General features: G+C 34.3%; 2 protein-coding genes, 1 long non-coding RNA gene and 2 other non-coding genes across 12 annotated transcripts in view; 4 read left to right on the forward strand and 1 right to left on the reverse strand.

The window, feature by feature from the left end:
* Window positions 1-16345: 16345 nt before the first annotated feature.
* Window positions 16346-16417, forward strand: TRNAK-UUU (transfer RNA lysine (anticodon UUU)). The gene has a single exon. It is a non-coding gene; the product is annotated as a tRNA-Lys (tRNA).
* Window positions 16418-21309: 4892 nt separating this feature from the next.
* LOC102630959 (protein TIC 20-II, chloroplastic) lies at window positions 21310-22294 on the forward strand. Its single transcript, XM_006480389.4, has one exon. It carries the CDS (start codon window positions 21395-21397, stop codon window positions 22010-22012), a length of 618 nt encoding a protein of 205 aa, XP_006480452.1. The 5' UTR covers window positions 21310-21394; the 3' UTR covers window positions 22013-22294.
* A 2295-nt stretch (window positions 22295-24589) lies between these two features.
* On the forward strand, window positions 24590-27854 carry LOC102630251 (pentatricopeptide repeat-containing protein At4g17616). Of its 3 annotated transcripts, none has more exons than XM_006480386.4 (2): window positions 24590-24719; window positions 25170-27854. In XM_006480386.4, exon 2 carries the CDS (start codon window positions 25347-25349, stop codon window positions 27483-27485), a length of 2139 nt encoding a protein of 712 aa, XP_006480449.1. In that variant the 5' UTR covers window positions 24590-24719; window positions 25170-25346; the 3' UTR covers window positions 27486-27854. The 3 variants fall into 3 exon arrangements, with proteins under 3 accessions (XP_006480449.1, XP_006480450.1, XP_006480451.1); XM_006480387.4 differs by having other exon boundaries at window positions 24613-24738; XM_006480388.4 differs by having other exon boundaries at window positions 24642-26505; window positions 26704-27854.
* Window positions 27855-37922: 10068 nt separating this feature from the next.
* On the forward strand, window positions 37923-38073 carry LOC112498700 (small nucleolar RNA snoR136). Its single transcript, XR_003066119.1, has one exon. It is a non-coding gene; the product is annotated as a small nucleolar RNA snoR136 (small nucleolar RNA).
* Window positions 38074-71687: 33614 nt separating this feature from the next.
* The window catches only part of LOC127902942 (uncharacterized), a 6538-nt gene continuing 6136 nt past the window's right edge, over window positions 71688-72089 (reverse strand). For 3 of the 6 annotated variants that reach the window (XR_008055586.1, XR_008055585.1, XR_008055583.1), the window contains one exon: window positions 71689-72089. This exon is cut by the window's right edge and continues 2056 nt beyond it. This is a non-coding gene — a long non-coding RNA (uncharacterized LOC127902942). The other 3 variants (XR_008055584.1, XR_008055587.1, XR_008055588.1) reach the window with 3 other exon arrangements.

Raw genomic sequence — 72089 nt, forward strand, 5'->3', positions numbered from 1 at the left:
CCAACTAACGGTGACCAAAATTCACGTGACGGTGACTCAAAATGGATGTTTCATGTGGTGAGCTTAGATGTGCAGCCACGACAATGGATTAGGCTCAACAGCCTTGAGAACTCTAATGGTTGCTTGCAACTAAATCAACAGTTTCTGATGGTTATTGTTGATCGGATTTTGAAGTGGCAGCTATGAATGACAAAATCCAAGCAAGGGCGTGGCCTAACTTCGGTGAAATTGAGCCAAATCAAGGAAACAAATTTCCTTTAATTGGTGGCTTTCAAGTTATTTCCTGATAGAAGTGATGGCATGAGGATGACCAGTGTCATCTGGTCGTTCTATTGCTGCCTTACATTTCCAGTGAAGTGGTCAAAAATAGAAATGATAGTCGGGTCAGTTTTTCAAATTCGGTTGACCCATTTCCCTATCCTGTAATCTGATTCTCTCTCTTTCATTTTTTTTTCTCTTTCTGTCTCTCACTCTCTCTCTTTCTCAAAATAGATAAAGTTGGTCAAAAGTCAAAGTAGAGAGTGTGGGGTATTGCAGGAATGGACCGTCGTATTGTAACCATATTCTACCGATCCAACCATTTGTTGGGCTGATCAAGTGCAAAGCAATAAAGTCATTGTTTACATGTGCGATTAACTACTTTGGATTGGCCATATATTTGTAGATGATAATTAGAGTTCATACAGAGAGACGCCCTTTGCATTTGAAACAAAACTTTTCACAAAGCACTAACGAAAACCTTGTTGCGCTCATTAGTAATGGACCTTGACAACCCATGTAATTTAATAATATGACTTAGGAAAGTCTTAACTACTGTTAAAGCAGGTAAATGGATGCTTTGAGTGAATAAAGTGAGCATTTATTGGCAGACGGTCTACTACCACTATTATGACCGTATATCTTTATCAGGAAAGAAGACCTTCAATAAAATCCATTAAAATATAAGTACATTAGTTTGTCTAGAATTTCCAGAGGTAGAAGGGGGCTGACTGGGCTTAACGTCTTAATTTTACAAGGCTGACAAGTATCACATTCTTAGATAATTTGCTTGACTGAAGATTGCATTCCCGACCAAAGAAACATAGATCAAACTCGATTAAAATATTTTGAACCTCAAAATGAGTGATTATCTGAGAATATTGCCAGAATTAGAGTTTATGTAGGACTCAAAAAAGTTCAATTCTTCTTAAACCAAACATCATCCCTCTAATATAAAGGTTAAGAGTTTTATTATGATGTAATTGAACCTGCTCATAAAAAGAACCAAATAAAACTTTATCCTTGAGAATGGCCCATCAATATGTATTGGTAATGAGATAGCCTCAAACTAAAGCTCGGTAATTCGGGACAAAGCATCATTCCTTTGCTGTCAACTCATTTCTCAGACTATATCTCATAATCATACCCCAAAATCTTTCATAGCCAATATAGTTGTGTGGGTGTGGTGATGCGCTACTCCACGAGGTACTTCAAACTTCATTGATCCATTAGCACTATAAAGGTCTACTAAAAATATATAGTTTCCACTTCCTGATAGCTTTGACAATAGCCAACATCTTTTTTTCATAAGTTGATAATGCCAATGTTGCACCCTTTAACGCCTCACTAAAAAATGCAATGAGTCTGACTTATTAGAACAAAGAGCACCTATTTTGATTCTGCAAGCATTATACTCCACTATTAACTTTTTGAGAAAAATCTACAAGTTGTATAATTAAGGCAATTGTAAGTACCATTTTAAGTTGCAAGAATATTTTTCTTGTCTCAAAGTTCCAATAGAATCCATCTTTGGAACTTAGATGGGTAAGTGGAGTGACAATAGTTCCAAAACCTCTGACGAATTTGTGATAGTACTTAGCAAGCCTAAGGAATGCATACACATCTTTCACTATTGTAGGTACTGGCCAATCCTGAAAGGCCCAAAATTTTTTTGGGTCCACCGAAATGCCCTTAGAAATGATAATATGGCCGAGGAAATCCACCTAAGATTGTCAAATTTGCACCTTTGACTACTTTGCTCTCAATTGGTTATTGATAAAATCCTCAAGATTGTCTTAAGATGTTGAAAATAGTCTGCCTATGTCCTGTAATAGACAAGAATATAAAAAAAAAAGAGCAAATTTACGAAAGAAAGGTCTAAATATGACATTCACTAAACTCTTAAAAGTGGTTGGGGTATAATTAGTCCAAATGGCAATTACTATAACTTATAGTGCCCTTCATAAGTACAGAAGGTGGTCTTGTGTGTATCTTCCTCCTTAACTCGGATTTGATGGTAACCTAAGCGAAGATCCATTCTTAAGAAAAATTTGTTTATGAGCTAGCCAATGACCAGAATTAGGGATGGCAAAAATTTCCACGGGGACGAGTACCCTCGGGGATTTTCCCCATTCGGAAAGGGTATGGGGATAATTTCATACCCAATTTCTTATTTAGGGAACGGACGGGAAAATTTTTTTACCCAATTTCTTATTCGGGGAGGGGACGGGGATGAGGTGGAATCCCCATCCCCTACCCATTTCCCCATTTTAATTTTTATTTTTATTTTTATTTTTTAAAATTACTAGTAAATAAATTATAAAACTTGAATTATAAAATTATAAATATTGGTAAAAATAACAAATATCAAAATATTTATATTATTAAACTTTTAGTCATAATTAACTAATTAAAGTCCTAAATTTTTATTTAGGACATTAAAAAAATTGGGTAAATTCTATTAGCCCAAAAATTTTGTTTTAATTTTAATATTCATTAAATGTTTTAAACTTAATTTTATTTTTAGATGTTATAATTGTCCACAGCGAATCACAATTTTAATATCTAATCTAATATTTGCTCTTGATTTACTCCGACTTAACTATTGTGTTGTAAAGAGAATAATCCACATTTATAAAGTGCCCACGACACCATTGAAAAAGTTAATTTTGAATCTAAATTCGATTCTATTTTGTAACAATTTTGTATTAGACTATTAATTTATTCATGATAGTTTATAAAAGAAGTTTGTATCCCTTACATGGTGCGTTACTTACTAATTTAATGTATGTGACTTTTGTAATGGATATTAATGTAAGATATATTTCAAACTTTACTTTTATTTAAATTTTTTATTTTAATATGATTAACTCAAAATCAAAAACAAAAAATGTATTAGTTATTCGGGGATCGGGGACCCTCGGAGATCCCCTGTTATTATTCGAGGAGGGGATGTAGATTCTCTCAAGTAATTCTGACGGGGACAATGGTGCATCATATGAACTTAATTTTTAATTAAGTGAATTATTTCATCTTTCTCTTTTAACCTAAAATTTTAAAATTCATTAAACTCATTACAACTATTACTGGCAAATTTAACGCAACTAGATTACTCGACATCAATAAATGGGCGTGGGTTGTCAAATTTGATATTAAATAGGTCATCTTTGATTAGTTTAATAACGCAAAATCGAGATAACCCGATAACCTTGTTGCCAACTTTTATTATAATACTCAAGTCCAATCATTAGCTTAATTTGTATTACGCTTAAAAAATGCAAGTTTATTATTGTAAATTGTGAGTGATAGAGAAAAATAAAAAGAAAGAGACAAAAAGTGAGAAGTTGAACCGAGTTAGACTCAAACCCGTAACGAAACATGAACCTGGCCTAGTCGTCATTTCTTATTCCAGCCACAAGATCGGCAATTGAAGGCACTGATTAGATCCTTAGCCCATACAAGTGATGCTTGCACCATCCAAGCCGAAAGGAAATGGCCAGAAGTCAATGATTGAAACCATAAAGATCCACAACAATTGTCGGCTCATTTCAGTGTAATTTTTTGCTAGATTTGTGACATGTCGCCACCTAGATTTTGTCCCTCACAACAACCACTTCAATTCTTGATTGTCAACCATTACCAAAACAATCGACTTGCCACCGATCAGTCATAGAAGTTCTCACAACTATGAAAGCTCGATCCAACGTTGGTGTGCATCAAAGCACACCGCCGCCACTGTCAGACTCAACACGATCCAAAGTATCTAACTTGACTATCTTGATCACTGTCACTTAATGTCACATTTTTTACTTTCTAGATATAATTTCTAAAATTGAGGATAATTTGGTAATATATGATTCTAAAATAATTCAGCAATTTATGATTTTAGGGGCGTTTTAGTAATTCACAAATGTGGGGTATTTTGGGAGTTTTATAGACACGAGAGTGTATATTGTAGAAAGATATTTGTTTCAAGCTATGTCGCATAAAGCTAGTTATATTTCACATTTACGCAAAGCAATTATGTCGTTTCCCTAATATAGAGGGAACCACTAGCGAGAACCTCTCTACAAACATTGACAATAGCCGAGTTTGAGCATCGTCAATATAAGTAGAACATACCAAATCTATCTTTGTAGTTTATTTTCCTTTTAATTTTAAAGTATAGCAAATCATGTTTGCAAAATAAGTATTTAATACTCCGATTTATTATTTTCTAAAAATGAGTTTTATTTACGTCTAATATATTATTAAAAAGTGTGATTATTGGTTTGCCCATCTATTTTGAGTAACGCATGATAATATTTTGAAGAAAAGAAAGTAGTTTATTTTCTTTTATTTTAAAGTATAGTAAAACATGTTTACAAAATCAGTATTTAATGCTCCAATTTATTATTTTTTAGAAATGAGTTTTATTTACATTTGGTAATATTATTAAAAAATGTGATTATTGGTTTTCTTATCAATTTTGAGTAACACATGATAGTATTTTAAAGAAAAGAAAGTAGATTTAAAGTATGTTAATGAAAAAGAAAAGAAGATTTAAAGAATGATTAAAATGTGTTATGGATATGTGTATAAAAAATTGTTATAAAAAATCATGAGACAAGTACCTTTCCCCTCCAGTTACAGTTACAGTGATACCAATGAGATGAAAGGTCATTGGGGACCGTCTGAACACACATAGAAGTTTTAAGCCATGTGTTCGGGTGCTTTTGCCATTTGGGGGCTTATGCGGTATATGGTAATAACATAGATTTAGTTACTAAGATACATATAAGATAGAGGCTTTTGGGGCCTGTTTGAATACATACAGAAGCTTTGAGCCATGCACTTGGGCACATTTTGTCCTTTGTTGGACTAGTTTATGCATGCAGAGATATAATGAGATATATGAGATAATACAGCACTTGTTCTACCTGTGTAGATCCAGATACAATGGTACCTAATACAATGGTACCCAGGTAGTATAACATTACATCGTCTGTAGAGGTCCGATTATGGCAAGATTATTCCACTGGGTATTTGTTAAGTGATAGCTTTAGGAGCAAGAATTTTGTATTATAATGTGATACGATTTCCTTGACTATACGTAGTATCATGTGTTCTTTTTTTTTTTTTTACTTAGTACATGATTTAAAGTAATTAAGTTATTTATATTCGTTAAATATAGCTTGATGATATTAATTAATAAAAAGATATAATTATTTTAAAGTAAGCTATTCTAAAAAACTATTATACATTCACTAAGTTTTATACTCACCTTACTTCATTATTCTCCCTCTAAGAGGTTGCATGTACAGCAGTCGATCTAGCAACTGTATTTATTTTGAATTTTTGGCCATGTGACAATGCTAGGAGATATAGATAATATTGTTAGGCCTTTCGATCATCTCATTTTTGGATTGTATAACTTTATTAGGATACGATAACTATGAATGTTTAATATATGTTGAGATTAGCTATAATATAATCTTTTAATAGTTTAGAGATGTCTTTGGTAATATTAAATATTAAATATTATGGTTAAGGAAGTTGATCAAGGAAGTTGATTAATGAAGTTGGTTGTATCTTGAATTATTATGGGAGTGCTTGTTTTTGCACAAATTTGCAAGTTGAAAATGTTACAAATATAGAGGAGATTCTATCGAATTTTTGGCAAAATCCTTAGTAATAAGTTTATCAATAGTCAAGTTAGATGATATTAAATAAACTCGCCTTGTGTTGAGTTCAAGGAAGGTCATTTCAACTGAAGACAAAGGGGACTGTCACTGGACCGAATGATTTTGGAATTCAAAAATTCTTACACCATTTTTTCTATCTCAGCCTTTTGATATTATGGGTACTTACTTGTACAATCTTACATGTTGTGAAAAAATTAATATACTCGCAAATGCACAAATCTAAAAATAGAATAGTGGTAACGAGGTCGAACTCACAGGGATTGTTATAAATTAAAAAGTCTAATTTAAATCTAAAATTAATATTAATCCTAACCTAATTGAGCAAATTGAGAGTTTGAGGGAAATAAAACTAATTAAAATAAGAAAACAATTAAATCAAAGGAAAATTCGATAAGACAAAAATTACCAAGGTTTCAAAATCCATCATTATTCAACTAGTAATTATCTAATTGTTAATTAATCCCCAATTTTAGAGTGACAACTCGAAATCAATCTATGTCATCTCATGGATATAACAATTAAGCCCAAATAAAATTAATCTTGTGTATGTTCTTTTTCTGCTTAATAGTATGATATCTAAGTATCTCATGTAAACAAATTGAATAACAAATAGTCAAAGTTTTCCTAAGCACTCTGTGTAAACAATTTAATAAAGGACACAGAATCAAAGATAATCATGTATAAACTTTATAGACCCAAATATAGATTTAATCGAATATTAATCCTAACAATCAATAATACATGACAGAATTGGTGAAAAGAATTTAATAACATTCAACTAATCATGTGAAATACGAACAATAAACATTAAAGAACATATATAGTAAATTAATTAAATAAAATATAATTATTTCATTGAATATGGTTTCATCATTAACCTCAGTATAAGAAAATTAACTAGACATACTTAAATTGAGAGTAACAAATAAAATAAAACCAACCACGGAATATTGAACTGTTGTTGCCGCTCCTGTCTTCTCTCCTAAATCGCGTCTGCTCTTTTTCCTTTCCTCTGGCGGCTGAACCTCTTGAAAGCCAAAGTTTGGCTTTTCTAGTTAGCTGAATCCTTTTCAAATTTTGATTGCAAATAAACTACCTCACATAAGCTAACAATCGGCCCACTTATGTAAAGCCCAATTAAGCTTCCTTTAATCCTCCATGTGCTGGCCACTTTTAAAGTTAACACCACGTTCTCTTCCTTGTCTGCATGTGCATGATGAATGAATTTGTTGAGTACGGTTCCCTGGCTTGATTTCACATGCATATATGCCTAATTGCTCCCAAAAATCAATTAATCTTAATGCTTCCGAAATTAAGCTTCTTTATGCCCCTTTTTTTTATCCATAATCTCCAATTAATTCCCTATTCAATAAAATAATTCAATTAATTAAAAATAACAAATAAAAATAACTAGTAATAATATAATTAAGGATAAAATATGATATGTTATATGCTCATCATTACACTAACAAATTCTTGGATATTTTTTAAGAGAATTCGGTATGCATGACACCATTTAGGGGGAAGATATTCTGACTTAGTAAAGACTTCGGGGAATTCATTAATTATTGGGCTCAAGTTTGTTGATTAGACCATCGTATTCTCCTCTTGTGCTTGGAAACTGAGTTCAATAAAAGTTGAAATCTGGAGGTAGTATACTATGCCAATTTGCTACTGTAATTCACTATTGTCAAAGGGCTCTAAGTCAGCTCAAAGCAATCCATAAAGTTCCTGGCTCCATTCATTATGAGTGAAAGTCATTACCAATTGGTGTGTGTAATCTCTAATGCTGTGAGTGTCAATGTATAAGTGTATATAATAAGTAATATACTAATCAGTATTCGAATTGTCTCCACAAGAATTTATGTTATCAGAATTACCACAGCAATCTTAACAGTGCAGTTTTGTTTTAATTAAAATAGGACAATTTATGAAACTAATAAACTAATTAAAATAAAAATGTAATGAATAAAATGTAAATAAGAAAATTATCATGTTAACACAAGGATAAAACCAATAGGAATGAAGTAATTGAGTGGATAACCTCACCTAATGACATTGACTATTTTTCAATTACAGTACCGTTGCTACATCATTTAATACAGCACTGAGCAGAATCTCTCATGCATCCTCAGTTGCTGCCTATTGAATATTTTATATCTAATGCAAACCAACAGTGACCAATTGTTACGCCAATATTAAATATAGCATTAAAACGATATAGGTTCCATTTACCCTACAAGGTGAATCTCTATGTCTAGTTCATAACTAATTCTAGATCAAGCATGACCCTATTCAAATTGATATTAACTCAACTTGGGAAACCGAATTTAAAACCAAGTATTGTCTTAATCAGATCCACTAAGTCAAACCGTTTTTAGGCTCTTTCTTAGCTAGTATCCATAAATGGGTGATCAGCTGAAATAGAGAATTAAAATAAATCAATTAAGATAAAATGTTGTAGCAAACACAGAGCAACGTGTGTATATAAGTGAAACATCCATTAAGATCGTTTATCACTCAACTACAATCAAATTCAGTTCATGATTTGCGATAGAAAAATAAATAAAAAAGTTTCAGTCATCAAGTACATCCCCATAATGAAATAGAAAACAAGAAAATAATAACAACAAATTGATTTCTATTTTATTTTTGCGATCTCTCCTCTGTCAACCTTCAATCTCTCTCTTGTATATTCTCTTGTTGTTTCTTTGCGGTTTTTCTCCTTGGTTGATGGCTCTACCTTTTTTCTTTGCGTGTGTGTTTCTTTTATAGCTTAAAATTAGGGCAATCGGAAGTCTAGGGTGCATATCTTCCATTTTTAGAAACCTCATATCACAATCTTCTAAGTATCTTGTGCGAAACCTTTCTGTGTCAATGCTCCAGGATTGTTTCCTTCTATCATTTGATTTATTTATAAGATAAGTGTATTTATGCCTCATTCCCATTAAAGGTTGCCTTTCATCTAAAAACTCTTTCATGTACGCCTCCCTAAATACTACAGTTCAAGACCTGATTCTATTGGACAAATAAAAGATCCCTGGATAATGCCTCATATCTTTATTAAACCTATCACATAACCCCAAATAATCTCCCAAACATAACATATTCTCCCTCTTTTTCTCTAATACCAAAAGCCACAGCAACTCATGAAGCACCACTAGTGCCCTCTTCTCCACAAAGTCACCACCATTTGTCACCAAATGAAAGGCATCCTAAAAATTAAGGCGAACTGTATGGCAATTTCTACCATTGCTCAACCTAATTCATCACTTTCTTCTCTGAATCAAACCCACTTGGAAAATTCATTGAAACCTTAAAGAACATTCCTTTTTTCAAATTTAACAAATCACCACCACACAATCTCTCCTTCAAGAAACCAGCTCAAAAGCCAGCACTTACTTTGTAACTAAAACAATCTTCTACATAACTAAGACAATCTTCTACGTAACAAACCTGAAAATACAAATAACTGTCAAGAATGTACAATTATATAAGTACCCCTTACAAAACACTTCATTGTTAAAAATCATATCTTTCAGTTTCACAAACTTTTAGGTACTCTAGTGTGGACAATCAATAAGAAGCGAAGTTCCATGATTATAAGATAGACCTAGTTCAAATTTAAATTGATTAATTATTGGGTGCAAACGGAAGTGTGAAAGAAATTTGATTTAAGAACAGAGAGTTTACCATTAGAAAATTACTTTAACTTCATTGCTTAACTTTTCTCTCTACTTTCAAAATACCACTAGAGTTCATATTTATATGTAGTATACAAAACTCTAGAGATTACATTAATCATGATTTAGATTTCCAAAGCCACATTGCAAACATAAATTCTACCCTTTAATTCATATTGAAAAACAAGTTGTATGACCCTTCAAACTTCTTACTCAATTTACTAGATTACTGATTAATTACATCTCAACACCCCCGCTCTTAATTAGTAATCTTCAATTGCTTTTTGAATTTTTCAAACTTCTTAATGATAATTGCTTTGGTCAAAAAATCTCTTGGTTGTCCATTAGTGCTAATAGACTCGATGGTAACTTCTCATTCGCTGGCTAAGTCACAGATGTAATGATAACGTAGCTTAATGTGCCTATATTTAACATGAAAAACTACATCATTTGCCATAGCAATGGCTGACATGTTATTACAATAGATTGTTGTTGCAGCTTCTTGATCGAACTGCAGATTATTGAGAATTCTTCTAAGACAAACAGCTTCACAAGCTAATTCAGTTCCTGCAATGTAGTCTCCTTCAACTGAGGATAAAGCTACTGATTTAACATGAAAAACAACATCCTTTGTCATAGCAATGGATGACATGTTGTTGCAATATATTGTTGTTGCAATTTCTTGATCGAACTGCAGATTATTGAGAATTCTTCTAAAACCAATAGCTTCACAAGCTAATTCAGTTGTTGCAATGTAGTCTCCTTCAACTGAGGATAAAGCTACTGACTTCTGCTTCCTTGAGCTCCATGAAATTACATTTATATTGTTGTGCAAATTTTATTGAACTCGCAAGTGCATGAATCTATTGTAGAATAGATCAATGGTGATGAGTGTCGATCCCATGAGGAGGTGGATTTTAATTATGTGTAGACTTAATTTTCTAAGTGGATGATTGGATTTGTGGTGAAAGTGATTTAGATTATCCTAAAATTTAAATTAAAATGGTGGGAATAAATTGAAGTGAAATTTATTAAAAGGAAATGCTTAGGTATTTGTATCTAGATCTGCATCAACATGTACCATAGGCTTATTATTCCTTATTAGTGCCAATTAAAACATGAGGGGGGTTTCCACTCCTCATGAACCACACTTTAATCAATATGGTGCTAAGGGTTTATCGCGCCAAATAGCAATAACCTTGCACTAGGGAGCCGGTTATACCGGTGCGGTATCTAGACAAAATTATTACTATCTGTCGACGAAAAGTCAAAACATCCACATAAATTAGAGGGGAAAAGAAAGTAAATTTACTAAATAAAGTCCATGGAACATGTTGAGACTTTACCTTCAACTCAAGCTTGAAAAAAAATTAGCTACTCATAATTGAATTAGAAGTAAAATGGAAATTTATTAAAATACGCTAAAAATACAGGATATAGAAGAAATTACAGAAAATGGAGTTTAAAAATGAATTCAGGCGTGTCCAATTAGGGGGGGACAACCCCCTTTTTATAAATATAATGAGTAAATCATGACCATCAGATTAAAATAATTTGGCAAGTTCTAATTGAATATAACATATCATCAAGGCTATCATTCAGTGTAATGCATGTATCGTACACACGTTTTTTGGTCCATTGACGTCCTGCCACGTCACCGGTCAACACTACATAATCATTTTACTACAATAGGATCGCGACACATCATCAGTCAACGCCATATAAGAAGTCAATACCAAATCATTCATCCAATCGAACGCTGTCACATCATCGGTCGGTGCCACGTCATCGATCAATGCCACATCATCAGACCGTATATGTGAACAGTGCTGTGAACAATGCCGTTTACCCTTTTATGCTCCTCTTAAGATTTTCGACTATCCTGAGTCCAAAATTGGTGTCTGTTTTGCTCTCTGATCTTTCGTTCATTGAGAAATGAATATGATGCCCCTAAAATACATAAAATACTTAATTAAAATAAAACACACATCTTTAAATCACAAGGGACTTAAATATATAAAAGTAGGGATGCTAGTGAGAATTAAAGTGTAAAATGATGATTTTCTCCTTTATAAATATACACTTTCGAGGATATGTTTCCCATCCAGTTTTCTTATAAATTGACAAATAGAGTCATTTATAGCCAGATTCCTAAGACTATATCGTGCATACTCTTTTTAGAATAATGGTCATAATTGGAGAATTGCTCATTATACGTATCCACTGGAATGCGTTTCAAGAGACCAAAGGATATCATCCAATGACTCTTTATTCAAGCCATCCCTAATGAATTGAATATTGTCTTCCCTGTTATCAGACACCATTCCTAAAGAACATAGTTTTTTATAGCATCTCATTCTGGCACACTTATGACAAGCAACAGAAAGTTTTTGAGCTCTTTGTTTTCTTGCATAATTTCCTTTACCATAACCAGGCATGTATGCAAAAAATTTGGGAGGCAACTCACCTGCCAATCGTACCTTGGTGTCGATTAACCAGCGGATGTCAACAGGTATGTTATTCCTCATAAACAATTGTATGTGTTTAGACCGAGCTTTATAGATTTTAAAGAGGGCACTCTGAGGAAGTGAAGGGAATCGATTGTGAAGCTTTACTAAAATCTCGTTTCTATCCATACCTTCGCCTCAGAAGATCCATTATTATGGGAAACTAAAGTAACCGACTTTATTGTCATAGAGTACCGTTATCCGCCACTTAACCGGGGTAACAAACTAAAACACACAAAAAAAATTACAATCGTCCTCTGATTTAATTTACCTCAAGCTCCAACTGGATGTTGAAGATACTTTCCTCAATGTCTCTGAGTTGTCTTTCTAAAGCCTCAACATGGGATACTAACTCTGGTGGTTTTAGATCCCAAATATGATGTGTTTTACAAAATCAAATTTGGCTTCTGAGATGAGATTTTACACGTTGAAGCTATCTAAGAAGGTCTAAGAGGATTTGTCTAGCTGAGGCACTCATGATTAATAGTGATCAAAGAAAACTTAATGGTTATGCAAAAATAATTTCAATTAGCAAAAGAATAGTAAAAATAAAAAAATCAAATCACCGAAAAGAAAAATCTCAATTCAAATTTAGTGGGTCACCTAAATTTATTTTGATATCCTCTCTATGTGGTTGGTACTCTAGATATGGCTTTAATCTTTGACCATTAACTTTAAAAGTGACACCGTTCTTTGGATCCTTAATTTCAATTGCTCCATGTGGAAAAACAGTGAACAATAAAGGGGTCATACCATTGAAAGCGTAATTTACTTGGGAATAGGTGCAAGCGACAATGGAATAAAGTTACTTTCTGATCTGGGGTGAAAGATTTTCTCAAAATTTGCTTGTCATGAAAGACTTTCATTCGCTGCTTTTAAATCTTGGCATTTTCGTATGCATCATTGCGAATTTCTTCAAGTTCTGCCAAACTGTAATCCTCTTTCTGAGCTAGTTTGCTTCATGTCAAAGTTGAATTTCTTGATGGCTCAGTACGCACAATGCTCGAGTTCCACAGGTAGGTGGCAAGCTTTTCCATACACTAGCCTGTAGGGTGACATCTCAATCGGGGTCTTGAAAGCCGTTCTATATGCCCATAATGCATCATCGAGTCTTAATGATCAATCTTTTATGTCTGGTCTCACCGCCTTTTCTAATATGTGCTTTATTTCTCGATTGGAGATCCCAACTTGGCCACTAGTTTACGGATGATATGGGGTCACTAGTTTGTGAGTGATGGAATATTTTGTCAAAAGAGCTTTGAATGATTTATTACAAAAGTGAGCACTACCATCACTGATTATTGCTCGAAGGAATCCAAAGTGTGAAACAATGTTGCTTTTCAAAAATCATATCACCACATTGTGATCATTGGTTCTACATGGAATTGCTTCTACCCATTTTGATATGTAACCAACAGCAACCAATATGTATTGATGGTCAAAAGAAGGGGGGAAATGTCTCATTAAGTCGATACACCATACATCAAAAATCTCCTTTGTGTAATGCTCCTCATTCCATGACACCTATCACATGAAGAGCAAAAAGTGTAAGCATCTCGAAATATAGTTGGCCAATAGAAACCACATTGTAAAACTTTAGCAATTGTTTTCTTAGCGCTGAAATGGTCTGCACAAGCTTGTTCATGGCAGAATGAAAGGATATTTTGAAATTCACTTTCTAGGACACATCGTCTGACAATTTGATCTGCACAATACTTGAACAGATAAGGGTCATCCTAAAAGAAATTCTTTATTTTTGCAAAAAATTTGTAAAAATAAGATAAACGAAAAATTACAAAGAAAAATAACTTGAAAATTAAATTACAAAATTTTAAAGAATAGAAAAAGAAAAGAAATTTTTACCTCAAAATGCAAATTTACTTTTTTTCTTTTTTTAATAAGAAAAAAATTACAAGAAAATAACTAAAAGAAATTATTTACAAAAATTAATTCTACGAAATAAAATAACTTACCTCCCCGGCAACGGCGCCAAAAACTTGTTGTGCAAATTTTATTGAACTTGTAAGTACACAAATCTATTATAGAATATATCAATGGTGACGGGTGCCAATCCCACGAAGAGGTGAATTTTAATTATGTGTAGAGTTAATTTTTTAAGTGGGTGATTAGATTTATGGTGGAAGTGTTTTAGATTATCCTAAAATTTAAATTTAAATGGCAGGAATAAATTGAAGTGAAATCTATTAAAAGGAAACGCTTGGGTATCTGGATCTGCATCACATTGCACAATGGGCTTAATATTCCTTATTAGTGCCAATTAAATCATGAGGGGAGTTTCTACTCTTCATGAACCACACTCTAATCAATATGGTGCTAGGGGCTTATCGTGCCAAATAGTAATAACTTTGCACTAGGATGCCGGTTATATTAGTGCGGTATCTAGACAAGAATATTACTATCTATCGACGAAAAATCAAAACATCCACATAAATCAAAGGGAAAGAGAAAATAAATTTACCAAATAAAGTCCATGGAATATGTTGAGACTTCACCTTCAACCCAAACTTGAAAGAAAATTAGCTACTCATAATTGAACTAGAGGTAAAGTGGAAATTTATTAAAATACGTTGAAAATACAAGATAGAGAAGGAATCATATAAAATAGAGCTCAAAAATGAATATAGGCATGTCCAATTGGGGGGGAGAGTCCCCTATTTTATAGATACAATGAGAAAATCATGGTCATCAGATTAAAATAATTTGGACGCTCAAGATTGCGCCACGTAGTAAGTTTTGATTGGATAGAACACATTATCAGGGCTGTCATTCCGTGTAATGCATGTATCGTACACACATTTTTTGGCCCACTGACATTCTGCCACATCGCAGGTCAACTCTACATAATCATTTTAGTCCAATAAAATCACGACACATCATCGGTTAACACCAACAACTAGTTATATAACTAGGGTTCTTTTACGGCAATAAATCAATATAATATTTGTTGTACTTTATTAGTTTAGCGCGCAAAGGCTTTAAGAGCGTTGGATTGACTCAATTTGATCCAACCGCTTATATTCAACATGCGGAAGATAACTAATATACGGACATTCAGATAATAGAAATATTGATATATATATATATATATATATATATATATATATATATATATATATATATATAAGTTAAATGAAAAAAATAATAGGATTAATTAAAAAATATATAGGAGTTAAATTAAATTAAGAAATATATTGGGATCCACAATATTTTGTGTGGATTTGTGGTTTTTTTATAATTTTATTTGTGTATTTGTGGCGATGCTAGACTTGAATTTATGTTATTCTTGATGTTTGATTTATATTGTAGTATTTTTGTGTGTGACTTTATGGTGTGGTATGTTATTCTAGGTATTAAATTATTGATTGTTGAATTATAATTGAAATTTATTTAATATTATTACGTCAATTATTGAATTTTAAATTATTAAATTTTTATTTTTGTGGATCCAGATATTCGAAATATCCGTCCGCAATCGTGCGAATATTACTCGCATCCGAATCTATATATATATATTTTTTATGAATCCAGATACAAGAATATCAATCTGAATCTGAATTTTGTCATCTCCACGTAGAACCCTCAAACTACTTGCTCAATTTCCTATATTACTAATTAATTACATCTCAACATTAACAACATAAAAGGGTAATTTCCTTGCATTGGTTAGTCATCAACAATTTAGCCAGCCTCCTAACGACGTCATCACGCTGAGCTGGCAAGCCGTGAATGGCTGATTCTTCCTTGCGGACAGTCAAAGCCTGTGGGGAGACTTTGACGGGTAGAGAAGCGACGGCAGGGCTGGAATCGGGTTAAGACTGAGGGGTATTTTTGGAAGAATATAAGGGCAGTGGTAGTGGGGAAGTCGGGGTGGGGGTTGAGTAAAGAGAGTGAAAAGAGAGGGAGGTATTTGGAAGGGGAATTGGTGATGATATGGTTTTCGAAGGAGAGGATTTGTTTTTTCTTAGGAAACGACGTCGTCGAGAAACGGATTGGGTAACCATTTCACTCTGGCGTTTATGAATGTTCGGAAGCTGTCGAGGCGATGTGGGAGCTTGGCGGCCAGCACCGGCAGTGGGTTGGAGCCATGAGACGAGTCTTTGGCCAGGGAGGATTTCTGACCCGCAGTAAATGGCGGTGCTAATCCCTAGTAATAAATGAATTTAATGTATGCTAAGGCATTTCGTTGAACACAGCCGTCTTAGCTCAGTGGTAGAGCGCGTGGCTTTTAACCACGTGGTCGTGGGTTCGATCCCCACAGACGGCGTAGTGTGATTGGATAATTGGATTTAGATTTTTAAAGTTTTGCGATACCGTTTTGCAGTCAGAAGGCTTATGCCTTGTCATACAATCGTCAACGATATGTCGGATGCGGTGCATCCGGATCAAGATCTAGATTTATATTTCTATATCCTAATCTGCAAAAAACAGATGCGGATTTTGATGTATGTAATGTCCACAAGACATGCAGGCTGATATTCTGAATATCTATATCCGCAATAATTAAAATTTAAAAATTTAATATATAATTTAAAAACTCAACAATTTATCTAATAATATTAAATAAAATCCAATTATAATTCAACATGAATAATATACAATAATCTTATAAATCTACAAATAAAATTTAATATTTTATTTTTAATATATATTTTTAATTTAAAATAAAATTCAATAATATACCTAATAATATCAAATAAAATCCAATTATAATCCAAAAATATAAGCTCATAAATCTACAAATAAAATTTACTTTTTTATTTTTTATTTCATTTTTAATATAAATTTTTAATTTAAAATAAAATTCAATAATTTACCTAATAATATCAAATAAAATTCAATTATAATCCAACAATTAATAATTCAACATGAATAATATACAACAACATCACAAATTCACAAATAAATTTATTTTTTTTATTTTTATTTAATTTTTAATTTAATTTTAATTTAAAATAAAATTTATTCGGATCTGAATGACTGAATCCATGCGGATCCCAAATTTCCATATTAAAATTTGTATTTTTTAATATGCAGATTTAAATTTTTCAGATGCAGACCGGATCCTAATTTAAATATCATCCCTAGAACTGTACAAAAATGTCTCGGTATCATACTGGAAGGGTTAAGCATTAAACGACAACAAGTTACTGTCGTTTTGAAGAATAGAAAACTCACATTAGGAATGGCAAAAATCCCCACGGGGACGGGTACCCTCGGGGATTTTCCTTATTCGGTGAGGGTATGAGGATAATTTCATACGCAATTTCTTATTCGGGGAAGGGACGGGGAAAAGTTTTTACCTAATTTCTTATTCGGGGAGGGGACGGGGATGAGTTGGAATCCTCATCCCCTACCCATTTCCCCATTTTAATTTTTAATTTTTTTTTAATTTTTTAAAATTACTAGTAAATAAATTATAAAATTTGAATTATAAAATTATAAATATTGGTAAAAATAATAAATATCAAAATATTTATATTATTAAACTTTTAGGCATAATTAACTAATTAAAGTCCTAAATTTTTATTTAGGACATTAAAAAGACCGGATAGATTCTATTAGCCCAAAAATTTTGTTTTAATTTTAATATTCATTAAATATTTTAAACTTAAATCTATTTTTTAAATTTATTTTTAGATGTTATAATTGCCCACAGCGAATCACAATTTTAATAGCTAATCTAATCTAATATTTGCTCGGACTTAACTATTGTGCTGTAAATGGAATAGTCCGCATTTATAAAGTGCCCACGCCACTATTGAAAAAGTTAATTTTGAATCTAAATCCGATTTTATTTGTAACAATTTTGTATTAGACTATTAATTTGTTCATGATAATTTGTATCCCTTGCATGCTGCGTTACTTACTAATTTAATGTATGTAACTTCTGTAATAGATATTAATGTAAGATATATTTTGAACTTTACTTTTATTTGAATTTTTTTTAATATGATTAACTCAAAATCGAAAATAAAAAAAATGTATTAATTATTCGGGGATCGGGGACCCTCGGGGATCCTCTGTTATTATTAGGAGAGGGGATGCGGATTCTCTCAAGTAATTCTGAAGGGGACGGAGAGGGAACGGGGACATACGCAAAATATTGGGGATGAGTATGGAGAGATTGGTCCCCTCCCCTCTCCTCCCATTGCCATCCCTAACTCACATGCACTGCACTTGTGGTCAAGGGTGGTCAAATGGTTCTTGAGTTAGTTAGAGAACACTGGGCATTGGAACCAAGATATTTAGCAATTCAACACCTTAACCACTAAGCCAAGCTATTAAGGATTATATAATGTAAACATATATTTAAGTAGGGTAGAGCAAGTTCAATCATTCAAATATTTTAAACTATTCAATCATTCAAAATTTTTAAACTATAATAAAAATAAAAATTAGTCAAATTATAATATGTTCTATTAAAATTTTATTAGAAGGGGATTAATTCATTGACTCGGGCATATTAAAAGAAATTATATTTGCATAACATAACAACTAAGATAGACAAAAAAGGCCGGTCCAAGCCTGCAAGCTTAGGTAGGGGTGGCAAAATGAATAAATGAATAAATAAATAATATTCAAATCAAATCGTAAATAAATTGGATCAAAATTATGATGATTCAATTTCGATTTATTTATTAAACGAATTGAAATTTTAAGATTAAAATTCAATTAGTTTATTAAATGAATATTCAGATTAATTCATTTTATTCGTTTAGTAAAATTAATGAACGAATTGAATCGAATCTGGATCCATTTACAATTCATTTATCCTATAAAGAATCAAATTGAATATGAATTCATTTACATAAATATAATTAATAAATAAAAATTGAGCAAAATAAAATATAAAAATAAAAAACTTAACTTCCTAATTAAAAAATCAATAATGAGTCAAAAAACCTAAAATTATAATAGTAAACTCTCTCTTAAGCGTTAATTAGTTGAGAATGTGCTTGAATTAAATAATTAAATATTTAAGCTCTTATTTGTTTTATTTTCTTTATTTATTATTTTATTTTGAAATATTCATTTTCATTAATTCATTATTGATTATAATAACTTGTTGATTATTAACTCATTTCGAGTTTACAATAATTTAACAAAAAATTAAAAAAACTTAATAAATATTACAACTTAATTCCTATACAAATTCAATTTAAATTTAATTGATAACATATTAATTTATAATTTAAAATAATGTGAATAATAAAAATTCAACTCAATTGAAATACAGTAAAATATAATTAGATTTAATGTTACTCAATTCAATTACATTTATTGAAAGAATATATTAGTGTAATTAAATTAAAATTAAACCATAAAATTATATGCATGTTTTTTGTGAGCCTTTTCACTTGTCGTACTTTGGCCCGTCCCAAATCATATTTAAGACTAGCCCAGTCCATGTGCATGTAGTTCCTTACCGCATGTCTTGTCGAAACGTGTATGTCCCATGCCTGAATATGTATACATAAGATGTATATCTAAGATGATTCGTGCCTGGATTATACTATGAAAAAGTATAGATACTATTTCTAGTTTATGATAATTCTATATATTTTATGAGAATTGCAATCGACTGATTTTCACTATAAAATCATTTTTATTTCAACAATTATAACTTTTGATTTGGTAATTCTATTTTATTTGTATTTTTGCTACTGCTATTGATCTTGGATGTCATGAAGAAGTAATTAAGCTACTGCCACCTATCCCTACTCTTTGGTAGGTATAAGTTATACATGGTTCATGTAGGTATAAGTTATACATGGTTCAAGCAGTAGTTTGTGATCAATTTATTTTTGTGTGTTAATTTTTGTTGATTGTGGAATCTTTTGTGATTTCTCTTTCTCTTTGGGTGCAATTGACAAATCATCTCACTCCACACTGCTCTTCTCTTGGCTTTTATATCCAAATTGTTTTTGCTATTGATATTTCTTCTTATGTTTTTGCTTCTTCAATGATTATGATCACATGCTGATTTCTACGGAGGCTTTTATTGTTTAAGCTGCTAGTGCTATTTTTTCCTTGCGGTTGTAGTACATTTGATGTCACCAGTACGATAATTTGGATTTTATTTGCTTGTATACAGTTTAAACTCCACAAATACTTATAATATTATCACGGTACTAGTCATTGTAACAAAACGTCTTTCGCTGCACAAAACAATCTTTGCACAAGAGAACGAACGGTAGTTGAAATTTCAATTTTTGTCGACATGTGTTGTGCTTGAGATAGAGGCATAGAGCATCCTATGTAGGACATGCTAAAAGTAAAGCTACACATGTTTTTACCAAAAAAGTGATGTGAGATAGGCTAACCCATTATGTTGGATATACAGGCCAGTAAAGAATGTAAATTTAGGCAGGTAACTAGAGACTAAATTTTTTTGTCCATTATTGTATTAAAATTTTCGTTTGTTGGTACCTTAGAGAAATCCTCACTTTATTATAATGATGATCTCGTCATTGGAAAATTAGTCATATATATATAGAGAGAGAAAGAGTTCTTCTCCAATGAGTACATCTTTACTTTATTCTAGTGAGAATGTTACCAAAATACAAAAGATACATATTTCAACACAGTGGGAGACTGATTGTGTGCGTGTTTATATATATATAAATTCTTAAGTGCGAGCACCTCATTTTTCTCCTAATGCCAACATGCTATTAAGTCATTGTTTAATATAATTAGTTTTTAATACATTATAAAGAGATTTGGTTTAATAATAATATGTCCACACTAACTTTATTAAACTACACAAGTTAATAGTGTGTCCGTATGAAAAAAAAAAAGACTCGCATAAGAAAATGACTCTCTCTTTCTATATACATATATATATATATATATATATATATATATATATATATATAAGATTTATTAGTATTTGTCTCGTACTACAAAAATATTATAACGTAGTATTAAAAAAAGAATCCACTTCAAATTTTTTTTTTTAAAACTAAATTTTGAATTTGCCATCAATATAGTTCAAACTTCAAAGATAATATGCTAAACATAAAGATAATAAGTTCTAACTTGTAACAATCCACTAATTCGTGAAAAACCGCATCCGCATTATTATATATGGCAGGGATCCGTGTAAGAGAATTACAAATTATATGTGTATTTGTGATTTCATTAAAATACAGGTTGCCCCTACACCAAATAAATAGTATTGCCACTCCGTTGCCTCACTAAAACCCCCAATGCACTTGAACCCTAATTCGTCAAACTCGCCATGGCTTCTCCTCTCAGTCTCTGTCTCTCTTTGCACTCTACTCCAAAACCCTTAACCTCTAAATTCACCCCACGTCTGCCTTCCCTCTTCAGATCAACAGCCACGTTCCCAAACCCTATACCCAAAACCGCCATCACTGCCGCCAAAAACTCGACGACTCCGGCAACCGACCGCATAATCTCTGCCGCCGCCTACACTCTCCCCTTCTTCAACTCCCTCCAGTACGGCCGCTACCTCTTCATGCAATTCCCCAATCTGGGTCTCCTCTTCGACCCAGTACTCCCCTTATTGTCCCTCTATAGATCCGTCCCTTTCGCCAGCTTCGTCGCTTTCTTCGCGTTCTATCTGGGCGTCGTCAGAAACCCTAGTCTCAGCCACTACGTGAGGTTTAATACGATGCAGGCGCTCGCTTTGGACGTTCTTTTGGTGGTGCCCTCGCTCTTGACCCGGATTTTTAACCCGGGTCGGGCCGGCATCGGGTTCAAGTTGATGATTTGGGGGCATAATGCGATTTTTATTTTTACTTGTTTTTGTTTTGTTTATGGTTTTGTTTCTTCTTTGTTGGGAAAGACTCCGTACTTGCCGTTTATTGCTGATGCCGCCGGTAGGCAAGTTTAGGCTGTACCTTGCTGTTGCTTTTTTTTTTCTTTTAATGCCATTTTGGAAACAACGTACAACCCGTTGAAGCGTGACGTACCTATGGTTCATGCCATTCAGCAATACGTTTTAATTACCTGACACTTAGTGGTTGAAGCATGGCCTATATAAGCTGAAGCAAAAGGAACGGGGCATTTGGGCTTTCTTATTTTATTTTTTTTGGGTGTTATAGATTAATGTCATTTTCTTTTGTGTAAATTTTTTGAAGGTAATACAAAAATAACAACATTATTGAGGGAATAACTTATTTGTTGCCTTGAGAAAATTTTAGAAGCTGGAATTGGTTGCTTTTCGTTCAATGTGTATATAAGTTAAGATTGCTAGAATTTCCCGAATCCCCGTCGGCATTTGGATCACAGTCCATTGGAAACAAAATCCGCAACCTAAGAGGAGATGTTGAATTAGGATTTTAAAAATTTAAGTAATTAAAACTTAATGCAATTTAAACAAAGTAACTAAATTTGAAGGAAATAAAATAATGTGTAATGAAAAATAAAAAGATAGGGTAAGAGAGAGCTGGTTCGGTTAATTGTGTTTACATCCACGCTTTTGAACTTATTAGGCTTGAGGGTTTCACTAAGTGAGTTTTCAAGGCTTCAACTAAGTAAGCTTTCAAGGCTTCAACAATGCTTATAAATGACTTTTAATGTGTCAATGGACTTTTACATAAAAAGATTATCTCTAATTTCTTAATCTAAGTGTATCCCAACACCTTGATTTTACAAAAAGGATTACAAATAAATTTTCCTTACACAATGTGTTTGATTACAAATGAAAGCCCAATGTGTGAATGAATTAAATGAATACACAAATTTTAAACTTAGATTGTAGATGAATGCTCAATGATAACAGTAGTTGTCAAATTCTCATTTGAATTTGATTAAGTCATTTTAAAGTTGGAGCAGAAAACTAACCGTTATTGACTTTCTAGTGCTAATCAGCTTGCCGTTTATGCTAACCAGTTTGCTGCTTGATGTTACCGTTATAGTAAAAAATTTGAATTTCTGCATAACCGGTTTGCTGCTTCTCATTATCCAGTTAGCCATTTTTATTTGAGAGAGATTTTGCCTGCTAATCGATTTGCTGCTTCTGAATCTGGTTAGCCGTTTTGATTCAAGAGAGCATCTCTTTGATAACCGATTTCCTGCTTCTGAATATGGTTATCCGTTTTGATTCCAGAAAGTTACTGTCTCTTAACCGAGTTATCGTTTATTTTATCTAGTTATCCGGTTAATTCTAGAAATACATTTTTGTTTCAAACATACTCATTTTCTTGTTTTATAAGATTATAAAGTGTAATTCATTATTTATCAAAAACATGTGATTTGTTATTAACTTATTATCAAAATCAACATTTTATAGCCATATAGGCTAACAGGTACAAAGAATTTTATTTCAATTTATTATTTAGATCGGGATTTGAGATTCAAATTTGTCTTGATTCATTGTTCCAACAAGATTCTAGACATTTGAAAATCTCAATTGGAAGTATAAATGTCTTGAAATTAGGGTTTTAGAAATGTATGACAAGTCGGTTTAATAAATTATATAAATCTAATGTGTCGGTTGTATATGTATGATAAGTTGTCATGATAAATAATAAATATGACATGTTCATTATAGGCATATAATATGTTGTTCATGATAGAATTTATAGCATATGATAGAAAATTCATATCATCTGAAACAATTCAGGATCTAGATGGGGACATGATTAAGTCGCATTTTTGTTTCAATTTATTATTCGGGACTTTTTTTTAATCCAAATAATCAATTAGGACATAATCAAGATCGGTAAATTTAAGCTCATCCTGTCCATTGCCAATCCTAATACAAATATTAAAATATTTTATAAAGGAATTCCAAAAATTGATACTAAGAAATTATTTGATAAAACCATAATATCAACAATACCTTTTATGAAGCCTTACTTGTAACAAAATGCACACAACAAGCATCATTATAGCCTACAATTTGGTTTAAAAAGCTAACTTTGTGTGATACAAATTTGTAAGTCATTATATATTTTTTCCCTGAAAAAGAAAAATGCCTCAAATGATGGAGCCGTTTTTATCTCTCAACATATTAATTGTAATTTTTAACAGATTTTTAATCTTAATTTACTTTCACTAAATTTCATCATTAAATCCTTTTAAATAAAATTACTTGAAATCAATTTTTTTTAAATATTAGAATATTAATTTATCACAATATTTATCTAATAACACACTACTAAATTTTTTTAATCATAAAAGTCCAACAAAATGATTTTTAATTAATTTTATTTGATTGGCTGTGTGAGATTAATTTAAATTTATTCTGAAAAAAAAAAAGACAAAAATTTATTGTCTTCGCAGCATTTTCTCAGCTCTTCACTTATAATTTATATGACAGAAGAATAAAACTGGAACAGTTTTATTCATTCAAGAAAAACGAAATTGAATAAATAGCAGTTCAGTCATTTCAATAGGGGTATGTGACATCTTATTGAAACAAATGGAAAGCTGTGTAAGGAATTATAAAACCTTAAGGACTTATATGTTATTTTACCTACTTCATTCTTTAATTGCATCTTTTAAACGCTTCTCCATTTTCAACTTCCAGGATTTTACCCCCTCCATTTTGAAAGACAGAGAAGAAATCTTCGCTTTCACATATACACAATTTGGTGAGCACTTTCTGATCATGTAAGATTTTACTCTGTTTGAATCACAAAGTTCTTAATGTTCTATTAAATTTTTACTGAAAGCAATTATGATATATCATCTGGGTTTTTCATTTTTGTTTTATGAAGTGCTTTTAGCGATTGGGTATAGTTAAGAACTTAAAAGCTGAAGGGGTATAGTTAAGTGCTTTTCTAAAAGCTAGCAAAGCAATAGCTTTTTGGACAGAGAAAGCATTTACTAAGAAGCTCCTTTCAAGTGCTTGTCTAAAATTCACTCCCAACAATTTTTTGTTTATATAGTGTTTTTTCTTTTTTTGAGCCGATAATAGAAAATGGAGAGGACTTTTAAGAGTCACAAAAGAACTCCGAAAAAGACTATTAGTGGCTTTGATTCGTATTATTGGTTGCGTTAGCAATATGTTGTGCCTCATTCAGATAATTTCTTCATAACAGATGATTTGTTGAAGATATCAGAAATTCAGAGTTTTAGGAGGCTTCTATTTACTGAGCATAAGTTTCTATCCTGGATATGTTTGTTTGATGAAGATATTGGTGAATAAAGTTTTGGTGCTTGGCTTTCTGGTCTTGGAAATACTATAGATTAGTCCAATGTGAGTTTGTTTTGGCATAATGGCACTAACATTGACTAGAAAGATATTAGTGCGTGGCTGCTTTCTTAAGAGCAGCTATCCTTTGCGATTCTTTGTGACTTCAGCTGCTCGGAAAACTGTGTTTGTTAGCAATAGTTTTGGAAAGTTTCGAGTATCATATGTGTTATGTGCCTATAGTCATCTGTTGAATCTTCAGTGCTTTTGTTCTAGTAGTGTTCAGCAGGAAAAATTATCTTGGGAAGGTTCTTCTCGTGAAGTTCTTCTGAGAAAGCTTGAATCTGCATCAAAAAATCATCAAGCGGGTGAAGCATGGGAAACTTTTAATGATTTTCAAAGATTGCATGGTATCCCTGAGCGTCATGTTGTGAATAGGTTCATTATTGATTTGTGTTATTCGGCTGAGCCTCACTGGCTACAGAAAGCATGTGATTTAGTTTTAAAAATCCAAAAAGGAAAAGCAGATTTACTTCAGCTTGATCTCCTTGCTAAGCTGTCCCTGTCTTTAGCAAGAGCTCAAATGCCTGTTCCTGCTTCAATGATACTTAGACTGATGCTTGGGAGAGAGAATCTACCTCGCAGTGATTTGCTGTCGTTGGTTTTTGTGCATATGGTGAAGACAGAAATTGGGACATGTCTTGCATCTAATTTCTTGATTCAGTTATGTGATGTTTTCCTACATCTATCTGCTGAGAAAAGTAATGGTGCTGAGCTGATCAAACCTGATACAATGATCTTTAACCTTGTGCTTCATGCTTGTGTGAGATTTGGATCATCTCTTAAAGGCCAACATATTATGGAACTTATGTCACAAACTGGTGTTGTTGCTGATGCCCACTCAATCATTATTCTTGCGCAGATTCATGAAATGAATTGCCAGAGGGATGAGCTGAAAAAATTTAAATGTTACATTGATCAATTATCGACCCCTTTTGCTCATCATTACCAGCAGTTCTATGAAAGTTTGTTAAGCTTGCATTTTAAGTTCGACGACATTGATGCTGCTGGTGAGCTTATATTGGACATGAATAGATATCGGGAGCCTCTTCCTAATCCAAAACTTAGGCAAGATGCACAAAAGCCTTACCTTATTTCAATAGGATCTCCAAATCTCAGGTGCGGATTGAAGTTACAGATTATGCCAGAGCTGCTGGAGAAGGATTCTATCCTCAAGATGGAAGGTAAGCAAGAGCTTGTCCTCTTCAGAAATGGTAAACTTCTTCATAGTAACAGGGCTATGGCAAAACTCATTAATGGATACAAAAAACATGGCAAAAATTCTGAGCTCTCAGGGCTGTTACTTAGCATTAAAAAGGAGCATCATTCATTTGGAGAATCCACTTTGTGTTCTGATGTGATTGATGCATTAATCCAATTAGGTTTTTTGGAGGCTGCTCATGACATTTTGGATGACATGGAATTTGCTGGGCATCCCATGGATTCTACTACATATAAGTCGCTTCTGACAGCTTATTACAAAGTAAAGATGTTTAGAGAGGCTGAGGCACTATTAAAACAGATGAGGAAGAGTTGTTTGGTTCAGAATTTGTCTTGTGAGATGATTGTCTCAGAAAGATTTTCTGAAGTAGCAGATAAAAGTGCTTCATTTACAGACACATCATCTTTGATGGATAAATCAGATTTAGCCGAGTCCTTGATTCAGGAGATGAGAGAGGAGGCAGCGCTTTCTATGATATACAAATTAAATTCTTCTATTTACTTTTTTTGCAAGGGAAAAATGATTGGGGATGCTTTGAAGATATATCGGAGAATGCAAGAGATGAAAATCCGACCGACAGTTGAAACTTTTTATTATTTGGTATATGGATATTCTTCTTTAGAAATGTATCGTGATATTACAATCTTGTGGGGAGATATTAAGAGGAACATTGAGAGTGGAGTTTTGGCAGTTAGCAGGGACCTATACGAGACCTTACTACTGAACTTTCTTCAAGGTGGTTACTTTGAGAGAGTGATGGAGGTCATTGGCTACATGAAAAAGCAGAATATGTATGTAGATAAGTTGATGTATAAAAGTGAGTTCTTAAAGCATCATAAGCATCTCTATAGAAGGTTAAAAGTATCAAATGCCAGAACCGAGGCTCAAAGCAAGAGGCTTGTGAACGTTCAGGCATTTAGGAAATGGGCTGGCATTGATTAAAGTTCCTTGTAAGTATTCCTGTATAAAGGGGATTTGAATTGAAAGTTCTTACTGACCTAGTCTTGCAAGTGACCATCTTGGACTTGCCTACGTTACATTTTTTTTTTTTGCTGCTGTACGTGAGGGTGTATGATTTGGATTGTGTTGTGCCAATGTAAGAAGAGCTCAAGATCAAGCTAAAGATGTAACCTTCACTATTCCCAAAGTGAAGGAAAGCACAAAAATTAATTTAAGGTGCTCAATCTTTCTAGTTGGTAATATGACTTTTATAAATGTTTGCTGCACCATCAGCCTGTCTGGTGAGGGTGCCTTACTGTTGCATCTAGTACTTTGTTATATTCTCTATAAAAAAAAAAATTGTTGAAAACAGGGACTTTGTATCGTAGTTGTTGATTTCATGTACAAGTTTGCTACAATTTTCTTCTTTGGTTTCATAGTGAGGAGTTTGCATCTATTTGCCTATAAACTGATAATTATGTGTGTTTCAAGTTCCATTATTCATTTATTTGCCCCTCCTGTCGTGCATAAGTGGCTGATAGTTTTGTCGTCAAGAAATGTGGCTACTGGTTGCAGAGGTTAGTATTAATTTTGGTGGAGATATAGTGTGTATGCTTTGGCTAGAAGTACTCACGGCATTAAGGCACAGTTAAATGAAGAAGAAAGTATGAGATTGACTAACGTAAGCTGTTAGGGACAAACCTGTAAATCCGTGTCTTACCTTCTCTCTGTTTTAATTCAAAAAATGGGCCAGAAGGCAAGAATTTAAATGATCTAAATTGTTGGCAGCAAATCTTGATTTTATTTCTCTCCTCCCCGTTTTCTTAACTTTTTCTTTTCTTGTCTTCCTGCTCATGGCTGTATGACGCTGGGAACAAGGCCGGCTTTAAAGTATACGAGGCCTTGGGTAAAATTTTGTTGTGGGACTTTTTTTATTTTATAATTTTAATACTTAAAGAAATATAAAAGACTAAAAAAATCATTCGGCTTTTAACTTTTGAATTTTAATAGTAATAAAAATTATCTTAAAAATTTTCAAAAACCAAACCTAAAAAAATAACTAAGAAGATATCTTTTTTACTTCCATTAAAATTATTACAAAAATAAACAAACAAATAAATAAAAACAATATTATTTTCAAATAGAATATTTAGAATAGCCGAAAGTTGAGATAATGAATTGATTATGAAATAATAGATATGCACTTTATACTTTAAGAAACTAATTTTTTTATTTTTTACATGAATTAATGAATGTAATAATTCTCTTTGTAAAAAAAAAAGAGCAAGAAATCTATTTATTTATTGATTTTTATATTATATTACAAGGTTTTAATGGTAATTAAAAGGAATATTAAAAGTCAAAGAATTTAATTTTTTTAGGAAACTTAAAAGGTAAAAAATTAATTTTTTTGAAAAAACTAATAATGAATGAACTAATAGCTAAACAATTTTATTAATTATCTCTTGAACATTAAGGTTACCAAATATTGATTTTCTATAAAAAAAAAAAAATAATTCTTAGTTGTGGTATAACTGTTAATTATAAAGATGTCTAATAGGCTTGTCTACAATACATAATTAAAAAAAAGGATATTTATTAATTAAAGAACTATTAAGAAATACTAAAAAAAAATGAGGCCTTCAAAAAATATAGGGCCTTAGGCAATCGCCTTGTTCGCCTATACTTAAAGCCACCCTGGCTAGGAAAATAATAATAGTGGTTACGCTTCTGAAATGGTGACCAATGAGCAGCGTAATTTGATTAGTAACTCGGTGAACTGTTGTGTATGGTTTGAAGACATGACGACCATTTGTCAGCAGTATCAGATTTCCAGGCTCTTGTTTGTTGTTCAAGTACAACTGGTCTAAATTTTACTTGCAATGATTCTTATTAATATTGTTATGGTGTAATAAAATTAGTTTTTGCCATGCGGGCTGCTGCTGCTAGTTAAACTACTGAGATTGAGTTAAAAGTTAGCTTAAGGGGTGGAATAAAAGCGCAGTATTTGTAAACTCCGTGTTGATATTTGTATACAGAGAGGTTGAAGAAGAACTACCAATGTCAAAATTTTGTCACACCCATCACTACCACAGCTGCATGTTGCAACCATCATAATTGCCCTGAGTTCCTCGCCTGGATATTTGTTTAGATAGGACTCCGACAATTCATGCTCAATGGCGAAAGGTTAAGAGGCAATGATGCAGTGATTTGTTAAGTATCAAAAGTGATGCTTTTTATCAAAAGTGTGGAAATAAAAGAAAAAAATTTCAATATTTATTTTTTTAAAAAAAATTATTAGCTATGTACACCATGTTGTGCTTTTTCAAGAGCTATTTTCTCCTGTGTTTCATGAAGGGATGAATATATATTGAAATATGAAAGTAAAAAGATTAAACAATATCAAGTACCATACTAATATTGGTATTGCGTTTGGATATGCATGTTCCTTGGCTGATTCTTATTGCATATGTTGATTTCTGTACTAGCAGGAGGACACATACCGATCATCGGCGATATCGGAGTCTCTTGAAGTTAAAGTGTAACTGCAGCATCCCTCGTTCAAAAGTGCACTTGAATCCTTGCTTAGAACTATACTCCCATTCTCTGTTAACAATTCCGAACGCTATGTCTTCGTAAGGAGGTCCTGCATGGAACCTTATGATGCAAGTCTGGCTGCCAGTGCTCTCAGTGTCCTCCTCGAAACTGTAAGTAGGTGCTTTCGTCTTGAGACTAAAGTCTGGGTAAAAGATGTTGAATTTGTATCCTTGTACCGTTTTTTGGAGGAGGGTTTTCACGGTCGTAGTGAGTTCGATTGTATTTGTTCCATTCATATCCAGTGCGTACATGATTCAGATACTTTGGTTTTCTTGGCCGGTGTTTATCGTGCCAGAAACATTCCTGTGAGTCTAGTGTCACTTCTGCGCTGGAATCTAGTATTAGGTCACCCTCTTCCATGGCTGCCATTGCAATTTTTTCTGATGCTGATGATGCCATTGCTTGCTTGCTTGCTTGATGATTGTTTCAACAATACTGTGTCTGAATTAAGCAATCTGATGATATGATGCGAGTTAGAATGAAAATAAAGGCACTGTATTTATAGTGGGGCGCAATCCAAAACAAAAGAGGAAAACTTAAGGTTTATTTGTATGAATTAAGCAATCTGATCATATGATGCGAGTTAGAATGAAAATAAAGGCACTGTATTTATAGTGGGGCGCAATCCAAAACAAAAGAGGAAAACTTAAGGTTTATTTGTATGAATTAAGCAATCTGATGATATGATGCGAGTTAGAATGAAAATAAAGGCACTGTATTTATAGTGGGGCACAATCCAAAACAAAAGAGGAAAACTTAAATGTTTATTTGTATGAAAATAGAAATTCTATTCCGAAACTGATAAGGAAACTTTAATTTACTTAAACAAATACCAAGGATTGGAGCATGTGGAAAAGTTGCATTATGATAATCCTCAATGAACCAGGATATTAAAAAATTAATTGCCAATCATAATTTGCTGTAGCTATAATGAGAGATATACTCATTTTTGTGGATAAGGGTTGAAGTCACGCTTATGCAGTATGGAATAAATTTTCTTCTAAATTCTATGTTACAATATTTTGGTCCTGCCATTATAGAGTTAATCAATGCAAGATCCTAGTATTATGTTGACTGATATAAATAATTTTACGAGTCATAAAATTGATATTCTAATAAATTAGGATTACATTAGTGCTTGGAGTATGACTCTTCGATAAATTGAGATTATCTTATAATTCTTTCACTTGGAGGAATTATTCACCTCACCAATTTTTTTTTTGAAAATAATTTTTAGAAGATGCTTGGGTTTTACCTAAATTAGAGAGAGCTCTGTCCTATTTATCACCAACACATCTAACAATTTATATACCCAGGCTAGGCTCGGTCTTTTATGCAATGTTAATTTTCTTCATTTCTTTCCATATTTGTCGTTTTACTATAAGTTTCCACAATTCTACCTTTCTTCTGCACTTGAATCATGCTTTCAAATTAATTCCTTTTCATATTTGTCATTGTTTCAGGGTTCAAAAGCGCATGCTAATATATCGTAACAAGTCCAAAAATTCATTAATAATCGATAATATATGTAAGTTATCAATTGAATCAGTGCATTATTTTTTCAAACCATATCTAGGCAACTGAGATTTAATCAAATACACTTTTGATAACATACTAAGAAATCATAAATTCTTCTATAAATATGTCATTATTCTATGAATTAATTTCAGTTTACCCCTTCATAAAATGACAGAACTCAATTTACTCTTTAAACTCTTGAAAACATTAAGCCACCCCCATTTATCATTAAGAAAATAAAAACTTTGAAATCAAAAGTTTGATGAAGAATTTGGTCAATGCAACCCTCAATTTCCCAAATCTTTAGAATGATAAATGGGGATGCATTGATACTTTTAATAGTTTGAGGGCAATTAAAAGTATGTCAATTTATGAAGGAAAAAAATTAAAATTTATTGTTGATATAAAATTTTTAAAATCACGCTTTATGAAAAGTTGCGTGTCTTATGCCATGAATAAATTATCAAAGTATTGATATACTCTAATAAAATTCGAATACGAATCCTTGGCTTTTCTTTTTTTCTTTTGGTCGAAACGGTCAAAAATTAATTATAAATTCCACACATTTTATATTTTATTGAAGAAAAATAATATTTGACTTGAAATTCCGTTAAACCAAAATTTATCATTATTTTTTTGGGTCTAGGTGGTGGCTGAGCGATGGCCTAACACTCAATCTAGGTAATGGGTCATCACTGAGGAGATGTGATGGGTGATGGGCTATCACTCAATTTTGAATTGATTTTAGCATAAAACATTAATTTTAGAGTGTCGCTACTAGTAATCCCTAAAAGTCCTCTTAAAAACCCTTTTCTTTAAACATTCATTTAAATATTCAAAAAATTTGTAATTTCTTTTAACACTCCATTTAATATAAAAAATAACTTAATTTACCTATTCATAAGCAACTCCATTTATAAACAAGATATAAAATTCTTTTCCAGGTGTGTCGTTAAAAAAATAATAATAAATACAAAAACACTAATGGGAACTTGTTTGTCTGCTTAACAATTTACTACTGCCAAATCTTCACTGCTTCAATTATCACCACAAGTCCATTTGTAACCCAAGTCGATAGAGATCAGCTTTCATGGCATGAACTTCAAACTCAAAATTTTAAGACGCCATGATATAGATTGATAATTAACTGTTTTACTGATCTTGTAAGCAGTCAAGTCATTAAAGGAATTGAGCTTCCATAATAATTAAGGGTCAACACGTTGGTCATCTCAAAAGCCTATAAATTCATCCGGCTAGCCCGTTCTTATGTCACATCATCAACTGACCATTGTTTTTTGATAAGGTAAATATTTGTTTCTCTATTCTTCATCAGCCTATTTCCAGCTGATTGCAGGCTTCTTAGCGATCATATAATATTTTCTTTCATTTCTGAGCACTCAGTAAACTTCCAACATGGATGCTGTATCATTGGGGTCATCTAAGTACACGTAACAGAGCTATTTGCAGACATTAACGATTTGTATTGCCAATGATGAATTTAACAATCTTATTCTCTACACAGCACTTAAATAAATTAAACTAATTAATTTTACCGAAAGTAATAAATTGCAGAAAATAAAGCACGCTTGTATCTTTTACGTGGTTTAAAAACTTTCATAAATCTACGAGCCACATTCAACAGCAATTCGCTGAGGGTAGATAGATCACAACCAGCTGGACTTGAACAACTTAAGGCACCCTCTTACAAAATTACCATAAATTATATACATTTGTTGAAATCAATCTTACCTGAGATATCATTATCACTGAGATAAAATCTTCTTCAAACGGAGTAATTAGAAAAGTTTTTCTACAATTTCTCCAGTAAAGAGAATGTCATCTAATTTTTAAGCACGGCAAGCTTCTCAAGGTAAAATTTCTAGAGAGTACATGACCTTGCATGTTGTTGTTTGATAATAAAAATAACTCAAAATTAAGGCAAACGATCATTAAGTGATCAGGAATTTTACTAGTCTATTGACTATTAGAGAAAGCCCTGACTTCCCTATTCGTTCATATAACCAGACAAAGAGGGAATGCCACCGTTGAAGGAATTTCTAGAAAATAAAAACTAACATCAATACTTCCAAGTTATATGCGTTGTGAATCGGCAATTATAATTTTCTTATTTCGGAGCAAGTTATACATGTAATATAATGAGGATTCTAGTATATGTTGTAAGTTGAACAACTCTGTTTCGAAATGGCCTGAAAAACAATACCAAATAATTGAATCCCACGTAATTTACATATATACATATAAAACCGTGCAATTGAAGTTTTATCTTCTTATATACTTACTCTTTAAAGGCAAAAGTGATACCAAGCGCTACTCTCGTCACATGGCCACACCTTAAAAAACCCTAGTACCAGCAAAATCAAACTGCAAGAGTTCAATTAAGTTTTTGTTCATATAATAACCCAATGAATCAAAATCCATTGGTGAAGGAGGATGAATACAGAATTTTCCGGGTCCTGGTGAAAACTCCAATCATAAAATTGAGGTGAAATCTGCGAGAGTAGATTATCACCCTATCCATATTTGAGGAAGTATCCCCAGTAATGATGTATGGTGTACTTGAATTCACTCGCACAATTTTCATCTTCATCTCATCTTTTACTTGAAGTAGTAATGACAACGTACAACCACCAAGAACAATAACTTGTTATTTAAACTTTTAACTTGTGTCCACTTCATCCTTGTTGAATCAAACTTGTAACCATATACCTAAATGGTATATCAACTCAAATTTTGCTAGTAATTATTGTCACCTGAGTCAATTAAGTAATCAGTAATTACCAAGTATTTTTCATCATCGCATTGAGGGTACGGAAGCAATTTTCACTGTTTCATAGCAGCCTTAAAATTTAACCCAACCAATGCTAATTGAGCATGCTAATGGAAATATTTTCCACCATTTCTGAGCAACGTAACACGATAACATTAGAGTCAATGTTATATTTACTATATTGTTAAGCTAATTTATGGATTTACATTGTCTCTCTTATTGGAGAAGGATTAGGATTTAGTAGCTACTAATATAACTACTTTTATTATCATAAACTTTCAGACATTTCATTAATAATATTTTAAATACCCAAAATTCCTAAAATAAAAAAATCCTAAACTCTTTTGAGACCTTTCTATATCAAGCCTCCTCCCAATCGATATCATCTCCTTCTCCGTCCTCTTTCCGTTTTCACTTCATGCCCACTTGGCGATTAGAAGATACACCAAAAAGACCATCAAGCACAGGTTCCTGTTGATTCTTAGCAGCTTCTTCTAATTCTTGTTGTTTCTTCGTAAGAGCAGCATTATACTCCTTAATATACTCATTTCGTAAACTTGTTTTATCATCTTCAGCATTTGACTCCTGCTTAACCTCTCCACATTGTTCCATTGTAAGGTTCATTTCTTTTTTGATCATCCAAGGAGGTAAGACTTTCGGAGATGTACTGTCGGGTTTCTGATTTGATATCCACTTGCTTGCCTTAGCCACCAGAAAAGGCAACTTCAAGCTTTGTGTCTCCAAGAATTGGCATTGTTGTCCAGCCATATCCCTGAGAAGATTTTTTTGGATCATTGGAACTAGAATCTCCATTAGCAGCACGTCTAGCTCGGACTTCCCATGCTTCAAGTTTAGTGAACCAATTATAAGAAGCCACGTATCAATAATAGTTAAATAATTAAAAAAAAGAGTTCATTTTGTTTCCAGCTAAACTCATCCACAAAGGGCACAAAGCCACAAATTAAGAAGCCACGAACTGGATTTGGATTTAACTAGATAAGATTATCTATTCAAAATTTTGTTCTTTGGTTATATAAAAAAAGGTTAATTAGACTAATTCTCTCTTTAGTATTAAGATGTTGTAATTTTTTAAGCTATAGCAGTGGAAAAAAGTTGTAATAATGAAAAATAATTTTGACAAAATAATAAAGATATTATATATTTTTCATCATACAATTGTCGGATCAAATAAACTTAACTTCTAATTCACAGTAGTTGATATTTACCAAACACTTTTGTAGCTACATTGCCCAACCTCTAGGCCTAAATTAGTATTTCGAACGTTTAAAATGTTTGGATTAAGTTAAATTTTTTAGGGTTTGATTTGTTATTACTTAATGTAGCTCTAAGCTTGTAGGGTTTTGATTAAGGTTATTTTTCAATGCATGAAGAGAGAAAAATCAAAATCCAAATCATATTTTGAATGTTGTAAAGACATATGAAAGCCATGTATCCCATTTTCATAGTATATTTTGTCTCTTTTATCGAACCTTGATGCACGATAACATTCTATTATAGATAATTAAGAAGAATTGGACAAGACAGAATTAAAAAAGTAAAAAGAGGCATTGCTAATAAAAGAAAAAAATGGCAAAAAAAATATAGAACAAATTAGTTTTTAAGCAATGTAACGCTTAATAAGTTTTCGGAGGAGGTATTGCTATTCTGTAAATTGTAGATTTTGAGAGACAAACGACTATGTCTAATGATCAAAGACAATTTTTTTGTTCATTTAAAAAAAAAATTACAAGCACAAGAATTGAGAGATCAATTTATACAATGGTAATTTTGACCTTCAATGGGGTTTATTAACAAAATAACACATTTTAAGAAATTATAATGGGGGCATATTTAAAACTTGAGTGTTATCACAGAAAATTTGGGGGAAATATCAGCGTTCTCTCCTTTAACACTAACGACTACTGGTCTCTGGTCATATTAGAGTCCTGAATTTTGATTGTCATGTGCTCTATAATCATTTTAAGTACTTAATTTTGCTGAATTGGAATTACTGTAGATTGGGAGGAATTGAATAACAAAAAGTTATTTACAGAAGCATTCTCAGGATTAATTGTTTCGGAATTAGGGAGTTCAAATTCTGTTGGGAATGATTTTATATTTCGCCAGGAGATTGCCAATTTTCCTCCTACTGTAATCAATATATAACATTTATCCATATTGTTTATAGTAGCCAATAACCCCTCTAATAGTATAAGTTTACAATATTGTCCTTATTTTCAAATACACTTTTATTTATATTTATTGTAGATTAAATAAATCACATGAATGGAAATTAAAATGAAAAATTAAGTATTAAAAACAAGAAATATATGTTTTGAAGTGAAAAAATTAACAATAATTTTTTTGTACTTTTTTATTTTGTAAACATTTTCTTATAATAAATATTTTATAATATTTTAAAATTAAAAGTAAAAAGTACAAGAAAATATTTTATTATTAATTTTTTCCCATCAAAACATATATTTCTTGCTTTTAATACTTAATTTTTTTATTTTAATTTCCATTCATATGATTTATTTAATCTAAAATAAATATGAATAAAAGTGTATTTGAAAATAAGAGTAATATTATAAACTTATATTGTCAGGGGGGTTATTGGCTATTATAAAAACAGTAAGAGTGTGAATGGTATATATTGATTATAATAGGGAGTAAATTGGTAATCTCCCTATTTCACCACATCTCAGGATCTTGGCAATGAGGCAGCCAATTGGCTATCTAAGTTAGCTTTGATGAATTCTGATGGTATATATTGATTATAGTACTTGGATTTATTTATCGTAAAAAGACTTGCTCTCTTTGTTTATTGAAATATTTTATTTAAAAAAAAGTACGACAAAAACTGACCAAATGTGGATTAAAAAAAAAAGGAAAAAGGACACTGAGACCCCCAACGTTTAAATAAGGGACACAAAACTCCTTAATGTTTTAAAAAAGACACTGAGACCCCCATTGTTTAACAGAAATCGTTTCGTTAAATCATTACAAGGTTAATACCGTAATTGCAGATTAATAACAAGTGAATTGACTAAAAACCCACACACACATGACACGCACAAACAAACCACACACACACTGCTTCCAGACAAATCCTTTAACACACACACTCACGGTTTGCCTTGCCGAAAACTGTTGGGGCTGCCGGAAGTTGCTGGAACTGCTCGCGCTACCAGAAGCTGCTGGAACTTCTGCTCGTGCGTCGATCGAGACCGCGTCTGGTTGCCGGAACTGCTCGTGATCGAGGAAGCTGCTGGAACTGCTCGCGTTTGGCTGCTAGAACTGCTCGCGTTTGGCTGATGCTTGTGCTCGCGTTTGGCTGCTGCTCTTGCTTGTGGAATCTCGCGTTTGGCTGCTGGAACTGCTCGCGTTTGGCTGCTGCTTGTGCTCGCGTTTGGTTGCTGCTCTTGCTTGTAGAATCTCGCGTTTGGCTGCTGGAACTGCTCGCGTTTGGTTATTTGTGCTTAGTTTATGTCTGTTAGTTTTGTTTGTGTATGGAGATTATTTCATCAGTTCAAAGGGCTTCAAATAATTTGATTTTCCTTATTGTTTCTTACTTACTATTTGTGAGGCAATATCATCACTCAATGGAGCCCAAAAATTTGTTCCCCTCGCTATCCAGGGCGGTATTTGTATTTGTGCTGTACTTGGACGTCGGGGACTACATTGTTTCAAAATGTAAACTGCAATTTTCTTTCCAAAATTACATTTTCTTTTCTTTGTTTGAAGAAAAAAAGCCTGCCATAAAAAATTTGATGAATCAGATCCCGATCCTGATCCTGATGTAAAAATAAATTTATTTAGTTTGAAGAGAAAATTTGACAAAAATTAAATGGAAAAATTGGGTAATGAAGGTATATTCGTAATTTTATTAATAATATAGGAATAAATTAGACAATGAACAATTATTTTTTAATATACTATAAGGGTATAATGGTAATTGCACTTTAAAATTATAATTTCTGTTAAAAGAAATAGTTTCTGTTAACCAATGAGAGTATGAGTGTCTTTTTTGAAACATTAGGGGGTTTTGTGTCCCTTATTCAAACATTGAGGGTCTCTATGTCATTTTCTCAAAAAAAAAAAAGACTTTTCCAATAATTGGAGGTAGATTTACTGAATTTGGCAGAATGGTGTTGTGCAAATTTTAATGTACTCGCAAGCGCATGAATCTATTGTAGTATAGACTAATGGTGACGAGTGTCGATCCCACGAGGAGGTGGATTTTAATTGTGTGTAGAATTAATTTTGTAAATGGGTGATTGGATTTGTGGTGGAAATGATTTGGAATATGCTAAAACTTAAATTAAAATGGCGAGAATAAATTCTAAAGTTGGAATTGAAATGACGAGAATAAATTGAAGAGAATTCTATTAAAATGACGTACTTGGGTATCTGGATCCGTATCAACATGCATCATGGGCTAAATAATCCTTATTAATGCCAATTAAATCATGAGGGGGGAATCCACACCTCATGAACCACGCTCTAATCAATATGGTGCTAAGGGCTTATCGTGCCAAATAATAATAACCTTATACTAGAGAGCTGGTGTAACCAAGGCGGTATCTAGACAAGATTATTATTATTTGTCGACGAGAATTCAAAACATCCACAAAAACTAGAGGGGAAGAGAAAATAAATTTACCAAATTAAGCCCATGACACATGTTGAGACTTCACCTTCAACCCAAGCTTGAAAGAAAATTAGCTACTCATAATTGAACTAGGGGCAAAATGAGAATTTATTAAAATACGAAGAAAGTACAAGATGGAGAGGGAGTTACAGAAAATGGATCCCAAAAATGAATTCAGAGATATCAAATTAGGGGGGGGGGGGGGGGGGGCCCCCTTTTTATAGATACATGAAGTAAATTATGGCAATCGGATTAAAAACAGTTTGGACGCTCAGGATTGCGCCACGTCATCAGTCAATAGTCCACGGTTTGACCACGCGGATGAACAGTAACACGGTTTGACCCGGATGAACAGTAACGCGGTTTGGTTGAAAATAATCCTGTGTGATGCATGCACCGTACGCGAGATTTTTCGTCCACTGATATGCTGCCACGTCACCATCAACAGTACATAAGAATTTTAGTCCAACAGGATCGTGACACCTCATCAGTCAATGCCACATCATCGGTCAATGCCACGTCATTGGTCCGTCTATGTGAACAGTGCTGTAAACAGTAACGTATACAGTACCGTATACGTGAATAGTACCGTACATGTGAATAGTGTCATTTTTCCTTTTATGCTCCTTCTAAGGTTTTCGACCGTCCTGAGTTCAAAAGTAATGTCCGTTTTGCCGTCTGATCTTTCCTTTATTTTGAAATGACTATAATGCCCCTAAAATACATAAATTACTTAATTAAAATAAAACACACGTAATTAAATCACAAGAATGTTAAAAACATAAAAGTAAGGGTTGTTAGTAAGACTTGAAATGTAAAATGATGGTTTTCTCCTTTATAAATATGCATTTTCTAACACTCAACACACCCCCCAACCAGCTTATTGCTAGTCCCTAGCAAATAAAGTGAAAACAAAATTCAAATTCAAAATGGTTTTTTTTTTGAAACACTCGTATTTATTCAATCAGATGAATGATAGCAATCAAATAAAAGTATAAGCATTATCTCCAGTCTAAAGAAATATCACACCCATATTAACCATCCACATGAATCAGCCCAGTAGACTTTGTTATAGTTACTTTCAAGAATGACATGTCAAACCCCAAAATCTCACTGGAAGTAGTGACACTCTCACAAATAAATTAAACCCAATAAAAATAGTCACTTCAATGAATGGTAATTGAGAGAGAAAATAATAAAGAAGTGATATCACATGCTCTCACCAAGATGAAATAAACATGCCCTCAGCTTAGAAATAATATGATCTCAAGTCAAACAAAAATGCTAGTCAACCCACTTTATTTATCTTTTTTTTTTTATGCATCACTACATCTTTTTAGCTTATATAACTAGCTTCTACTTCAAACTATAGTTCCCTAAAATCAAGAAGGACTTTTATTAGGACGTAACGTAGGCTAGGGACATGGCTAACAAAGAAGGGAAATAAGGAAAACAAAGTATATGTTTGAGAAAAATGTAGCGATTTTTTTTTTTAAGAAGATGCGAGGTGGATTTCACCTATTGTTGTTATTTTTATTCTTTTGAAACAACAACTTTTGTTTTGTTTTGTTTTTTTTTTGTTTTTTTTTATTTGGCATAACTTCACTGAACAAAAAATTATTTACATTTTCTCAAACATAAATAGGTGATGGAACTTATAAGGCATCGGGTAATACTCCAAATCAGAGTGGGTCAAGATGATAAGTTGACAAAGAAAAAATATATATTTTTTTTAAAGGCTCAAAAGGGTTAACTATGGATATTTAATAAAAAGGATGGCTAGAAAGGCTCAAACGGATCAAAGATGGCCTTTCTATCGTCTTTTAGGGCTCTAAATAATCATCCATATCTACTAGTTAGATAGGCCTCCAAATGTAGCAACACACATTTTTTTTTCTTTTTTTTCTTATTTTTTTAATTTTACAATTTTTTTTTAAGGGTTAACTCAAAAGAAATATAGAGATCGTGTATACAATAATAAACTGTTAAGCTGTATAAAGAATGAGCAAAAGGGTTACTCTCCAAGAAAAATGATAGGCTCAAAAACTCACTTGGTACTTATTATGACATGTTCATTCCTTCAAGCAACTCATATTTATCTCCAACATCAACATGTAGAGTAGCAAACATAATGTAACATCACTTAAGACCAAAGATAATACAAATACTAAAATTTGAAATTAATCATGTCATCTAATGTTAAAAATAACCACACAATTTTTTTTTTAAACAACATTCTACCCCCCAACCTATTCTAAACATAAAAGAAAAATATGCATGCAGAAATGTGAAAATGATATAGAAAAATTAATTAGAAAAGTTATACTTAAAATGATAGAAAAAGAAAATGATTTTTTTTTTTAAAGAAGATGCGTTTCTAGAGGCACTACACTCCATATTCAGCCATCTTCGACTCAAAAGTTGGAAAATGTATATTTATAGAGGAGAAAATAAAAAGAAGAAGAAAAATAAACATAAAAACAGAATAAAGAAAAAGAAAAAGTCTGAATTTTTTTTAAACGGTGAAGATGCGTTTCTAGAGTCACTACACTCCATATTTAGCCATCTTCAACACAAAAAGTTAGCAACAGTTAGTTTCTACAACAAAAAATTAGTAAAAACTTAACCAAAATTCTATAATTGTCGACTATTCCCTCCCCCCAACCAGAACGAAACATTGTCCTCAATGTTTGAAAGGAAAGAAGTAGAGTTTAGAAGACATCACCTGGGTGGTGCAACACAGAAAACAATATTTACAAGCGGAGAGTTAAATCTAATTTGTACTTCTTACTGCGGCTACTGTTACCATCATTATTTGGATGCTCCAACACAAAGGTCCAGGGGTCTGGCTCTGGTCTATAAGCTTGTAACATATCAAGTAGCTCATTAGCAGTGTGAGCACAAATAAAGAGTTTTTTCGCATTAGAGGGAATGAAATAGTTTTTTATTGCATGGTTAAGAAATGCGATAAAGCCATCATAAAAGTTATTGACATTTAACAAACCGATGGGTTTCTGGTGGATGTGCAGATGGGCCCAAGATGCTAGTGTGATAAGTGCCTCTAGTGTTGCAAGATCTCCTGGAAGGAAAATAAAAGCATCAGCATGATTAAGCATTTCAGTTATTCTTTCTTGCATACCTGAGACGACTAACTCTTCTCCAGTTGATGAGTCAGACGAACTGCCCAAAGGTTTTAGGGCTCTTGGGATGATGCCTAACACTTGGCTGCCTCTGATAAAAGCTGCTTCTGAGACCATTTTTGATAACCCTCGATTACCTTCTCCATACACCAAGTGTAATTTTCTCGCTGCTATGCTGCGACCAAGATCTATGGCTGCCTCAACGAACTCTTTATGTTTGCCATATGTAAATCCAGAAAGCACACAAATGTTCTTGAATTGTCTATTTGGAGTAGCTGCCATTGGGATACTTTTCAAAAAATAATTTGTGAGTGCTTGACAAAAAAAATCACATTTAAGAGTCTTGGTGACAATGGGTCACAGTTGTGTATGAGGTAACATGTCAGTGTCAAATAACGCGTAAAGCAAGTGGCTCGCGAGTCAAAAAGGAAACAGTAAAAAGGAAAAAGCAAACAGTAATAAAATTATTAAGGACAATAATACACACAATAAAACAATAGTGAAATAAAATAACAGTAAAGTGAAAGGATATTTATAGGTAGTTGCGACTGTGGCTCACATCTTCCTCTGGTTTTACGTCCAGAAACGGCTTGAACGCCCTCTATGGGTCGAGGATAGGCTTCCTATCCAGTTTTCTTATAAACTGGCAAACATGGTCGTTTATAGTCAAATTCCCGAGACTATATTGTGCATGCTCTTTCTGGAATAATGGCCATAACTGGAGAATCGCTCCTTGCACATATCCACTGGGATGCGTTTCAAGAGACAAAAGGATATCATCTAATGACTCCTAATTCAAGCCATCCCTAATGAATTGAATCTTATCTTCCCTGTTATCAGACACCATTCCTAAAGAACATGGGTTTTTATTGCAACTCATTCTGGCACACTTATGACAAGCAACAGAAATTCTTCGAGCTCGTCGTTTTCTTGCATAATTTCCTTTACCACAACCAGGCATGTATGCAATAAATTTTGGAGGTAACTCACATGCCGATCGTACTTTAGCCTCGATTAACCAACGAATGTCAGCAAGTATGTTATTCCTCATGAGTAATCGCATGCGTTCGGACCGAGCTTTATAGATCGTAAAGAGGGCATTCTGAGGAAGTGAAGGGAATCGCTTGTGAAGCTTCGCTAGAATCTCGTTTCTGTCCATACTTTCGCCTCAGAATATCAGTTATTATGGGAAACTGAAGTAACCAACTTGATTGTCACAGAGTACCGTTATCCGCCACTTCACCGGGGTAACAAACTAAAGCACACAAATAGAAAAACAAATTAAAACACACAAAGAAAATTAAAATCGTCCTCTTATTGAATTTACCTCAAGCTCCAACTGGATGTCGTAAACACTTCTCTCAATGTCTCTGAGTTGGCGTTCTAAACCCTCAACATAGGCTACTAACTCTGGTGGTTGTAGAGCCCAAATGCGTTGTGTTTTACAAAATTGAATCTGCCTTTTGAGATGAGTTTTGACATGTTGAAGTGGTTTAAGAATGTTCAGAAGGAACGGTCTAAGTATGAGACTCATGATTAAAAATGATAAGAGAAAACTTAATGGTAAAATAAACAAACTTATGCAAAAACAATTTCAATTAGCAAAAGAATAATAATAAAAAGAAATAAAGAAAAATCAAATCAACGAAAAGAAAAAAAAATCAATTCAAATTTGGTGGGTCACTCAAATTTATTTCGGTGTCTTCTTCATGTGGTTGGTATTCTAGATATGGCTTTAATCTTTGACCATTAACTTTAAACGTGACACCGTTATTTGGGTCCTTAATTTCAATTGCATCATGTGGAAAAATAGTATGAACAATAAATGGGCCAGACCAACGAGAGCGTAACTTACCTGGGAATAGGTGCAAGCGAGAATTGAATAAAAGCACTTTCTGACCTGGAGTGAACGATTTTCTCATAATTTGCTTATCATGGAAGACTTTCATTCGTTGCTTGTAAATCTTGGCATTTTCGTATGCATCATTGCGAATTTCTTCAAGTTCTGCTAGCTGTAATCTTCTTTCTGAGCTGGCTTGCTGCATGTCAAAATTGAATTTCTTGATGGCCCAATACGCACGATGCTCGAGTTCCACAGGTAGGTGGCAAGCTTTTCCATACACTAGCCTGTAGGGTGACATCCCAATCGGGGTCTTGAAAGCCGTTCTATATACCCATAAGGCATCATCAAGTCTTAATGACCAATCTTTTATATCCGGCCTCACCGTCTTTTCTAATATGTGCTTTATTTCTCGATTGGAAATCTCAACTTGGCCACTGGTTTGCAGATGATACGGGGTCGCCACTTTGTGTGTGATTGAATACTTTGTCAAAAGAGCCTTGAATGCTTTGTTACAAAAGTGGGCACCACCATCACTGATTATCGCTCGAGGGAATCCAAAGCGTGAAACAATGTTGCTTTTCAAAAATGCTATCACCACCTTGTGATCATTGGTCCTACATGGAATTGCTTCTACCCATTTCGATACGTAGTCAACAGCAACCAATATGTATTGATGGCCAAAAGACGGGAGAAAAGGTCCCATGAAGTCGATACCCCATACATCAAAAATCTCAACCACTAAAATTGGATTTAGTGGCATCATGTTCCTTCGTGTAATGCTCCCCATTCGTTGACACCTATCACATGAAGAACAGAAAGTGTAAGCGTCTCGAAATATAGATGGCCAATAGAAACCAGATTGTAAAACTTTAGTCGCTGTTTTCTTAGCACTGAAATGGCCTCCACAAGCTTGTTCATGGCAGAATGAAAGAATATTCTGAATTTCATTTTCTGGGACACATCGTCTAACAATTTGGTCTGCACAATACTTGAACAAATAAGGGTCATCCCAAAAGAAATTCTTTATCTCTGCAAAGAATTTAGCCTTATCTTGCTTGGTCCAATGCTCTGGAAGTTTACCTGTAACAAGATAATTAACTATATCAGCATACCAAGGTAATACTTCCACACTCATTAATTGTTCATCTGGAAATGACTCATTCAATATTAATGGCTCTGTAATTGTGTCAAAATGGAGACGAGAGAGGTGGTCCGCCACAACATTTTCTGTCCCTTTCTTATCTTTGAATTCCAAGTCAAATTCCTGCAAAAGTAACACCCAACGAATTAGTCTAGCTTTTGCATCTTTCTTTGTGAGAAGATATTTAAGAGCAGCATGATCTGTGAACACGATTATTTTACAACCAACGAGATAAGATCGAAATTTCTTTAATGCAAACACTACTGCTAGCATTTCTTTTTCAGTAGTTGAATAGTTCAACTGTGCATCATTCAATGTCATACTAGCATAGTAAATAACGTGGGGAATTTGATCAACTCTTTGTCCTAATACTGCTCCTATTGCATAATCAGATGCATCACACATAAGCTCAAATGGTAAGTTTCAGTTCGGGGGCTGAATGATGGGTGATGATGTCAACAAATGCTTTAATTTTTCAAACGCAACAAGACATGAATCATCAAAGACAAAAGGTACATCCTTAGCAAGTAGATTGCATAAGGGTCTAGAAACTTTGCTAAAATCTTTAATGAAACGTCTATAAAAACCAGCATGCCCAAGGAAAGATCTTACTTCTCTAACTGTTTTGGGTGAAGGAAGATTAGAAATGAGATCCACCTTGACTTTGTCAACCTCAATACCTTTGCTCGAAATGATGTGACCGAGAACAATACCTTGTTTTACCATAAAATGGCATTTCTCCCAATTTAAGACCAAATTCTTCTCGATGCATCTCTGCAGAACTAGTGTTAGATGATGTAAACATTGATCAAACGAGTCACCAAAGACAGAAAAATCATCCATAAAAACTTCAAGGAATCGTTCAACCATATCAGAAAAAATGCTCAACATGCATCGTTGAAATGTAGCAGGTGCATTACATAATCCAAATGGCATTCTTCTATATGCAAATGTGCCAAAAGGGCAAGTGAAAGTAGTTTTTTCTTGATCTTTTGGTGCTATGGGAATCTGATTGTATCCTGAGTAGCCATCTAGAAAGCAATAAAATTCATGGCCTGCTAATTTATCAAGCATTTGATCGATAAATGGTAAAGGAAAATGGTCTTTACGTGTGACAGAATTCAACTTTCTATAATCAATGCATACATGCCATCATGTAGTTACTCTAGTGGGTATCAATTCATTATCGACATTGGTAACTACAGTGACTCCTGACTTTTTGGGGACAACTTACACAGGACTGACCCATGAACTATCAGAAATGGGGTAAATGATACATGCATCTAATAGCTTAAGGACTTCTGTTCTAACAACTTCTTTCATATTAGGATTTAACCGACGTTGCATTTCCCTAGTAGATTTAGCATTTTCATCAAGGTGAATGTAATGCATGCAGTCTACTGGGTTTATACCTTTAATGTCTGCTATGGTCCATCTTAATGCTCCTTTGTGCTCTTTTAAAACATCCAACAACTTACCTTTTTGTTCGTCATTTATGGATGATGAGATGATTACCGGTAGAGTACTTTCTTCTCCCAAAAATGCATATTCCAAAGTGTTGGGCAATGGTTTGAGCTCGAGTTTCGGTGGTGATTCTGATGATGGAATGAGTTGCTTCTCTGATGGTGCTAGTTGCTCAACTCTTGACTTCCATTTATTAGTGTCCATAGATGGTTCTGAGTCAAGTAGGGTGTTGACATCATCGACCGATCTGTCAATATCAAAATCCAAACCAAAGTGAGTTAAACAATTGTGTGGTTCCCTATACTATATGAGATAGTGGGGGAGCCTGGGTCTTTGCATTTTAAAGGAATTTTATGTTGGAGTATAGAACTAACGTTTTCTGTTAAAAATGAATTCTTTTGAACATGCATATTTCTCTTTGGTACAAAGGTCTTTAAGAAACTTGGCATAAGATGGAACTTATTTAATAGCATCAAGCAAAGGGATGTTAACACTTACCTGTTTGAAGATTTCAAGAATCTCACCTGTGGATTTTCCCTTCTTGCCTTTAGCTAACCTCTGGGGAAATGGAGCTTTCGGAACATATTCTCGTGGGTTGGTTTCTTCTTTTTCCTCCGGTGGTGAGTCTTCAACATTCACAGGTACAATTTGATTTTCTTTTGTCACCGGAATCTCCACTTTGTTGTCGACTTCTTTTCCTTTTCGCAAGGTCATGACTGCTTTGACCTCTCCATGTTGTTGTGGTGAACTGGTACTTGCTTCATGTACTCCTTTAGGATTAGGCACTGGTTGACTTGAAAACTTGCCTTTCTCAACAGTCATTGCCAAGGTCTGAACTGAAGAAGCAAGTTGTCCCACCATCTTCTCGAGGTTTGAAACTGATTGAGCTTGTGAGTTGAAACCTGTTCTCAACTCATTTCGTAGTCCATCAATGGTGCGGTTTTGTTGCTCAATCGTGGAGTGAGTAAGATTCTTGAGATTCTGGAATGAATCCTCCCATGGTCTAGGTTGAGAGAAATTCTGGTTCTGATTGTATGGTCTAAATGGTGGCTGAGAGGCTTGAGGATTTTGTGGAATTGGTGGAGCTAGAGCTGCTGGTCCATTCTGTTGGAATCCTTGAGACCATGAAAAATTGGGGTGGTCTCTCCATCCAGGGTTATATGTGTTGGAGTATGGGTTGTAATTTGAAGGCTTTCTCATTACACCTATGACATTGGCTTGATCTGGATATGAGTCAGGGTCATGTGGCTCTGTTGATTTAGCAGTCGATAATGATGCTATTTGTCGAGAGAGACCTTCAATTATTGCTTTGACTTCTTTAATTTCTGAACTAGATTCGCCAATGTGAACCTCATTCACTCCCTTAATTCTTCTAGTATTCCTGAGTGATCGACTCCGTTGTTGGGAATTATCTGCTTGTCGCTGGAAGAATTCCCAAATCTCTGATGTACTTTTTGACATTAGCTCTCCTCCACTTGTTGCCATTAGCCATTCTTGCACATTCGGCAATAATCCCTCCAAAAAGTATTGGCATTGATGCCATTTCTCGTACCCATGATGTGGACACTTCAAGAGTAGCCCATTAAATGGCTCCCATGTTTCGAAAAACTGCTCGTCCTCTCTCTGAGTAAACTCCGAAATTTCCCTGCGAATAGCATTGGTTTTATGCACTGGGAAATATTTATTCAAAAATTTTGTAACCATTTGTTCCCATGATGTGATGCTATTAGCAGGCAAAGTATTTAACCATGAACGAGCTCTATCCTTCAAAGAAAATGGGAATAATCTGAGTTTAACATCATCGTCTGAAAAATTTTCGTATTTAAAAGTTTGACAAATAGCATGAAAATCATTCAGATGATTATATGGATCCTCATTTTCTAGGCCATAAAATGTTGGGAGACAATTTAGCACACTAGGTTTTAGTTCAAAACTCCTAGCAGCTAGATTTGGGTATCTTATGCATGATGTGCTCAAATTAGCTAAGGGACTAAAATAGTCCTTAAATGGCCTCTCTTGTGGTGCTTGTAAATCCATTCCAAATTTATTTTTAATGTGCTTTTGTGTGCGAAGTGTTTTTTCTAATTCAAGGTCTATAGGTTCAAGATTAGGAAATAATGACCTACGACCATGCATGCAAAACAAATAAAATAAAAATAAAGATGGGAACAAAACAAATAAAAATAAAGAAGAGGGAGAAATTAAGATATTAACCTTATTGCGCTATTACAACCTTTCTATAAAAATACACAAAAATAAATACGTGAAATAAATTAACTAAAAATTAAATTAATAAAATAAACAAAAAAAATTACAAAGAAAAATAAATTGAAAATTAAATTACAGAATTTTAACGAAGAGAAAAAGGAAAGAAATACTAACCTTTAAATGTAGATTCACTTTTTTTTAATAAAAACAAATTACAAAAAACAATTAAATGAAATTATTCACAAAAATTAATTCTATGAATTAAAATTACTTACCTCCCCGGCAACGGCGCCAAAAACTTGTTGTACAAATTCTAATGTACTCGCAAGCGCACGAATCTATTGTAGTATAGACTAATGGTGACGAGTGTCGATCCCACGAGGAGGTGGATTTTAATTGTGTGTAGAATTAATTTTGTAAATGGGTGATTGGATTTGTGGTGGAAATGATTTGGAATATGCTAAAACTTAAATTAAAATAGCGAGAATAAATTCTAAAGTTAGAATTGAAATGGCGAGAATAAATTGAAGAGAATTCTATTAAAATGACATACTTGGGTATCTAGATCCGTATCAACATGCATCATGGGCTAAATAATCCTTATTAATGCCAATTAAATCATGAGGGGGGAATCCACACCTCATGAACCACGCTCTAATCAATATGGTGCTAAGGGCTTATCGTGCCAAATAATAATAACCTTATACTAGAGAGCTGGTGTAACCAAGGCGGTATCTAGACAAGATTATTATTATTTATCGACAAGAATTCAAAACATCCACAAAAACTAGAGGGGAAGAGAAAATAAATTTACCAAATTAAGCCCATGACACATGTTGAAACTTCACCTTCAACCCAAGCTTGAAAGAAAATTAGCTACTCATAATTGAACTAGGGGCAAAATGGGAATTTATTAAAATATGAAGAAAATACAAGATGGAGAGGGAATTACAGAAAATGGATCCCAAAAATGGATTCAGAGATATCAAATTAGGGGGGGGAGGCCCCCTTTTTATAGATACATGAAGTAAATTATGGCCATCGGATTAAAAACAGTTTGGACGCTCAGGATTGCGCCACGTCATCAGTCAACAGTCCACGGTTTGACCACGTGGATGAATAGTAACACGGTTTGACCCGGATGAACAGTAACGCGGTTTGGTTGAAAATAATCCTGTGTGATGCATGCACCGTACGCGAGATTTTTCGTCCACTAATATGCTGCCACGTCACCATCAACAGTACATAAGAATTTTAGTCCAACAGGATCGTGACACCTCATCAGTCAATGCCACATCATCGGTCAATGCCACGTCATCGGTCAATGCCACGTCATCGGTCCGTCTATGTGAACAGTGCTGTGAACAGTAACGTATACAGTACCATATACGTGAATAGTACCGTACATGTGAATAATGCCATTTTTCCTTTTATGCTCCTCCTAAGGTTTTCGACCGTCCTGAGTTCAAAAGTGATGTTCGTTTTGCCGTCTGATCTCTCCTTTATTGTGAAATGACTATAATGCCCCTAAAATACATAAATTACTTAATTAAAATAAAGCACACGTAATTAAATCACAAGAATGTTAAAAACATAAAAGTAAGGGTTGTTAGTAAGACTTGAAATGTAAAATGATGGTTTTCTCCTTTATAAATATGCATTTTCTAACACTCAACAAATGGCCTGCATAAAGATAATTGGAAAAGGTCGTGCTCTCTTTGTTTAATGAAGTGTTGGAAATATTTTACTTGTGTTGTCAAGACATCAAGAACAAGTGCAATAAATATTTTACTTGTGTTGTCTTTGTTTAATGAAGTGTTGTAAAAGGTCTTCCTCTTTATTTATTAAATTTTTTCTACTATCACATATTCGTGTTCGTTGTCATTTACAAAACAAACTTTTTATGGTTGAACAACTTCATCGTGCTCTACTATGCTTCTACTTACAATCTTTATGCAATGTTTAACAAAGAATCTAAGGTCATAATTTCTATATATATTTTCTTTAATTCAGTTGATAAAAACAAGTTCAATAAGTCAATCAAAATAAGATGTGCACAAGTATTAAGGGAACAATAGTGAAAATTATTGTAACGTGAAATTAATTAATAGGGATTTGATTGACATCAAAATGTCCAAGTTAAATAATTTATTTAGGATTTAGATACAAGAGGAAACTAAGATATCAACATATCACCTTAAGAATGGGAGTTTAATTTATCAAATTGTATCTACACGAGGTGAGTTGGCTGGACTTTCGCATGAAATTGAAATGTGAAGAGGACGAGGGAGATGATCATGTTAATTGGGAAGAGGCTTCAATTGCAGGTAACACGAATGAAAGTTTCAAAGTCAATTATTTGACCATTGATGCTGAGGCTTTTGCAGAGGATGTCAAAATAAGAAACTGATAGTACTCCATGCAAAGTCTAACCTTGGATGATCAAGCAAGGAATGAACCTTACAAAGCAACAATGTGGAGAGGTTAAGCAGGAGTCAACGATGGATGGAAGTTCATCAACTAAAGGATTAACGGATGACAAAAAATCAATTGTTGAATATGATAAACGAATTGAGAGAATTAGTATATTAAAGTGTATCATGCCGCTCTTCTAAAGAAATAACAATAAATCTTGATGGTCTTTCTGTAAGAGAGATTGTAACATCTTTGAAGTTTTTTGGTTTGATATTCTGGACGAAAATGGTTTGTTGTTTATTGAGAAAACGGCTAACCGTTTAAGTCCAGAGAGCATGTTTTCTGTTCTGGGTAAAACAGCGTACCATTTATGGAGAAAACGGCTAACCGTTTAACTCCAGAGAGCATGTTTTATGGTCTAGAGAAAACGGCTCACCGTTTATGGAGAAAACGGCTAACCGTTTAAATCCAGAGAGCATGTTTTTTTGTCTAGAGAAAACGGCTCACCGGTTATTGCGAAAACGGTTAACCATTTATGTACTGAGAGCAACGTATTTGACATTCTGGAATAAAACGGCTCACCGTTTATTGAGAAAACGGTGAACCGTTTATTTCCAGAAAGGCGTCAACTAGAAACGGTTGACAAGCTTGAAAATTTCAAGTGTTAATCGTTGCAAATTCAAACCAAAAGAGTTTTTTGAAGAAGTACCATTTCGAATGGTTGCGTTCTTTTGAATTAACATCTTCTTCATAAAGGAAACATATACAATTAGATTAATATCAGATTTTGCAGTTTTCATACATGTTCTGGAAATACAATCTTATTTGCTAGAGATTGTATTCAGGATTTGATATATCTTGGGGGTAATTTGCCATTAAAACTCTATAGCAAACCAAGTTGGTGAGGGCAAATAAAACCTTAAAGGAAAGTGTGCAAACACGTCTCAAATCATAAGTAAACTTCTTTTTTCTTTGCCTCCATATTCTTATTATTCTCCTACAATCTTTAAGGTTTTATTTTTGTGCAAATGGAGGCTGAGAAGAGTTTGACATCATTTCTGAATCCTAGTGTCCATCTCGATCGTTTTGATGGAACTAATTTCACTCGTTGGAAGGGAAAATTGTTCTTTCTCCTTACTGTTCTTAAAGTGGTATATGTTCTTGATTCGAAATTGGAACCATTTCCAGAACCAAGAGAAGATGATACCGAAGTTGTTAAGGCTACAAGGAAACGTCGTGAAGATGATGAATTGATGTGCCGGGGTCACATACTCAATACACTTTCTGATAGGTTATACAATCTCTACAATTCTATGACTTCTCTGGTTGAAATTTGGAATGCTCTTGAGTACAAATACAAAACGGAGAAAGAAGGTACTGACACATTCCTTATATCTAAATATTTTGAATTTATTATGGTAGACACAAAATCCATTCTTGATCAAATACATGAGTTACAGATTATTGTTGCTAAGCTTTGAGAGTTAAAAGTTGAAATTTCTGAATCATTTCAAGTTGGGGCTATTATTACTAAATTGCCTCAAAGTTGGAATGATTATAGAAAGAAACTTCTTCATAGTAAAGAGAACATAACTTTAGAAGAATTGCAAAAACACTTGGTAATTGAAGAAGAGACTAGGTCTCGCGAATCCAAGGATAAGTATGATTCTACTAAAGTTAATGTTGTTGAAGCTAGTAAATTCTCAAAGAATTTTAAGGTCAAGAATGACAAGAAATTCAAAAAGTCCAGCACACAAAAGTTTTCTGGAAATTATTTCTTTTGTAGTAAGAAAAGTCATCGCCAAAGTGATTGCAGATTCAAGAAGAAAAAGGAAGAAGTGAATTCCCATAAAGCTAATGTCATTGAAAATAAATCTGAAGAGATTTGTGCTATGGTTTTTGAAATGCAAATTGGCATGATTACCGAAACCAATATGGCTGAAACTAAGTCCTATGATTGGTGGCTCGATTTGGGTGCAACAATTCATGTTTGTAATGACAAGAAATTTTTCTTATCATACAAAGAAGAAACGGAAGGACAAATGGTTCTCATGGGGAATAATAATGCAGCCATAGTAGCAGGGAAAGGAGTTGTTGAGATCAACTTCACTTCTGGAAAGAAAGTCACATTGTATAATGTCTTTCATGTACCTTCCGTTAGGAAGAATCTTATTTCTGCTAGTTGTATGTGTAAGCATGGGCTTAAGATTGTGCTTGAGAGTAATACTTGTATTATCTCAAAGAATGGATTATTTGTTGGGAAAGGGTATTCTTGTGATGGAATGTACAAACTCAGCATTAATAATAATAATATCAACTTAGCTTATATTGTTGAATCTTGTGATGTTTGGCATGCTAGATTAGCACATTTGAACTTTAGATCTTTGAAATACATGTCTAAGCATGGTTTGATTAATTGCAATGATGTTAAACGTCATAAGTGTGAAATCTGCATCCAAGCTAAATTAACTAAGAAGCCTTTTCCTAAAACTGAACGAAATACTCAAATATTGGATTTGATACATACCGATATTTGTGAGTATAATGGCATTTTAACAAGAGGAGGTAAGAGATACTTTATCACTTTTATTGATGATTGTTCTAGATACACTTATGTGTATTTACTTAGAACAAAAAATGAAGCTTTTGATAAATTTAAAATTTTCAAAGCTGAAGTTGAGAACCAAAAAGATAAGAAAATCAAAATGGTTCGTAGTGATAGAGGTGGTGAATATTTCTCAATTGAATTTAATAATTATTGTGAAGAAGTTGGAATTATTCATCAAAGATCAGCTCCATTTACTCCTCAACAAAATGGTTTGGCTGAAAGGAAGAAAACCAAACTTGATGTATTTAAGGGTCTGGGGTTGTTTAGCTTTTTATAAAAGACATGATCCTAAGTCATCAAAGTTGAGTGCTAGAGGTATTAAAAGTGTTTTCGTAAGATATGCTGAAAATTCCAAGGCATATAGTTTGTTAGATTTAGATTCTAATGTGATTGTGGAATCTAGAGATGTTGAATTTATTGAGAATAAATTTCAACATGATTATAATATTGAATTAGAATCAAGTATTGATCAACCATGTGTTAATACTCCTGGTACCTCCACTAACAATAATAAAAGGAAAGAGTCTATGACATCTTTCGAACCAAGGAGGAGTCAACGTGAAAAGAAAGAAAAGAGTTTAGCTCCGGATTTTATTTCATCACAAACACTACTCTTCTTGGTTGAAGGGGATAGAAAGAATGTACTTAACAAAGTACCATTGTTGTTAAATATTAAAAAAGATCCAAAGACATTTAGCGAGGCTATGTCTTCTAGAGACGCTTCCTTTTGGAGAGAGGCGGTAAGTGATGAAATGGATTCGATTATGTCGAATCAAACATGGGTCTTGGTTGATCTTCCTCCAGGATCTCAACCAATTAGCAGCAAATGGGTATTTAGAAGAAAGTACAATAGTGATGGTTCTTTGCAAACTTTTAAGGCTAGATTAGTAGCAAAAGGGTTTAAGCAAAGAAATGGTATTGATTATTTCAATACATATGCTCCGGTAGCTAGGTTAACTTCTATAAGAGTGTTGTTTGCAATTGCTTCATTGAACAATTTATATGTGCATCAAATGGATGTTAAAACAGCTTTTCTTAATGGTGATCTTGATGAAGAAATCTATATGGAACAACCTGAGGGATTTGTTTTGCCAGGAAATGAGAAAAAGGTATGCAAGTTAGTCAAATCTCTTTATGGTTTAAAGCAAGCACCAAAACAATGGCATGAGAAGTTTGATTCGGTAATTTTATCTCATGGCTTTAAGCATAATAATGCTGATAAATGTATATAATTTAAATTTACGAATGACTTTGGTGTGATTATATGCTTGTATGTTGATGACTTGCTTATCTTTGGAACAAATATGCAAGGAGTAGATGATACAAAGAAGTATTTAACTTCACAATTTAAGATGAAAGTTCTTGGTGAAGTAGATACTATCTTAGGTGTCAAAGTGAATAAACATAGTAGGGGTTACTCGTTGTGTCAATCTCATTATATAGAGAAAGTGCTTCTTAAATTCAATTATTTGAAATTTAAAGAAGCTAATACCCCATATGATTCTAGTATTAAATTACTAGAAAATTCAGGCCGAGTAGTAGCACAACTAGAATATGCTAGTGCTATTGGTAGCTTGATGTATGCTATGCATTGTACAAGGCCTGATATAGCATTTGCAGTTTGCAAAATGTCAAGATTCACGAGTAACCCTAGTGTTGAACACTGGAAAGCAATTGGTAGGATACTTGGTTATCTTAAAAAGACCATTAATTTGGGTTTGTTTTATAATGATTATCCTGAAGTATTGGAAGGATATTCAGATGCTAGTTGGGTAACCAATACAAGAGATAATAAATCCACTTCTGGTTGGATTTTTACAATTGCTGGAGGAGCGGTTTCTTGGGCTTCAAAGAAACAAACGTGCATAACTCATTCAACAATGGAAAGTGAGTTTATAGCACTTGCAGCTGCAGGCAAAGAAGCAGAATGGCTGAGAAATTTGTTGTTTGATATAATGTTGTGGCCACAACCGATGCCATCTATTTCTTTGTACTGCGATAGTGAAGCTACATTGTCTAGAGCTTATAATAAAGTGTATAATGGAAAGTCTAGACATATTAGCTTAAGACATGAATATATGAAACAATTAATAGCAGATGGTATTATTAATATTGTTCATGTTAGGACTAATAAAAATCTAGCAGATCCTTTAACAAAAGGTCTTTCAAGAGACTTAGTTAAGGATACATCTTTTGGAATGGGATTGAAACCTTTACACAATAAAGTCACCAACGACAGTAACCCAACTATGTAATAGTTATACCGCTACTCCATAGTTAAATGGGTAATAACAAGTTGTTGTTATGTGACTGGATTGGCACCAAGTAATAAATAATCCCATTCGCGATATTCGGTGCAAATAGCTACAAGGTTGAGGTTGAGTATTTATTCTTAATGAAGTTCAAGTCTTATAGTAGCTAAAGACATGATTTGAAACTTCACCTAAGTGAACATAAGAAATGGTACCGTTTCTAACAAGGTCCTGGTTTAATCTTGTAAATGTTCATGAATCCAAGATAGAGCACAAGGCCGGAATAGTGCTAACTATTGGAACACAACTTTGAACGCTGGGATAACTTATATGTGATGTATCTCCGGTATTTACTTAAAAGACAAAATTTAATGCTTAGCACACTATTGTCTTGTAAATGCTTTGAAATACACTCACTAATTAAAGGTTAAAATCGAAAGATACCTTTTTGTATGTATAAGTTTCTCATTAATAAATCTGAAAAAATATTACAATCTAGTGGGGATTGTAAGAGAGATTGTAACATCTTTCAAGTTTTTTGGTTTGATATTCTGGACGAAAACAGTTTGCCGTTTATTGAGAAAACGGCTAACCGTTTAAGTCCAGAGAGCATGTTTTCTGTTCTGGGTAAAACAGCGTACCATTTATGGAGAAAACGGCTAATCGTTTAACTCCAGAGAGCATGTTTTATGGTCTAGAGAAAACGGCTCACCGTTTATGGAGAAAACGGCTCACCGTTTATGGAGAAAACGGCTAACCGTTTAAATCCAGAGAGCATGTTTTTTGGTCTAGAGAAAACGGCTCACCGGTTATTGTGAAAACGGTTAACCGTTTATGTACTGAGAGCAACGTATTTGACATTTTGGAATAAAACGGTTAACCGTTTATTGAGAAAACGGTTAACCGTTTATTTCCAGAAAGGCGTCAACTAGAAACGGTTGACAAGCTTGAAAATTTCAAGTGTTAATCGTTGCAAATTCAAACCAAAAGAGTTTTTTGAAGAAGTACCATTTCGAATGGTTGCATTCTTTTGAATTAACATCTTCTTCATAAAGGAAACATATACAATTAGATTAATATCAGATTTTGCAGTTTTCATACATGTTCTGGAAATACAATCTTATTTGCTAGAGATTGTATTCAGGATTTGATATATCTTGGGGGTAATTTGCCACTAAAACTCTATAGCAAACCAAGTTGGTGAGGGCAAATAAAACCTTAAAGGAAAGTGTGCAAACACGTCTCAAATCCTAAGTAAACTTCTTTTTTCTTTGCCTCCATATTCTTATTATTCTCCTACACTTTCTAGGGTATTTTTTAATCATCAAGTGAGCGTGAAGTCTAAATGGGAAGAGAGTGTTTTTGATATTTGAAATATTATTAATGAAAGGCAGGAAAGGTTATCATAATAAAATAATTTAATAACCCTATTTAGGCTCTGTTTGAGATTGAGATTGAAACTCAATAAAGTACTTATTTTATAATTTGTGACAAAAATAGTATTTGATAAATTTTGTAATAACTTCTTATTTCATAATTTTCTCTATTTTGATAGTAGGATAGCTTTACATAAATAGTTTATTAAATAAACTACCACATCTTTTTAAAGTTCTTATTATAACCTTAATTAATATTTTAACAAATATAATTATGTCATATTTTTCCATACACTATGATATATAAGTCATTAGATATCATGTTATCACCACAATCAAAATTACCAACACAACTACTATATATTCTCTCCAATATCAAAGTTTTGATCTAATAAGTTTGTATTTTCCATATTATACTTGTATTTCTATTATAAGATTAAAAAAGACTTGCATATAATCATGTAAAAGTTTTTGAACAATAAACAATTTCACATGAAAATTAAACATAACTTTTAAAATCAATTTTATAACCATAACTTTTAACATACAATCTATTTATATTTTTCTATAGTCATGGTGTTTATTGCAACAAGTTTAAGGTGAAAATAATGTATATTACTATTTTATTTTATCTAGATTATATATTAGTATGAATTTTTATCATATTTTATGTAACAAATTATTAAATTTTTTTCACTTAATATAATTTTACGTGTTTTAAAAAGAAAAGGGCATGTCTAAACATTATTAAACATACTTCAAAAAAATAAAAGATAATTTAAACTTATATCTATTTTGGTCATTCTATGATAAAATAACATGTTTGTAATAAAATTTACCAAACACATGTACATTGCTTTTAAAATTCACAACAATAGTAACAACATAGTTTATCAAATATCAATGTGCTTTTTTAATCAGCTGCTTATTATATCCGCACAGTAGAAGCAGCTTATTCAATTAGCAACCACAATCCCAAACTAGTCCTTATACCAGTAGCTATTAGATTTTAATTCTTCTCAAATAAGCATACTAAAATAAAATAAATTCTAATAAAATACGAAATATAATATTGATTCAAATGTTAGAATGTTCAATTAGCACTAGTTAGGATATTTTTTAGCGTTGCCCAAACAAGGGAAAATACTTTCATATCCTCAATCTGATGATGAAAAAAAAAATCACCATTACCACATGATATGTGGTAGTGTATTTTTTAGGCAATTTTGAAATAGTGTTGTTCAACTTACAATAGATGTTATAATTCATAGTATATTACACACATAATTGAGTTGCAATCTCAATATTTTTCTATTTATCCCATTTCTCCCAACTTTCCATAGCATTTCATATAGTTCAATTTCTAATTAGTTGAAGTTAGGTCACAACACACATTACTATATATTTTGCATTCTCAGCACGTTTATTTTTATAAGTATATATTTTGAAATGTATATATATATTTATAAAGAGAGAGAGAGAGAAAGTTGTGAAGTGTGCAAATACTGAATATGTTTTTGGATGAGACACGAATACTATTATATGATTATAGTAGAGTCCTGAAGCAAGATCTATATATTCACCTATGTTATGATCTTTAAATAGGAGCTTGAGATAAGAAATATAGTGACTATCGTATGACCACGGCCGACAGAGAGGTCGGGTCGGGTCGTGTCAGTTACTTTCATCATTCTTCTATTGCTTCTTTTTACCACTCCATTTTCGACTTCCAGGATTTTACTCTTTCCATTTTGAACGATAGCGAGAAGAAAACTTCGCTTCATATAGAATTTGCTGAGTACTCTATGATCATATAAGCTTTTATCAATTATTTTTACACTGTTGTTTGAAACACAATAGACAGTGATCTTATTATTCTACTAGATTTTTTCTGAAAACAATTATATATCTCATCTGGGTTTTTTCGTTTTGTTTTATAAATGTGCTTTTAGCAATTGGGAAATTTCTAGCGAGTGACGCCTGAGTATAAGAACATAAAAGCACTTTCTGAAGAGGTAATACTAAGTGCTTTTGTAAAAGCTCGCACTGCAAGAGATTTATTTATTTATGCATTGTGACTTTCTGAGGACATGAAATTTGTTTTTGGGACCGAAATGGAAATGAGAGAAAACGTTTGTTTCTTAGGGCAGATAAACTTCAGTTTAGGGGTCGTATTGCAATTAACTGCTGACGTGGCCAAAAGCCGTTATCGCTGTTAAGTTGTTTCTGGAAAAATTCCAGAAACGTTAGTATAAAAGGAGCTGTTGCACAGCCCCTGGTGTATCACGCTTTTCTCATTCATTTCTTTACCAAATTCCATGATTCTTATTCAGTTGTGAAGCTTGTAATATCTTATGTAAAGGGTGATTGATTTGTAGCCAGTTTGAGTAATGAAAGCAAGTTGATTTTTCTTTAAAATTAAGAAGCTTGTTCTCTGTGATTGTCTCTGATTTCATTGATCTTGTTATTTTGTTCTTTGATTGATTGCTTTGGTTCGAGTTTCTTGGAGTCAATAGTCTTCTTAAATTCAAAATTTATTTAGTTTTTTTGGGATGTTGAAAGCATTTACTAAGAAGCTCCTTTCAAGTGCTTGTCTAAAATGCACTCCCGATAATTTTTTTAATGAAGTTCTTATTTTCTACTTTGAGCAGACAGATGATTTTGTCCCTCATTCTGATAATTTATTTGTGAGGAAGAATTTAAAACGACACTTTCCATCTCTTGCTTTCATAAAGAAAAAAAACATAGAATTTTGGAGATTTTGGAGACAATCAGAAATTCAGAATTTTGATAAAGTTATTACGTCAAAAAAATTTTGGTGCCTCTTTCTTTGGTCTCGGAAATGCTATAGATCACTCCAGTGTGAGAATATTTTGGCATAATGGCACTTTGACAAGAAACATATTAGCACGAAGCTAGCCCTGGACTTACTGAGTTTCACTGGCTACAGAAAGCATGTGACTCAGTTTTAAAAATCCATAACGTAAAATCAGATTAACTTCAGCTTGATCTCCTTGCTAAACTGTCGCTGTACTTAGAATGATGCTTGAGAGAGAGAATCTACTTTGCAGTGATTTGCTGTGGTTGGTTTTTCTGCATATGGTGAAGACAGAAATTAGGACATGTCTTGCATCTAATCTCTTGTTTCAGTTATGTGATGTCTTCTTACGGCTATCTGCTGAGAGAAATAATGGTGCTGAGCTGATCACACGAGATATATTGGCAGGCAAGCATAATAATTACAGAGCACATGCAAAAATGTAATGATGACATGCAATGTGTTACGAAATTGGTGGGTGAAGCAGACACGCAGCTAAAGTAAAATTGTAAGAAAATAAAGAACAAGCACAAAAGAGAATACCAGAAATTACGTGGTTCGGCTTTTAGCCTACGTCCACGGGCGAAAACAGAAGGAAATATTTTACTAGTGAAATAAGGATTACAAGTATTGTAATATTTTGGCTCACAACCCAAAACCCCAATACACCCAATCTCTCACTCACTAGACTCTCTGCTCTGCAAGAATTATTTCTCACAACTCTCGACTCTCTCTACAAAATTGAATGCCTCTCAAAATGGAATTGAATAATTAAAACCAAATGAAGAGCTCCCTTTATATAGCCAAAATTGGCTTATAAAATATTATTATATTTTAAACCGCCTTTGATTTTTCTTCATTCTTCTTCCTCTTTTGCAGCTGCCAAAGTCTTCTTTCTTCCTCAACAATTTCAGCATTTTCAATCTTCAAAACCGTGTGCAAAAAACTTGTTTATTCAAAGCTTCTAGATGCATTCAAAGCTTCTAGATGAATGCCAATATTGACATTCTCCCACTTGGAGATTAAATTGAAAATCAATCAATCTCCACACCATCCTTTCTGCTTCGCCATAATCATGTTGCCTACGTTTCTGCTAGGCCACAAGAGGATCTACTCCAGACAAACTTATCAGTATTTCTCGGCTTGGTCAAAACATCTGCTAGGTTCTCCTTCGTATGGATTTTCTGTAAATCCACACTTCCATCTTCCACTACTTCACGAACGAAGTGATACTGGACTCCTATGTGTTTTGTCCTGGAATGAAAGGCTGGATTCCTTGCAATGTGCAAGGCACTCTGACTGTCACAAAACACAGGAATTTTCTGTTGTTTGTGCCCGAGCTCCTCCAATAACCTTTGTATCCAAATAGCTTCCTTGCAAGCTTGTGTAGCTGCCATGTACTCTGCTTCTGTTGTAGATAAAGCCACAACGGTCTGCAGTTTCGAAACCCAGCTTACAGCTGCTCCCGCAAGTGTAAACACATAACCAGTAGTGGATTTCCTTTTATCAAGATCTCTTGCAAAATCTGAATCCACATAGCCCCTGACAGTAAATTCTGATCCTCCATAACATAATGCAACATCTGAGGTTCCTCTGATGTATCTCAGAATCCTCTTCACAGCTATCCAATGCTCTCCACTAGGATTCGCCATGTATCGACTGACTGCTCCCACTGCTTGTGCAATGTCCGGTCTAGTACATATCATAGCGAACATCAAACTTCCCACTGCTGATGCATACGGAACTCGAGACATCTCCTTTCTCTCTGCTTCATTGCTAGGACACATATTTGAGGATAATTTGAAATTAACAGGAAGTGGGGTAGAAATTGACTTACAATCTTGCATGTTGAAGCGTCGCAAGATTTTCTTCAAGTAATTCTTCTGCGAAAGCCAAATCTTCCTGTTATTTCTGTCTCGGTGAATTTGCATCCCTAGAATCTTGTTTGCTGGTCCCAAGTCCTTCATTTCAAACTCCCTAGCCAACTGTGCCTTCAATTCTTGGATTCGATCTTTGTTGGGACCTGTTACCAACATGTCATCCACATACAACAGCAAAATGATGAAATCATTATCTTCAAACCTCTTGTAATATGCACAATGGTCTGAACTGAGTCTGTTGTATCCAAGGCTCATAATGAAGGAATCAAATCTCTTATACCAATACCTCGGCGCCTGTTTGAGACCGTATAGAGATTTGTTCAACCTGCAAACCAAGTTCTCCTTTCCTGTTTCTGCAAAACCTTCTGGTTGGAGCATATATATTTCTTCTTCAAGTTCTCCATGAAGAAATGCAGTTTTAACATCTAACTGCTCTAGATGTAGGTCAAATGTAGCACACATTGCCAAGACTATTCTGATTGTTGTGAGTCGAACTACCGGAGAAAATATTTCGTTAAAGTCAATACCTTCTTTCTGAGCATATCCTTTCACCACCAATCTTGCACGATACCGCTCCACTTGGTCATTGCCATCACATTTGATCTTGTAGACCCATTTGTTTCCAATGGCTTTTCTTCCGTGTGGTAGTGGTACAAGTTCCCATGTCTTGTTCTTGTGTAGAGCTTCAATTTCTTCCTGCATTGCTGTCATCCACAAAGCAACATCTGAGCTGTTTAAAGCTTCATGGAAAGTTGAAGGCTCTCCATCCTCTGTTAGAAGACAGTATGCAACGTTGATCTCTGTGACATATTCCGAGTGCCACGTTGGCGGTCGTCTCTCACGAGTTGACCGACGAACTTCTGGAGCCTCGGACTCGACTGGTTCTTGTTCCTCGTGCTCTGGTGCTGCTTCAGAAGAATCTGAATTTTCTGGATTATTTTCGACATATACTGGCACAGTCTCAGACTTTTCTTTTACAGTGCCATCATCTCCATCTTTTCTTTGCAGTTGATCTTCTACAAAGATAACATCTCTGCTGATGACGATCTTATGGGCAGTGGGGTCCCACAGACGATACCCCTTTACTCCATCAACATACCCCAAGAAGATACATCTTCTAGATTTTGGATCCAGCTTTGTTCTTTCTTGGGCATTGTACATCACGTACACAGGACATCCAAATGCATGTAGGTAGGAATAATCAGCTGGCTTTCCAGTCCACATCTCCATCGCCGTCTTCAACCCAATTGCTGTAGATGGCGATCGATTTACTATATAACAGGCAGTTTTGGTTGCTTCTGCCCAGAATGAATTGGGTAGACCAGCAGTCCTCAACATAGCTCTTATTCTTTCTGTAAGAGTTCTGTTCATCCGCTCCGCCACTCCGTTTTGTTGAGGAGTGTATGCCACCGTGAACTGCCTCTGAATACCTTCTTGCTTACAGAAAGCAAGAAACTCACCGTCTGTATACTCTCCACCATTATCCGTCCTTAAGCACTTGATCTTTTTACCAGATTCAAGTTCCAATCGCGCTTTGTATTCTTTAAACACTAGAAATACATCTGACTTTTTCTTAATTGGATACACCCAACATCTTCTGGAATAATCATCAATGAAAGTCACCATGTACTTTGCACCTCCCATGGATATATCCGGTGATTCCCAAACATCAGAATGAATCAAGTCTAGAATGCATTTACTTCTAACAATAGATCTACTGAATTTTAATCTATGCTGCTTACTTGTAACACAATGCTCGCAAAATGGTAAACTTACCGATTTGAGCCCTGGAAGCAATTTTCGCTCAGAGAGAATCTTCAAACCTTGTTCCGACATGTGGCCAAGTTTGAGATGCCACATCATCGTTGACTCTTCTCCATTTGATGCGACACACGCATCAGCCTCCTGTAGTGTTTCTCCTTTAAGCATGAATAGATTAGCACCGATCTTTTCTGCCTTCATCAATACAAGCGCGCCTTTAACGATCTTCATAATTCCATTCTCCACATGAGTTTTGTACCCATGACTATCCATTTGTCCCAAAGACAATAGATTTTTCTTCAGGCCGTTGACATGTCGTACCTCTCCAATTGTGCGAATTGTACCATCAAACATTTTTATTTTGATAGTACCAATACCAGCGATCTCTAAGGCATGATCGTTACCCATATATACAGATCCTCCTGAGATAGGTTCATATGTGTGGAACCATTCTCTCCTAGAGGTCATGTGCCAGGTAGCTCCTGAGTCTATAAGCCAGACATCAGAAAGTCGTTTTCTGCCTTCTGAAACAATTGTTGCCTCGCTGTAGAGTATTTCGCCATCATCCGAGGTACTTGCTACACACCCCTGAGCATTTGATGACTCAGGTTCTTTACCCTCTCTTCTCTTCTGATTACTCCAACACTCCTTCTTGACGTGCCCTTTCTTGCCACATTTGTAGCATTTAATATTCTTCTTACTTCTGGATTTTGATCTACCCTGATTTTGACTCCCACTGGGGCCACGTTCCGTTGATCTCCCTCTCGTCACTGATAGCGCCTCCGCTTGCTGCGAACTTGCTTGTCTGTTTTCCTTATTTTTCCGTCTGCTCTCCTCATTTAATACGGAGGCTGCAACATCGTCGAAAACTAGACTCTCCACTGGATTGTTGTTCGTCAGGTTGATGATGAGTTGATCATACGAATTTGGTAGACTTTGAAGTAGAAGCTCTGCACGTTCATTTTCCTCTATATTATGACCCAACGTTGTGAGTTGTGAAAATAGAGTCTTCAATGTGTTGATGTGGTCGGTCACCATTGTAGATTCCGTCATTCGAAGAGTATAGAGTTTTCTCTTCAAGAAGATTTTATTGTGTAGTGACTTGGCCTCATACAATTTTGTGAGAGTATCCCATATTTCCTTCGCTGTGTTTTTCTCTGCCACACTGGATAATACTCCGTCTGCAAGTGCCAAGTGTAGATCAGAAATGGCGTTGCCGTCTACCTCGTTCCACTTGTCATCAGTTATCTCCATGGGTCTTTCTCCAATTGCTGCCAAGCAATTATTTTTCCTCAATACAGCTTTCATCTTCATTTTCCACAAAGAAAAATTATTTCCGTTAAATTTCTCAATTTCATACTTTGCCGCCATTTTGTTGATAAATACTGCACACAAGCAAGTATACCACCTTGAATAGTTGTGAGTATGTGTAAGAATGCACACCAGGAAAGTTCCCAGGAAAGACTGGAGGGGTCACAATGGTCCCACTTAAAACCCAGACTCCTTAAGCTCTTATCGCCTTTGTGACAGAACTTTCCTAGACATGTACAAAACCACACAGTTGCTTTACTCACACCACTATTCCCTGCTTTGCACCGCAAAATTCTTGGATCGCTTCCACCGCTTCACGTGAATAGTACCGTATACGTGAATAGTTCAGTCTATGTGAACAACACCGTGTACATGAACAGTACCGTATACGTGTACGGTGCCGTATACGTGAATAGTACCCCTTACGTGAACAGTTCCTAACTCCAAAAATACAACCAATAGCTCTGATACCACTGTTAGGAAATTGGTGGGTGAAGCAGACACGCAGCTAAAGTAAAATTGTAAGAAAATAAAGAACAAGCACAAAAGAGAATACCAGAAATTACGTGGTTCGGCTTTTAGCCTACATCCACGGGCGAAAACAGAAGGAAATATTTTACTAGTGAATAAGGATTACAAGTATTGTAATATTTTGGCTCACAACCCAAAACCCCAATACACCCAATCTCTCACTCACTAGACTCTCTGCTCTGCAAGAATTATTTCTCACAACTCTCGACTCTCTCTACAAAATTGAATGCCTCTCAAAATGGAATTGAATAATTAAAACCAAATGAAGAGCTCCCTTTATATAGCCAAAATTGGCTTATAAAATATTATTATATTTTAAACCGCCTTTGATTTTTCTTCATTCTTCTTCCTCTTTTGCAGCTGCCAAAGTCTTCTTTCTTCCTCAACAATTTCAGCATTTTCAATCTTCAAAGCCGTGTGCAAAAAAGTTGTTTATTCAAAGCTTCTAGATGCATTCAAAGCTTCTAGATGAATGCCAATATTGACACAATGATGACTTTTGACATGCAATGATGATTTTTAAAATAAACATAATAATTACCAGCAACTCCACTAGACAACTGCTACCCTCCTTCATTTATTTTCGTCAATTTTTCTCTTGTAATTGTTACAATAACTTATTTATTTATATCATTATAAAATAGACGATAAATGATGAATAAAAATTATTTCCTTTCCTTTGGTTTCTTAATAGGATAGGATGATCTTTAACCTTGTGCTTCATAGTTGTGTGAGATTTGGATCATCTCTTAAGGCCAAATTATTATGGAAAATTTTGTCACGAACTGGGATCCACGCTGATGCCCACTCAGTCATTATTTTTGCCGAGATTCATGAAACGAACTGCCAGAGAGATGAGCTGAAAAAATTTAAATATTACATTGATCAAGTATCGATCCCTTTTGCTCATCATTACTGACAGTTTTATGATAGTTTGTTAAGCTTGCATTTCAAGTTTGACATCATTGATGCTGCTGGTGAGCTTATATTGGACATGAATAGATATCGCTAGTCTCTTCCAAGTCAAAAACTTAGGCAAGACTCACTAAAGCCTTACCTTGTCCCAATAGGATCTCCAAATCAAAGGTGTGGATTGAAGGTACAATTACGCCTGAGCTGCTGGAGATGGATTCCTTCCTCCAGGTGGAAGGTAAGCAAGAGCTTGTTCTCTTCAGCTTATTACAAAGTAAAGATGTTTAGGAAGGCAGAGGCACTATTAAAACAAAAGAGGAAGATTGGTCTGGCTCAGAGTTGGTCTGGCTCAGAGTTGGTCTGATGAGATTGTTGCCTTAGAAAGATTCTCAGAAGTAGCAGATAAAAAAGCTTCATTTACAAGCACATCAGCTTTGATAGGTAAATCAGATTTAGCTGAGTCCTTAATTCAGGAAATGAGAGAGGAGGCAGCACTTTCTATGGTATATGAGTTAAAACTCTTCTATTTACATTTTTTTGCAAGGGAAAATTGATAGAGGATGCTTTGAAGATATATCGAAGATTGCAAGAGATGAAAGTCCGACCCACAATTGAAATTTTTTTCTATTTGATATATGGATATTCTTATTCGGAAACGTATTGTGATATTACAATCTTGTGGGGAGATATTAAGAGCAACATGGAGAGTGGAGTTTTGGCAATTACCAGGGATGTAGGAGACCTTACTACTGCCTTTTCTTCAAGGTGGTTACTTTGAGAGAGTGATGGAGGTCATTGGCTTCATGGAAAAGCAGAATATGTATATAGATAAGTGAATGTATAAAAGTGAGTTGTTAAAGCATCATAAGCATCTATATAGGAGGCTAAAAAGCATCAAATGGCAGAACCGAGGCTCAGAGCAAGAGGCTTGAGTATGTTCAGGCATTTAGGAAATGGGCTGGCATTGATTAAAGTTCATTGTAAGTTTTCCTTTATACAGAGCATATGAATTGAAAGTACTTACTAACCCTGTCTTGCAAATAACCGTCTTGGACTTGACGATGCTACAGTTTCATTCGCTTGACCTGAGGATGTATGATTAGAATTGTATTGTGCCAACGTAAGAAGACTTTAGAGCAAGGCTTGGTTAAATCAGTTTGTGGACAGCTAGTTTTGTAGTTTCAGAGAGAAATTAGTTTGCAAGAGTGTAGTTGTGTAGTTTCAGGGAAATTTACAACAGCAAAAACCAACATGACAGGGGAGTCGACAAAGGACAAGTTGGTGCACTTGGGAGGCAATTGTGAATATATTACAGCATGACTTGGAGAGTTTGGCTAAGAACACAAAAATCAACTCAATCGAGATGGCGGGTGTGAAGCAAACTTGTGCAGAGTTTGTGAGCGAATTTTCGGATAAGCTGAACAAGGTGACAGAAGCTATTGCCGCACTAGTGGAGATATTGAAAGGCCACATTGGGGATCTTGAAAAGGAAATGGGATTGCAGAAATGTACAGTAGGCAACACTTCTTGGGCAGAGGATAGACATTGGAAAGTCAAGGTGCCCGAACCGAAGGCTTATAACAAGACTCAGAATGCCAAAAAGTTGGAGAACTTTCTATGGATATGGAGCAGTATTTTCGAGCTGCTCGTGTACCTGAAGCGGATCGAGTCACTATCACGAGCATGTACCTAGAGGGTGATGCTAAGTTGTAGTGGTGGAGCAGGCTTCAAGAGGATGCTGAAGCGCAATGACCAGTGATTAAAACTTCGGACATGCTCAAACGAGAACTGAAGGGATAATTCTTACAGAGGAATGCTAGCTGGCTCGCGAGGGAGAGTTTGAAAAGCTAAAGCATACCAAATCGGTGAGGGATTAGGTCAAAGAATTCAGTTCGTTGATGTTGGACAACAAGAACATGTGGGATGAAAACAAACTCTTCAATTTCATGTTGGGTTTGCAGTCGCGGGCTCTAAAGGAATTGCAAAGACAAGCTGTGAGGGTTTTACTAGCAACAATAACAGTGGCCAATGGCTAGGTAGATTTCATATTCGTGAACATTTCTCTTTCCGAATCTAAGAAATCAAAGGATGGCAAGCAAGGCAATTTTTCGCGTGATGGTGGGAAAAAATTTTTTTCGCATGATGGTGGGAAAAAAATAACAGCCCAAACAAAGCCAAGCAAACAATCCGCAAGGAAAGAAGAGTTCAGCGTGCTTCATTTGCGACAGACCACATCGGGCAAAGGATTATCTGAAGCATGATAAGCTAAACTTTTGGGTGAAGGAATTAGAAGGGGAGTATTCGAAACCTTCAGAGGCCAAAGTAATGACAGCGCGCATGAATCTGTTACAACTATTGAGCAACACAAAAGTCAAGATAGAGGAGGAACCCATCGATCAAGAGGTGCTAGCGAGCATCCTGAGGGATAAATTCTACCAAAGAGGACTAATGTGTGCAATTGTGAAGTTAATTGGGGTTGAAGTGAGGGCAATGATTGATACGGGTGCTATGGTGACTCTTGTAAAGGCAAACTTGGTACCACGCGTTGGTCTGCAAGTTGCTAGAGCCAACATTGCCGTGTATCTTATTTCACATCATCGGGTGGTTCCAATTGGCATAGCGGTGGCCAACCTAAGTGTGGGCTCTTGGGTGCTTGAGACAACGTTTGTGGTGATGGTTATGTCTAGATTTGATGTAATTTTGGGAATGGAGTTCCTATATAATGCAGAGGTGCATGTACTACCTCACTTGTCATGCATTTGGATCGTGGGCATAGAGGAGTCGTGCATGGTTGAATGCGAGTATCAAAGTTTGAGGAGGCTGGAACCATCACTCTAGACTACCAGTAATGGTTTAGATGAAGGGAATTCAGTGATAATGTCGATCGTTGAGGAGAAAGATGAAGTTGAAGAGGGGCTTGACGGGTATACCAAGGCATCTAGACAAGCGAACGGATGATGATAAGAACCAAGGCAAAGAAGAATCACAAGTTGAGTCCCAGCAGGTAGTTCTAATTACCAGAAGGCTGACAACAGTAAGAATGTGAGAGACATTCGAGAAGGTACCGACTGTGGTGAGTCTTTGTTGTGTAAAAGGAAATGCGGGTGCATTGGCAATGAAGTGCAAAGATTCAAGCACTTTGAAACAACAAGTGGGAATCCAGTAAAAGATTCACAGTGGGCTGCCTGGTTCATATTGGTGTTGTTGGGTGTAACGGCATTGTTTTCTATTTATTGGTGCACACGAGGGTGGTGTGAGCATTAAGCATTGGACAATGAAATGCGGTTTAGCAGGCTGAAGTGGAGAGGGGCATGTGTGGTAGCCGAATCCATGGGAATTTCAGTTTTTCTCGACAACATGGCAGTAAGGTTGGAGTTTTGTTGCGGGGTCTATAGAATAGACAAGCAAGGGCTTGTGTGGATAGAATGATTCATGGGAATTCGAGAGGGAACAACTGGTAGCGACAAGTGCATTTTTAGAGAGAATGGCCAGTGGGAAAATTACTGGTATGGAGTCATTTCATGGGTGGTGAATGATTCCACCACTTAGACAAAACATCCAAAGGACCAAGGGATGGCGCAACATATGCGTGATGAGCCAACGTTGACACGTAGATGTGTGTCGAGGATAGGGATGGCAATGGGGAGGGGAGGAGAGGGGACCAATCTCCCCGTACCCATCCCCGATATTTTGCGTATGTCCTCGTCCCCTCCCCGTCCCCTTCAGAATTACTTGAGAGAATCCTCATCCCCTCCCCGAATAATAACAGGGGATCCCCGAGACTCCCTGATCCCCGAATAACTAATACATTTTTTTTTGTTTTCGATTTTGAGTTAATCATATTAAAATAAAAAATTCAAATAAAAGTAAAGTTCGAAATATATTTTACATTAATATCCATTACAAAAATCACATACATTAAATTAGTAAGTAACGCAGCATGCAAAGGGAAGGGATACAAACTTCTTTTACAAACTATCATGAATAAATTAATAGTCTAATATAAAATTGTTACAAATAAAATCGAATTTAAATTCAAAATTAACTTTTGCAATGGTGGCGTGGACACTTTATAAATGTGTACTATTCCCTTTACAACACAATAGTTAAATAAGAACAAATCAAGAGCAAATATTAGATTAGATTAGATTATATATTAAAATTGTGATTCGCTGTGGGCAATTATAACATCTAAAACTAAATAAAAAATAGATTTAAGTTTAAAATATTTAAAGAATATTAAAATAAAAAAATTGGGCTAATAGAATTTACTCGGTCTTTTTAATGTCCTAAATAAAAATTTAGGACTTTAATTAGTTAATTAGACCTAAAAGTTTAATAATATAAATATTTTGATATTTTTTATTTTTACCAATATTTATAAATTTATAATTTAAATTTTATTATTTATTTACTAGTAATTTTAAAAAATTAAAATAAAATTAAAAATTAAAATGGAAAAATGAGTAGGGGATGGGGATTTCACCTCATCCCCGTCCCCTCTCCGAATAAAAAATTGGGTAAAAAAATTTTTCATCATTTTCCCGAATAAGAAATTGGGTATGAAATTATCCTCATACCCTCCCCGAATAGGAAAAATCCCCGAGAGTACCCATCCCTGTGAGAATTTTTGCCATCCCTAGTCGAGGAGAAGAAACTGCAGGCTTTGATATGGCTTTGCGTGGGGGAAGTTATGGCAGATGTAGGTACCCCGCTGATGAGGACGTTGCGCTTTTTGGGTAAGGGGGTTTGTCACTACCGAGAGTCATAATGGCCAACTGTCTTGGCTTGGCTTGGGGCCTTGTGCCAAATCGTGACAACAACATGCTTGTGCTTGGGGGTGAGCAAGAAAGCAAGGGAAGTATGATGCGTGGGCTGGGGTGCGGTAGCAAGCGTACACTGTGGCATAAGCGCATGGAATGTAGGATGGCACGGGCAAGGGCATGCATGGACAGTGCACGTAACATCTCGCAAGTGCGTGGGCACAGGGGCGTACGTTTGCTACCGCGCCCCAGCGATGGGGCGAAGTACTCCGCTTAGCCAGCCACTAAAAAATGCCCAACGAAAGCTAATGCGTCGCAAGAAATTCAAGACTCGCAATGAAGGTTATGCAAGAGAGATTTCTCACTAACACAAAGAACAATGCATATAAGCCACAAGAATACAAGTGATTTTACTTTTTACGGAGGCATCAACCCCCAACATACATCCCCATTACTATTTATATACATAAGTTTGCAAATGACACCCCCATTTGCTAAGGTTGAGTGGCGCGCCACCCTTGCGGCCATCTCAATTTCCCTCCATAAATTTTAGGCACCACCAAGCAAGATTTAAAGATCACATCTCCACTTCCCCTTGACTCAAGCAACTGTTGCCTATTTAGTCT

Source organism: Citrus sinensis, chromosome 6, assembly GCF_022201045.2.
Source record: "Citrus sinensis cultivar Valencia sweet orange chromosome 6, DVS_A1.0, whole genome shotgun sequence".
NCBI classification, from domain to species: Eukaryota; Viridiplantae; Streptophyta; class Magnoliopsida; order Sapindales; family Rutaceae; genus Citrus; species Citrus sinensis.

What these genes read in the sequence shown, in the direction of transcription:
- LOC102630251 (XM_006480386.4), top strand. Translation starts at nt 25,347, where the DNA reads ATGGCACTAACATTGACTAGAAAGATATTAGTGCGTGGCTGCTTTCTT.
- LOC102630959 (XM_006480389.4), top strand. Translation starts at nt 21,395, where the DNA reads ATGGCTTCTCCTCTCAGTCTCTGTCTCTCTTTGCACTCTACTCCAAAA.